The sequence below is a fragment of the Haliotis cracherodii genome, unplaced genomic scaffold, assembly GCF_022045235.1.
Source record: "Haliotis cracherodii isolate W230 unplaced genomic scaffold, xgHalCrac1.p SCAF_5, whole genome shotgun sequence".
NCBI classification, from domain to species: domain Eukaryota; kingdom Metazoa; phylum Mollusca; class Gastropoda; order Lepetellida; family Haliotidae; genus Haliotis; species Haliotis cracherodii.
In genome coordinates, this window is record NW_027266308.1 from 11,046,671 (window position 1) to 11,105,671 (window position 59,001).

The window sequence follows — 59,001 nt, forward strand, 5'->3', positions numbered from 1 at the left end:
GAGCGATTTGAAAAGAATCTCTAACTTTGTAACTCGTTTACTCTCAAGATATTTCTGTACATCACTACGGAAATTGCGGTTAGTTTTGACACTCTGAAATAATTATAACATTTCCAGGATTACCTGATATATTCTCCGTTATTTGAGGCGTTGTGTTAAGCACACAACGCTACATTTTAATAGCTCTCATCTTTAATACCTTCTTTGCTGACGGCGTATAACTTGCATTCTGTTAGACTGGTTGTCTCTCTCAAATTCGTCTCCTGGCTAGTTAGTTCATGCCATTACACCCTGATTGGTCAGGAACACTTCATCAATATCCTACAATTACCACCACGCCGTCTAAGCCCGTTTTACTGCTATCAATCATACCCTGGCCAATTCCAACACATCTTGTTTTATTGGCGATACCTTGCTAATCGCATACGCCTAATATTTGCCTGATTTGAGGCGAGATAAGGGGGAGTTGTGCCTCCTAGTTCTCGTAGCTACTTAATCATCAATATTGAAGAATCGTTGAGCCGAGAAATTTAACCAATGGCTGTATTGAAAGGGTTCCGACAATTGGCGATTACGGTGAATGACACAGTGTTCAATATTCGCGATCTGGAGGGGCGGATACTTTTGCCGTTTTATCTGTCCAGAGACGTTCTTGTTTTCACACCGTGGGATAAAATATGTGGCTCTGCTCCGTCTGAGTGAGTTGTGTTTCGCGTGTGACGGACAATCGCGGTGTCGTCTGCTCGAGCGGATGCCGTCTATCTCTTGACGTTGATAGACCAGACGATGAAGTGCGGAGCCCATCAAACTCTGATGACCAGTCTGCACGAGCACGGACCTTTGGACAACAGGACTTTTGCTTCCCTATCCACTTCAGCTTCTTTTTTCATGGAACCCAGAAAGAAGACAGCTTTTTCTATCCGTGATTTGCTGGGTCTGAGACAAAACCAGGACAGACCACCGAACTCCGGGTCTCCCAGTGAGTTGAGCCTGACCCACAAGTCAAGCCACCTACCCGACCCCCGGGCGTCCATCTTCTCCCTGGGGGCACCCCCCTCACGGCAGGCCCACCATGGGGGCTATCCCTACCCACCCTGGGGCTCTCCTCTCATAGACTCACTGACCACCTCTGGACAAACTATTCTCAACTTTAACATTTTCCAGGCTGCCAATAATAGAGAATATGGTAAAACAGGTAAGTAATGTTCGTCGACTTTCATCGCCCTGTAAAAAATATAAACCAATTTCTGTTTGAATAATCCTCTTTATTTTTTCAAACTTTTCAAACTTTCTCAATGGTAAATGTGTCATTTATAGTTATTTTCCCAACACAATATGAGAGGTTTTCGGTAATGAAATATGTCATTGGATTTCAGACTTAGAAGACAGAAAAGCATTGCCTCAACAATCAACATTTGAGGCACTCCACCTTTCTCAGCCTTCAGGAAAAAAAAAGAAGAAGAAAAGACGACACAGGTATTATTGCTATCAATCATATTTCATAATTTCATATTTATATATTGCAAAGTGCTACTTCAATCACTGACTTGAACCATATCGATCAGAAATATAGTTACGAATCGAACATTATAAATTCCATAATATTATGACCCACCATACACTTAAAACTAGAAAATTATATTATGTTGTTCCCTTGCAATATTTATCTTTTCCTTACTTTGCATGATGAGTAAATTGTAGACCAGCAAATTACCCGCACCAATACAGAGTATATATGGGTACCAAATACCCCTTCCCTCCGAATAATACAAGGGTGAATGATCTCTTCCCATTCCTCTTTGGCAGTGGTTTGGAAGTTTATCCCAGGAAAACCTAATTTGAAATATTTCATTAAAGACATTGCAACTCGTTTCACATTAAATGTGTGATTAGTTTGAACTGACCAAATCATTTGTGTTAGCGTTATAGAAAACAATTAATTCCCGCTAACCTTCATCACTGTCTATCGTTAATTCATTAATCTTGTTAATGTTTTTTAGCCGTGATCTACGAAAGATTGCCAATTACTCAATGGACATGTTTCACGTGTAGTCAACTTGTAATAACGAACAATGCCTCGTTGCTAATATAACCATTCAATAACCTTTGTTCTCACGCGTGTATCCCGCAATCATTAAACAAAGTGTTATATCGATCAAAAATCGATTCCGACTGGTCCGTCGTTCCCTCTGACTGATTGGAGTTGTGTGTTTAGATTACATCTGTGCGAATGTGTGTTGCGTATGGTTTCAAGTGATTAATTTCATTGATACCTTTAATTCACTTACTTTGAGCATGCTTGATTAATATAATGGTAATATGCATTTATATTCATAAATATTAACCGGTTTTTATTGATAATGTTTTCACATTTATTATCGGATCAAATATGTAAAAGTCCAATTTGGGATGTTTTATAGAATATATTGTTTGTGAAATTGAACACATTTTCAATCGAATGCGTTGAATGTATCGTCTTTGTTTGTTTGTTTATTTGGTAATTACATTCACGTTATGCATGGATATGCATCATGAATATTATTTTCATGGAATTATGCGGATAAAGGTTTTTAAAATGATTGAACGATTCTGTGCGCACATTTATGTATAATGAACAGAAATTTGTGAAATTTTATCAGATACAGAGAAATATTATATACAAAACGTATGTCGTGGATGAAAAGCCGACGTACTATTCTGAAAGGAAATGTGATCAAAATAATATTATTTCATCACTTTTAAACATTAATCTATGATTTGAGACGAATCCATGAAGCATTAATTTAGTTCTGAAATCTCGTTTATCAACCTTAATAATTCACATAATTCAAACGTCAATTTATAATGCGTTAAAATTATACTAAACTTCAAATTTTGAAAATAAATGGCTGATATACAAAACTCCCAAATCGTGCTACATTGGCTAACAACAAACTTTTACTGGATTGTCACGGGTAAATAATTTTATTCCATGACCATGTTACATCTATTGACTCGCGGATTCAATTGTAGTTTGTCTCTTCGTTGCAACAGAGTGTTTACCACACATATTTACCCAAATGTGTAATTAGATCCATGTATATTTGCAAGCAATGTTTAACACTGGATTGAATAAATGGAAAACGTTGCGAGACATTGTTTAGTAGTCTGGTATTATTCGAGGAAATTCTATCCTCTACTCGTCGGGACCACTGTCAATGGCAATTAATAAATGATATGGTGCTAATTACTGTATATATGTGCTATCTCATCAAATAACGTCAAACGTTTCAATATCAAACTAGCTTTAGTGGTTTAATGTAAACAGTCTTGTTTGGGTACTTTCATATGATATTTGCCCCTCAATTAGCTGATTGCACTGAGGGAAGCCGTGTTGTCAGTGTTGCGATGTTGAAGAATTGTGTAGAAATTCTCATTATATCATCTGAACGGTTGAATGTCTAAACATAATGTGAAAATATCTTTGTCAAAATATTAATGAAATAGTTTATGTAATGTGGCCGAAACTCTCATAAATGTTCTGATAAATACAATTAATATACAAGCATGGTTTCAGGAAAATTAGGAACCTTGTACTGTGCAATTTATATTTACGAGCATATATTATAAAAGAGAACTTCGTGCTTGATTTTCTTAATTTTCAAATTATGAAATCAGTTAATGTTAATTTTAGCCCATATAAAGCGATATATTAGCTGAATTATGAATGCTCAAATGTATGTCACCATTTGTGAAGCTACTATCGTTGATTCATTTCATAACATCGCTCTGTAAATTGAATTCTGCCTATCGATTATATTGATTAGTGAACCAAACATAATTTTACGTGTAAACGAACGATAATACACATCGTTTAAGAAAAACATTATTTAAATTAAATATTCAGTTTCTTCTCACGTCCGATGCGTTGAATTGGCTGAATTACTTTAATCGAATACACTATCCCCATAAACGACCGTCGTTCCTTCACCCATATATGATACAGCTAATAGCAGATAATTAAATAATTCAAATGACTAATCAAGATATGCATTTTATATCAAATAGATTTAACTAGGAGATCTCGCTCCATGTGAAATGTCGAGACATGTTCAATTGCCTAAATCTTTTCCAAACGAATTGTAGGAATGTGAACATTTTATACCTCACTTTGGAATTACCTTGAATTATTCTCCTCTTGCTCTAGAGAACCATGTGCGGGAATGCTGTAACGTGATCTAACCAAAAACCACATCGATCACTTTTGTGGATAATCGATATTAATTCGCTGATTATCCGATTTTCTCGTCACCAGTTTAAGCGCTTGCCGAGATTTCTTCATGTGAGTATTTGAATGTACGGGGGAATGGTTCGTGGTCTTAATTTTGACGCAGTTGGCCCCAAAACGTCAAGCTTCCCCTATAATGTGAAAAATATTCACATAGTTAACGTTGAAACTAACTCGAATGGTATTTGGACATGAGGCGATTGGTTCTTAATGACTTTAGTGTTGCATGTATGTTTTACACTTTAGGTAATTAACGCCATCCTGTAGATAATGATTACCCTGTTCGATATTTTACAAACACTGACGCGGCTTTCATAGAAACACATTGAACGGTCTTCTGGTGTTGTATGTTGAGAGAATAGATAAGGGGATAACACAGTACGTCCTCATTAAAATAATTCGCTTTTGCGAATTAAATGTATTGATTGGAATTATTATGCACTTGCGTTACTTGGTGGTAATTAATATCGTATAAATAGATATATAAAATTTGAATGTTTTAAAAAGCAAATTGAAAGCGTTAATACTTGTAGAAATTTAATACGATTTTAAATGAAATTGCTTATGAAATATACAACATACAATTATACACTTATGAAATATACAATATACAGTTATGAAATATACAACATACAAGTATACAATTGCTTATGAAAGATTGTATTTCATGAGCGAATATGAAATTTTGTCATGACGATGGTTTTTGTAGAGATGGGAGGTAATGTTGTACACCATGTTCTTGCATGTAAAACAATATATTTTATGATAGGACTATTTTCCCCTTCAAATTAACAAAATGCATATTTTCTGATTACCTAAGGCATATGCTTTCAAAGTCGATCACCGCCGTTAATAGATGAGAACATATCCGTCTGCACCATTGTCACAACTAATAACACAGTTCTGCATGTGTCAAAATCAATATTAATATAAAATTGTAATTATTAGATACCCCGTCACGATGCCAAACTTAGAATATAGGAAAATAACTTACAAAGCGATATGTATGCCAGTGCAGTTTATTTGTCAATGTGTGCATGTCACAAGACTTGATTATCATGTTACCACGCGACCGCTGAAAATTGACGATGTCATTTAAGTGCAAATTCCCTTTGATTAGAATTCAAACCACACACCGATTGTAAAATGATGTCATTTCAAGAGCGTAATAACCGCTGCAAGATTATGCATGTATGTATATTACACATGTGTCGTGTATATAATCCGCATAACGCTATTGAATAAACAATAAGTGTTCATTTATACAAAACTACGCTATTGATGAATTTAATGTAAATGTATATTAAATTATGAGCTGTAACCTGATCGTTATGATGCTTTATACAAGCGAACATGGTGTTGTGGTCGGGGGCAGTGTGATAGACTAGTGGATAAAACGTTTGTTCGCGCACGCGGAAGGTCCAGGTTTGATTCCCATATGGACACAATGTGTAAATAAAGCGACAAAACTTTAACCATATCGAATAGAAATCTCTGCATTAAGCAAAGTCGATAGTACGATTCCGACTATATCAAAAGCATGTGTTTATGAACCAGTATGAAATAGTGATGACACCAGGTGTTCGCGAAAAGGTGAACCTATCCTGCCCGTATCCACCTGTTACAAACACACGCAAAGGCAAGTCAACTGTTTACATGAAAAATAATACAGGAAGTCAAAATAGGGAATTGCATCGGACATCATTTTTCTAACTGGTGCGTCAAATTTTAAAGCCCCTTTCTGATCCCCCGCCCTGATATTGCTGAGATTTGTCACTCACTCACTCACTCACTCACTCACTCACTCACTCACCTTTAAGTAGGAATGTAAAGGTTAACGTCTAGCTGCAAACAAAACACGTAATGGCTCAGCGTAGTAAAGACGATGTATTAGTGGTCTTAGCGAAAAAAGATGTAACCATTCTGTTTTTTGAAGCCATTTGGTCTATATATAGAGAAGCCTGTTGTATGTGAAGTACAGCTGTCCTGGATAATGGCCAGTCGATCTTGTCTCCCTCCTTCCAGTCGTCTCCCTGCTGAGGAGGAATTTCCACTGATTTATTAACTGTTTTAAAAGGCTACGTCCAAAATTGGTTTGTTGACCTGAATGACAGTTCTTGTAATGTGTTGCTACCTCCTCAAATCGCACAAACTCAAGATATTGAGGCATGTTTTATCATGAATTGCTAGAACAGACCCAAGACACAACCATTTTGGAATAGTATGATTGCCCCTTCTAGAGGACCTCTTGTCAAATTCAGTTGCAAATGAAGTGGGTTTGGAAATGGTTGATCTAAATTAACATGACCCGATAATAACTTAAGGAGGCACTATTATTAATGTCTTCGTGCCCATTTCTCGTCTAGACGTAGTTTGTGTCAAACAAAAATTATGTGTATTTTCATTGAAAATCTGACAAACCGTTTGAATACCCCTTGTCAATCTTTCTATTGCTGCATACTGACTTGAGTCAACTTTTAAGGACATGTATGGTCGTTTCAGAAGTGGAGGCAACACTTTAAAGCATTTATTCGGGAAACATACCGTTGTGACACCAGGTATTTCCGGAACAGACCGGCCAGCACTGGTTGTGCGTGAGGGTCAAGGTCATGTTATATATGACACAAGATATAAATCCGGGCAATAGTTTTCGTTTAATGACATTCTCAATATGACAAGTCTCCCAAGCTAAATTGACATTTGCATCCAAAGATCATCACGTATGACAGCACTCCAGACCACAAGCGTGGCTCTAAATGTCACTGACACACAGCAGCGGGTGTCCATGACAGAGCTTGCAACAGTGTATGCTTTGATAACTTTTGTGATGCTTGATCGAGTTTTCAATCTCGCAGAAACAATCAGTTTAATGGCATATTTAGAAGGTCACATTAAGTGTCAACGTCGTTCCAGAGTTTTGAAGTCCGATACCATGCTGATAAATGGCTCAGGGTGCGGTTACCTTTTCTTAAACACCTGGTGCCATTTCTATGTAATGGTGATTCATAAACACATGCTTATGAGTGAGTGAGTGAGTATGGTTTTACGCCGCTTTTAGCAATATTCCAGCAATATCACGGCGGGGGACACCAGAAATGGGCTTCACACATTGTACCCACACATACTTATGACATAGTCATACAGTGTTTGTTTGTTTGTTTTTTAACGCCGCACTGAGCAATAGTCAAGCTATATGACGGCGGTCTGTAAATAATCGAATCTGGACCAGACAATCCGGTGATTGATATCATGAGCATCGATCCACGCAATTGGGAGACGATGACATTCATCAACCAATTTTGCGAGCCTGACCACCCGATCCCGTTAGTTGTCTCTTACGACATGCAAGGGGTCCTGAAGACCTATTCTAACCCGGATCTTCACAGGCCTAGTCGTACAGTGCACTCATGATATCTTAGCAGAGAGCTCTCATATATACTGGAATGGTTTTGACGCTTTTATTAATCTGATTATTACTGAACAAAGATAACTATGTTTGCCGATGTTATCATTAACGTTCTCATGTACATGTATACGTTCATATGTTGGTAATAATTAAACACACACATATAATACAGTTGACAGTATGTTTTTGTAAATCATGAACTTCGTCCTCTTAGGTGTGTTTTGAAAGGACTCGTAATGTATTCCTCGTAAATGTTGAACGTATGTTTATTTATACCAATATATATCGAATACGTCATTCGTATTGACTCGAAGTCTACCAATGACAACCAGTTCCTTTACACGACCCCTTGGATTCCAGGTTAGAATTGGTCCCAAGAAACATTTGCTGGTCATTAGAAGCGACCAAATCGATCGGGTGTTCTGGTTCGATGACTTAGTTGATTGCATGTCATCGTACCCTAATGGTGTGGAATGTTGTTCATAATATCAATCACTGGATTGTCTTGTCCAGATGCAATTACTTACAGGTCGCGGTCAATCAGCTGGAACATTGCTTAATGTTGTGTAAACAACAAACAAACAAACAAACAAACAACTTCCACTTTTCTATTTACATGTACAGTAAAGTACGGTTATAACGAACTCAAAGGGACTACTAATTTTAGTTCGTTATAACCGTAGTTCGTTGTAAGCATATATACAGCATAACTACAGCAAATAGTCGGGACCAAAAAAGTAAGTTCGTTATATCCGTCAGTTCGTTATAAGCGTGTTCGTTATAACCGTAGTTTACTGTACGTCTGTACTGTACGTTTCGGAATACAAGTGCTGTTTTGCAAACTAGTTATCAATACCTGGGTGGGGCAAGTAAGTATTGTTGAGATACATTGAGATTGACAAAAGCGATAAACAGGTTGACAGACGGGATGAATATTTTGTTTTGTTTGTTTGTTGTTTAACGCCGCTCTCAGCAGTATTGACACCAGTATGTGTTGGTTCTTGAATTTGTCACTTCCATTTTAATATACCTTTTTTATCAGTGAGAAATACGAATTTGGATACTGCTAAAATATTCACGTTTTTAATACACGAAGAGAAAGTTTGTTTGTGAATAGATTTTGTCTGAATGAGAAGATAATGCGTTGGAACAATTATCCCTTCTATACAGCTCCGTTTATGTGATATTAAAGATAAATGCCGTATCTATGAAATCATTGATTTTGCTATCATTGTAGATATAGCAATTGAAGTGTTTTGCGTTGATGGACAAAGTATAGTAATTGTAACTTACAAACATGTTAAAATGTAACATTACATCGCTATTATTTCAAACAAAAAACAACCATACATCATGTCACGTTCTTTCCAAGCGCCTTTAGTTGATAAAAACAGGACCGAAAGTTTGGTGTTCGAACGTCTACGTGTAAAAAATACACTACCGGGCAAATGATAGTATACACTTGAAAGTTGTGGAAGAGACTATATGTATGTCAACTTCTTTAATATGAGGAACACGACGTTTCGGAGTATATGTTTACTCCTTCATCAAAAAGCATTGTGGAAGAGAATATATGTATGTCAACTTCTTTAATATGAGGAACACAACGTTTCGGAGTATATGTTTACTCCTTCATAAGAAAGCATTGTGGAAGAGAATATATGTATGTCAACTTCATTGATATGAGGAACACAACGTTTCGGAGTATATGTTTACTCCTTCATAAGAAAGCATTATGGAAGAGAATATATGTATGTCAACTTCATTGATATGAGGAACACAACGTTTCGGAGTATATGTTTACTCCTTCATCAGAAAGCATTGTGGAAGAGAATATATGTATGTCAACTTCATTGATATGAGGAACACAACGTTTCGGAGTATATGTTTACTCCTTCATAAGAAAGCATTGTGGAAGAGAATATATGTATGTCAACTTCATTGATATGAGGAACACAACGTTTCGGAGTATATGTTTACTCCGTCATCAGAAAGCATCACTTCTAAATGCCTTTCAAAGACTTGAAAATTGGATGTAACTAAAAAAAACGCTATCTAACGTTACTAGGCGCCGAAACACTACAAATTGAGGTTCAAAACACAACTATGATACTCTACCTAATACATCACCATCGAATGACCATTTCTTGTTTGTTTAATTTTCAAACATCGGTGTAGACTCTTTTGTCAGATGTTTATATCGCATTCTCGGAAATAGAGAACATATTTTGAATCATACTCAGCGTCTATCTTTAGTTACGTCATGACAGATACAATAAAAAAAACACTTGTTGGTCACACGCCAAAATGAATATTCGGTTTCTGTTTTAAGTGACAGAAATAACGATATGTATTGTTTTAGAGGTGTTAACACGTCAACAAATTATTGACATGTCAACAGATGTCAACTGCAGTGACGGATGTTGCCCTGTGGTGGTTGCGTCAGACGTGATGGACGATGTCACTCACGACGTGTGAACTGTGTAACGATTTTCCACTTCAAGTAGGAACATGTGTTTCCCATTACAGTCACGTTCAAGGCTCGGTTAACTCATTTCAAAGCGTCTGTTTGTAAGACATTCAAAGAGGCAAACTACCATACATGCGACACAGAACATGCATATATTTAATGTGTTAGAAATAATCATATTTCGATTAGGAATCATGTATTAATTCTACCACTATTGACACAGTAAGCATTTTCTTGGCAGTAAAATACTATTTCTGGCAGCGGTAGAACCTTTCTGATTTCCGTATACTCTATTTTACATTAAGGTACAATATGGCTCAGGTTTTAAAACACTCTATTATTGATTGAACGGTTCATTCTTATGTTTAAAATGTAAAAAGTTAACGAATATACAATAGTGGCTGAGTGGGTTAGATCGCTGACTTTGTGTGCTGGCGATTAGGTGCCTCACTCTGGCAAGTGTGGGTTCGAATCCCGGACGGGACTCGACCCCCCAAAAAGTACAAGAATCTGTACTTTACTAACAAAGTGTTATCCCAAATATAACATTTGTTACATGTTAAAAAGTTAACGTCAAAGAATAATAAGTCTCGATTATCTGTCGAAAGAGATTCCATTGAGCGTAAAAAGGCAAAATAGTGATGAACAAAAATGAATGGATCACTGAGAATCAGTGATGACACCAGGTGTTCGCGAAAAGGGTAAGCGTGTCTTGCTCTATACATATACCTATATATTAGGTATATGAACATGTATAGGAAGATTTTAATAGTGCCACAAAAATCATATAAACCAGAGAACATAATCAAGTCTAAAAGAAGTAATGTGAGACACAATGTTTGCAGGAAGGCTATTCCTCATCAGGATGGTAGAGACGGTGCTCGTCCAACTTCTGATACCGTGTTATTGAAACAAGTCATCAAATCATCAATCTTTTTACACATTGTCACTTTTGATAAATGCATCCTCATAATAGGTAATTGGATAATATAATAGCAACATTTAGAATCTTCATTATCCAGTTAATCAATATCGAGTGCTTCCTATATTTGCTGTTTCAGATTCTAACACGTGCCTATTATCGCACGGCCTCAAATATACCTGATAATGTATGACGCATGTTACACGGGGCCTGGGTGCCGTTGGAGAAAGCGATCTTAGCGCTCAGGTGATTGTAACTCCCATACCTTAACATAGGCTTACGACAATCGTAGCGCTAAGGTCGTCTTGTATAACGGGCCCCTGTGATCTTTCAGACAGCGAGAGGGGGTTCTTTCAAATTATTCCTTTCACGTTGTTTAATGATTTTGCCGAAATGGTTTATTTATGAATTGAAATTACTGAACATGTGAGTTATAAATTATTCAATATAACCATTTGTTATTTTTAATCTCTTTTTTTAAATGTGTGGAATGTCGCGAACACATGGCGTCATGACTGATTTTCAGTGATCCGTTCACATAATTTTCACCACTTTTTTGCCTTTTACGCCATTGTTATCTGTTTCGGCGGAAAATCGAGACTGGTTATTCTCTGGGTTTGACGTTATATCTTTTTTATGTATTAAGCTCCGTGCCCAAGGAGCTGGTGACAAAATGAAATTGTGATACAGATTCAGAATTGTGATTTCATTCAAATCTGATCTTTTACTACTATACGATGCCTCTCAGTATGAAGATCTTACGACAGCCCCTTGAAGGTCGTGGCAGGTGAATATCGAGACTTCTAAATTGTCTGTACGATTTCTGTATCTCGAAAACGAATCGGAGAGTTCCTAATGCCAAGAAAAAAGGCTGATGTTGATTGTATATACATCTTGTCGTTTTGGAGCGCCCTGTACGATTTCTGTATCGAGGTCGTAAAGAATCGTTTTAGAAAGCTGATATCTGATTGAGTCGTGAACCCACGCATCGTTCATTTAGATTGGGTGGAAATTCACCTGCTGCGATCTACTATGGATATGTCAGATCTTGACGCAGAAAGGTGTCACTGTTGTGTGTTATCATTCACTGATCAGGTGACCGCCTCCGTGGTCTAATGGTAGAGCGTCCGCCCGGAGAGTGGAAGGTCCGGGGTTCGATCCCCGGCCGCGTCATACCAAAAGACGTTAAAAGATGGTACTTGTTGTTACCCTGTCTGGCGCTCGGCATTAAGGGGCTAAAACAAGGACTGGTCGGCTCGGAGTCAGTATACTGTGTCTGAGTGGGATATTCATGTTAAAACTGCGGCATGGTATCTGAGTGAGCTAGCACTATAAATCGGCTTCAGTCCGGACTAGTACAAGCACACACACACACACACACACACACACACACACACACATAAGTGCAATAATCTTGGACGCGACGTAAAACCCAATTTCACCTCACCTCACTGAACAGGAATGAGGAAGTTAAACGAAGAACATTTACCCTGAAAATATTTTTGGGGGAATTCGTTACATCCTCTTTGTCATTTGTTCAAGGTTTAACGGTACGATGATCTTGTGATCTCGTTGTTCAATTAAACATTGTACATAGCTGGTAAATAAAAACAACAAAAGCCGGCCTTTCCATAATCATATTTTAGAGTGAGTGAGTATGGTATTACGCCGCTTTTAGTAATATTCCAGCAATTTCACGGCGGGGGACACCAGAAATTGGCTTCACACATTGTACCCATGTCGGGAATCGAACCCGGGTCTTCGGCGTGACGAGCGAACGCTTTAACCACTAGGCAACCCGACCACCCTCATATTTTAGAATCCATTTATACAACTCTTGTTGTAGGCAAGTCAATTGTTCTCTTGAACTGAAAGAAATGAGTTAACTCAAGAAACATAAAACATATAAGTTCTTGGTTGTCTTAAACAAACCAACTTTCGGTTGTGCATCTTCATCAGTGATGTGAAGTAAGGAAAAACAAGTTATTCGCATCATCCTTGCTTTCAGTAATTCTGTAAACCTGTGCTTTACTGATTTTTTTACCTGTTCCTTACTGATTCCTTTACGTGTACTTTACTGATTTCTTTACCTGTTCCTTACCGATTCCTTTACCAGTTCTTCACTGATTCCTTTACCTGTACTTTACTGATTCCTTTACCTGTACTTTACTGATTCCTTTACCTGTTTTTTACTGATTCCTTTACCTGTACTTTACTCATTCCTTTACCTGTACTTTACTGTACTCATTTACCTGTAGGTTACTAAACCCTTTACCTGTACTTTACTGATTCCTTTACCTGTACCTTACTGATTCCTTTATCTGTACTTTACTGATTCCTTTACCAGTACTTTACTGAACCCCTTTACCTGTAGCTTACTGATTCCTTTAGCTTACTGATTCCTTTACCTGTGCTTTATTTCGACCCTTTACCTGTACTCTACTGCACCCTTTACCTGTACTTGACTGCACCCTTTACCTGTACTTGACTGCACCCTTTACCTGTACTCTACTGCACCCTTTACCTGTACTTTACTGCATCCCTTTACCTGTACTTTACTGCATCCCTTTACCTGTACTTTACTGCATCCCTTTACCTGTACTTTACTGCACCCTTTACCTGTACTTTACTGCATCCCTTTACCTGTACTTTACTGCATCCCTTTACCTGTACTTTACTGCACCCCTTTACCTGTACTTTACTGCACCCTTTGCCTGTAGTTTACTGCACCCTTTACCTGTACTTTACTGCATCCCTTTACCTGTACTTTACTGCATCCCTTTACCTGTACTCTACTGCACCCTTTACCTGTACTTTACTGCACCCTTTACCTGTACTTAACTGCATCCCTTTACCTGTACTTTACTGCATCCCTTTACCTGTACTTTACTGCACCCTTTACCTGTACTTAACTGCATCCCATTACCTGTACTTTACTGCATCCCTTTACCTGTACTTTACTGCACCCGTTACCTGTACTTTACTGCATCTCTTTACCTGTACTTTACTGAGCCCTTTACCTGTACTATACTGAGCCCTTTACCTGTACTATACTGCATCCCTTTACCTGTACTATACTGAACCTTTTACCTGTACTCTACTGCACCCTTTACCTGTACTTTACTGCACCCGTTACCTGTACTTTACTGCATCTCTTTACCTGTACTTTACTACGCCCTTTACCTGTACTATACTGAACCTTTTACCTGTCCCTAACTGCAACGTTTACCTGTACTTTACTGCATCTCTTTACCTGTACTTTATTACGCCCTTTATCTGTACTTTACTGCATCCCTTTACCTGTCCCTTACTGCATCCCTTTACCTGCACTTTACTGCATCCCTTTACCTGCACTTTACCTGTACTAGACTGAACCTTTTACCTGTCCCTTACTGCACCTCTATACTTTACTTCCCTGAACACACTAATCAAGATATGTTAAGAGTAATTGTGTAATATCAAACTATGTACATTAAGACTATGTCTGGATTGATTACACAATTAATGTGAATAAATCATGAGTATGGTCGACAGGGAGCTATGACTGTTTAAGGTGCGGTTGTATCATGTTATGATCATAATTAATAGAGCACACGGTGCCCATTCAAAAGGAAACACGACTAAAATGCATTATCCGGCTTGTAACGATATGCATGCGCCGGAAAAGATTTATTTAGTTCAGTTTCTTGAAATAGAACACTCTGCGTGACCGCGCAATGCTATCTGTTGTTGACAACCCCGACTTCCTTTTGAAATAATATGGGAGCATATTGACAGAACTCACAGTTACCAATGTGTCAGGACGGGTGTTCGGTTTCAAACGAATTCCCGTAACGGACCAATTATTACATTTTAATCATAACTGACCAAAATTCAAATAACGTTTTGAATGGAATACGCCACAGATAGATATTGGCTTACCGGTAAACGTCCATTATTTTACAACGAAGTAATGTGACATTGATACTTTAAGCTTTGTAATTGTGTTGAAGTGTTTATTGAAACGCGCTAATATCTCGGTATGGCTTTCGTGTGACGTATAACATTTACTTCCTGGTTGTTTTAGAAACCGTATTAAACTCTGTATTCGTAGTCCTGACATGTTCGTATGTTATGTAAGTTCACATTTCGATTAGTCCTTGTACTTTAAAGGCCAATAAACACCTTGGGACAAAAGAAAGTACACCGTTTTTGTTTTTTTAATGTAAATGAAAATTGAAAGAGCTGTTGTTAAATTTTGATTATGCTCATTTAACCATCACTCAGTCTTCATCTAAAAAGAATTCAGTGGCTGGGTAATTTTGTGAAAAACTAAATTTGTTCATTGAAAACTAGGTTAAGAAATTTATCAGCAACCACATGACCCCTACCGTGTTGGAATTGTTGTAGATGTGTGCCGAAGACAGCAGATTTATTATTTTCAAAGATAACATGTCTAAAATACTCATCAGAAGTTGTGCATTATGTGATTTTGTTTTTAATTTTTGAAAAGTTTTAACTTAAAACATGTTAAAAACTGAGTGATGACTGAGTGCTGACTACGCGACAATACAATTAATGTTTTTTTATTTAATTTTTATCGCAAATTTAAGATATGAATATGAATTTAAATCGGAAAGCAATCATATGATCAAATCTACTGAGAAGTACAGTTTCTTTTGCCCCTCAGTATAAGTTATTTATGGCTGACCAACTTAATTGCCACAGTGTTATCTTCCGTATGATAATTGCTTCGTTGGGGGAACAATCCTTGGAGTCAATCATTGATGATGATGATTATTAGTATTATTAATATTATTATCATCTTCTTCAACATAAGGTCACATAGCTAAGATATCTCTTGGGGCAGCAAAATGTTAGTGCTCAGTTCAGAGAGCAATAACTTTCACAACTGTCGAAAGGAGAGAAGGTTGTTTATTAATCGAGATAGGACTACTTTAGTGCCTGTCACTGTGAAAGTCGTACTGAATAGTTCCTTTTCTGTATGTTTGCGTCGACGACAGATACTCTTCTGCACCCTTTCGTCAAGAGCATTCTGATGCTATGCAGACACCAATACTGTCAACGCTGCCATACAAAGTGAATTGATCAAAACTGCTTGATATGCCTATTGGAGAAAATGTTAGTTAAAGCATCGATATGTCGCTGTCGGTAATCCCAACTATAGTTAGGATGTATGTTTATTAATAAACGTTCGGTCCGATTAGCTAATGTTTGAAGTTATATTTCAAAATGCAAAATAATTTGTTGAAAGATAATTATTTTGTTGACATGATATGATGTTTATTTAAATTACAATGAAAATCAATTTACGAAGCCTCACGATCCCAAATTTAGTGCAATATGCACTATGACGTCATTAGTGACGTCACTGTTGAACCATTCGTTTCATTTTAAAATGCTTGATCACTTTTATTTAGCGGCTGAAAATCACATGAAATGCAACTAACTCTAATTTAGTTTAATCAGTACAGGTTTAGACGCACGTTAAAATAAATCATGATTTTTTTTTGTTTTATCCCGCATAAGCCGGAATACCTCTATTTTGAGGTATTGATTCCAATACATTTCAGACTACATACCATATTACAAACAGTGTCTCATGTCACTCGTTGTCCTACATAGTTGCTTCAAACAATCGATTTAGTTTATTCAAAACCCTTTATAGTTCTATTGTTGGTAGAAATACATCATTAGCTAATTGAGATAATTGATGGTATTAAGTGTAGTATTTTTAATTGTATGTACGGGTCGATGAAGTGTAATGTGAGTTGATACATTTGTCGGTCTCTTGCTGTGGGGAACAAGTTTCCTGAACGTTGATCAAGTACGTAATGAACGATCGACGTCCATGTTACAAGTTTATCAATATAGTGTTTTTCTGGAACACTCACAGTTTGTATTTTCTATATGTCACGTTTAATGAGGCGAACATTGTTACCCCAAACATAGCTTTTGTCATTGCAAACAACTCATTCAACTCGATACCAACTAATTTACTTTAAATCTGTGGGGATACGGGGAACGTACTGATCAAAGAGGAGCTCGAGCTTTCTTGCAGAGTTGTGTCCCTTAACTGTGTCCGGATCCGCTGATCTTGGTGTGTCAGCACTATACCGTTATTGTTTCACCCAGTAGTGAACATTTATCAGCGGCCTCATTTTTCCGCACACCGATTAAACTGATGCGCCGTGATATAACTAAAAGACTAGTTGAAAGCGGCGTAAATCCCTCTCATTCTCTCTTAAAGGGGCTACGCTCCACGATTTGGTGTGCATTTCAAGTTGATGAAGTCAAAGCCGTTGCCATGAAAACGAAAATTTAGATTTTTCGAAAATCCCGAATTATCAAAAGGCACCAGTTCGCCACTAGACCTATCTATGTGCCATGTTTGGTAAAGATATATCTCATGATTTTTTAGTTTTTGTTGTTGTTGTTGTTTTTCTGCCCCGGAAACGAAACATGACGGACAGGACCCATTCCTATATCCCCCTTCCACTTCGTGGGGGAGGATAATAACCTATACTCATGAATAGTTTTAAAGTGTGTCAAGAGGGTACTGAGCTATATGTGATATTGGAAGTTGGGGGCTTACGATGTAAGTTTACAAATATTCCGGATATTTATTCACATTTCAAGCCTAGCGGGGCTTCACCGTACATTTTCTCCATATATATTGAAGCGATATCTATATTGATATCTATAGGTGTATTTAGTGCATGGCATGACACGTAATCTTTGTGTTAATGGGAGCGCCATTTAATTATAGCAGTCAAATTGAGAGGTGTTTGTGAGATTTACATCAAACATACTTATTACCAGTTGGCCGCCAAAGAAAACCCAATAAAAAATCAACAAATGTCTACCTCGCTTACATCCGTTGTTATTTCAATAACGGGTGGTTTGGTAGCCCAGTGGTAAAAGCGTTAGCTCGTCACGCCGATGGCCCAGGTCGATTCCCCACATCGATACAATGTGTGAAGCCGGTTTCTGGTCTCCTCCGCCGTGATATTGCTGGAATATTGCTAAAAGCGGCGTAAAACTATACTCATGCACTCACTGGTATTTTAAAAACTGCATACGATTTCGTGTGTGTGGGGGTATTTGCGTAGGTGTGCGCGTCTTTGTGTGGGGTTGTATTATGAAGTGATCCCGTGGATGCTGGGTGGTGTCCATAAGTACGTCAAAAGTGGATTCTGACACACGCATCTTCCCGACTCAAGGGAGTTAACTGACTATAAATGTCCATGATCCATCCTTACCGAACTAGGCTGGAATTTCTGGGCTCGATCGTAGCGCCAGCAGTGGATATTACGAGTAATGTCCATTCTATGTCCCTCCTGTTGTGTTGTCCTATCAGCTTACCCCTATCATATCACTTGCATTAACTTCAAACACAATGGCGGCGCCAATGAAAAAAATCTGATCGATAATCGAGATCTGTATTGCAATAAAACGGGTCTTACTTTGCGAAGTGCATCAAATCACGTGAACACCATGATTAAAAAAATGAAAAGATTTGGAAAATTTCTGTTGACGGTCGTTGACGGTACACATGCTTTGCAAATCCTGCAATCGACCGAAATCTCCACGGCAGTTTACGGACCGGATGTCGATTTAGTTTCGCGATTTTCATTGGACTATGCATGTACTCGTTAGTCCAGCCAAAATATAACTCCATAATTCCGGCCTCGTTCGGCAAGGGTGGAAACTAGACTTATATAGTCAGTTGTCTCCCTTGCCTTGGGAACATGTGACATACGATGCATATTAATCATCTGAAATATATGTAATTTCAGGACAATCTTCACCAGTTATCAGCTGGAGGAGCTGGAGAAGGCGTTCAAGGATGCCCACTATCCCGATGTACAGACCAGGGAGGTTCTAGCCATGAAGACTAGTCTACCTGAAGATAGAATACAGGTAACAAATCTTACACCCAGTGGACCTCATGCCCACATTATTGATTAGAGGCGACTATATAAATCGGGCTCGGTGACTTGGCTGTAATCGTACACATCAGGTGTCCGCCCTGTGTGAAGGTTGTGGTCAAGTGTCCGTCCTGTGTGAACGTAGAGATCAAGTGTCCGTCCTGTGTGAAGGTAGAGATCAAGTGTCCGTCCTGTGTGAAGGTAGAGATCAAGTGTCCGTCCTGTGTGAAGGTAGAGATCAGGTGTTCGTCCTGTGTGAAGGTAGTGGTCAAGTGTCCGCCCTGTGTGAAGGTAGAGATCAGGTGTTCGTTCTGCGTGAATGTAGAGATCAGGTGTCGGTCCTGTGTGAAGGTAGAGATCAGGTGTCCGTCCTGTGTGAAGGTAGAGATCAAGTGTCCGTCCTGTGTGAAGGTAGAGATCAGGTGTTCGTCCTGCGTGAATGTAGAGATCAGGTGTCTGTCCTGTGTGAAGGTTGAGATCTGGTGTCCGTCCTATGTAAAGGTTGAGATCAGGTGTCGGTCCTGTGTGAAGGTAGTGATCAGGTGTTTGTTTTGTGTGAAGGTAGAGGTCAGGTATCTGTCCTGTGTGAAGGTAGAGATCTGGTGTCCGTCCTGGGTGAAGATGGTGATCAGGTGTCCGTCCTGTGTGAAGGTAGTGATCAGGTGTTTGTTTTGTGTGAAGGTAGAGATCAGGTGTCCGTCCTGTGTGAAGGTAGAGATCAAGTGTCCGTCCTGTGTGAAGGTAGAGATCAGGTGTTTGTTTTGTGTGAAGGTAGTGATCAGGTGTCCGTCCTGTGTGAAGGTAGAGATCAGGTGTCCGTCCTGTGTGAAGGTAAAGATCTGGTGTTCGTCCTGTGTGACGGTAGAAATCTGGTGTCCGTCCTGTGTAAAGGTAGAGATCTGGTGTCGGTCCTGTGTGAAGGTAGAGATCAGGTGTCGGTCCTGTGTGAAGGTAGTGATCAGGTGTCCGTCCTGTGTGAAGGTAGTGATCAGGTGTCGGTCCCGTGTGAAGATAGTGATCAGGTGTCCGTCCTGTGTGAAGGTAGAGATCAGGTGTCCGTTTTGTATGAAGGCAGAAATCATGTGTCCTTCTTGTGTGAAGATAGTGATCAGGTGCCGGTCCTGTGTGAAGGTAGTGATCATGTGTCCTTCTTGTGTGAAGGTAGTGATCAGGTGTCCGTTCTGTGTGAAGGCAGTACCCAGGTGTCCACAATATGCAAAGGTAGAGATAAGGTGTCCACAATATGCAAAGGTAGAGATCGGGTGTCAGCGCTATGGGTGAACACATCCAGTCTTACCAGAAACACCCGTTCACGCGATTACAACCAAGCAAAATAATCGTTTTTTAACGTTGGATGTAAAAGCCATGGAATTTAACATGAATGCAAACATTTAAATTATATGAAGCACGATTCATTCACTTCTCACAGCTATTTTGCCCTTCACGCCAAATGGAATCTGTTCTGGTGGATAATCAAGACTGGTTGTACTCGTTCATTGGCATTTAGACCAGCTACTGCTATTTCCCCATACAAATTCTGAAGCATTCGGTCTCTCTAAAAATTAGCAATTAAATCATTCCCTGGTGCACTGTGTTAGCGTCTAAAGTGCTGTGTGTGTTTTTAGTAGCATAAAACTGGTTTTGTATGCTCCAGAAAATTGTAAAATTACTAATTAGTCATTGTTCAAAGAAAGACCCTACGTTTGGGTCAGACAATACAATATATATTTTACATATCACCACCTGAGACAAACCTTGACAAAAATTCGAAAAATGAGGGCCTTTGTGACAATCGAACAATTTGTCGAACTCGAGATATATGAAACGGCGTTTTCTTTACGAAGACACTCGCGACCGTTTAAACGCTGATGTGTATTATATGGAAGCATTGTGCAACGACTGCATGGCTTTTTACATCAAACAGACCTTCCCGACCGAAAAATATTCCTCCATCAAAGCGATTGCCAATTCTAACGATATTTTTCACTGTACAAACACTTAACACAAAAGCCCAATTTTCAGTTTATGCGATTTAGGATAGCAGGAGTTCTAATGCATTATTATGTGCCCTGTTAGAGTAAAATAGTTCTCGGTGAAGGATACTGTTATTCCTGTTAATAACCAATCAACTCTGGGCTATGTAACTGGCCTGGCTTGCAATAAACGAGGGCAGTAATGAAAAATGTTGTTTTATATTCACGGTAGCTATAACACTAAATGGATCACCGTTTAAGTCAATAACTTGATAGGCTATCCAGCTATCTCAGTGAATTACAGCTCGTTTAGAAATTAAAGGTGTGGTAATTGAATTTCATTGTGATTCGGGTTAGAGCTTGGAGGGATGAGCTCAGGGAATTGAACGGAATGAAAGTTGTTTCATATCGCCCCGCGCAGTTGGATATTCACTTTCAAATTACTTCTTCCATTAAGCAATGATTTTATTGGCAATTCCATCGTGCTATTTCATATTTATAAGCTTTAGTTATGGCGATAGTTGTGAACTTATTTGACTTTTTCCCTTCGTAATTTAATTACATTATACGCCACAAGTAGCAGTGCACACGATCACAGTGTTTGGAATTTAATAGGCTAATGGCAGTCTTGGGATTGTGGGCTGTTTTTCGTTTCATTTTCGAAATTTGTTTGTAAAGTGTAAAGTCACATATGGTTCGGAAAGGATTCAAGGATCTTGTAAAAATGTGCACAGCATTTTTATATCAGTTTCTGCAGCAAGAGTTCAATAATCCTTTTCAGATTTGTTTCGGCTGTTTGTAGGCGTAGTATATAAGAATTGACAAAAAAAATCTTCATTAAGCTTGCAAATAAAAATTAACTGATATCTGTATCCATGTCTATATACACAGCAGGAAAGTTAGATAATGTGTTTGTTATTTTCCATTTCAATTTTCATTACAACACGTTGAACGGAGACTTGTTCGGGACATGTTCTCAATGTCTAAGTGTCACACGTGGCTTAAATGAAACGATTTGATCAAGACTGGAAATTTGACCACAGATCAAGGAACTGAACCACTCTTTAATTCCTTTACCAGTTGTTCTCACACGGGGTTGGATGTGGTGGTTTGGGAGGAAAGGACATATCTACGTTTGTTCTTGACTATCTTAAAGGGTTTGTCAGCGTGCTCCTGAAGGCGTTTTTTGTAACGTTCAAAGTAGTTCAACGTTTCCCTAACGTGAAGGTTCTTTATGACTAAGTTAGGTCAAATGACAGCGACAGCAGATCCTAAAATATTTAAGTCTAAAAGTATTTTTTGTTTAGAAATATCAAAAGGGTTTAGTAAATATATCCATGTATGAGAAACACAACACACAAGCGTGATTGAATAATCCGCGTGACTTATTGCCACATTTAGGTGCGGTGTTGCTCCCAATCGAATTTAAACCGGGAGATATGAGAACCTTCCTGTCGATCAGTGTATATGCCTCTTATGTAATAACAGAAGATGAAGTCCATGTTTTGTTGAATTGTCCTGTCTATGATGATTTGCGTTTTAATCTTCATTAAAAGAATATACAAAGTTAGAGCAGGTATGCGTTTAAATGTCCAAAATCTTAAAAAACGTCTCGCTAAAACCTGCTTTCATATTTTACAACGAGGAAGAAACATGTTTCATCACTGATGTTATAATAGTATCTGTCTATAGGTTGTATATTATCTTTATATTCTAAGTTAGAGCAGTTATGCGTTTACATGTCCAAAATCTTCAAAAACATCTCGCCAAAACCTGCTTTCATATTTTACAACGAGGAAGAAACATGTTTCATCACTGATGTTATAATAGTATCTGTCTATAGGTTGTATATTATCTTTATATTCTAAGTTAGAGCAGTTATGCGTTTACATGTCCAAAATCTTCAAAACCATCTCGCCAAAACCTGCTTTCATATTTTACAACGAGGAAGAAACATGTTTCATCACTGATGTTATAATAGTATCTGTCTATAGGTTGTATATTATCTTTATATTCTAAGTTAGAGCAGTTATGCGTTTACATGTCCAAAATCTTCAAAACCATCTCGCCAAAACCTGCTTTCATATTTTACAACGAGGAAGAAACATGTTTCATCACTGATGTTATAATAGTATCTGTCTATAACTATATAACTCTATCTTTAACTGCAGTCTCTCATAATTCAATTCCGTAAGTATTGGCCTATGTATTTTAAACCTAAAGGTGTGTTTTTAATGTGAAAATGGTGTACAGCGTGGTGAGACATTAATAAAATATCTGTCTGTCTGTATGAACAATATGTGTTTTAATCGGTGTTAAACCCTTCTCATTTACTCACTGTCCCGAGTGCGCCTGCTCCTTGATATAATCTAACAGTTGAACGTCACCAGTATAAATTAGTTTATTTTTTAAATGTAGATAAATTTATAAACTCCGATTGTTTTACTTTTACTGGGCTCTGAATTTACAAGTATGATGCATAGAATGCAGTTTCGGGGTCATATTTACGTATTCCAATGTAGACATACACGAATGATCGTGAAATGGACTTTCTAATGCTTGTAGATGTGAGGTGAGGTGAAATGGGGTTTCACGTCGCGTCCAAGATTTTTGCACTTATATAGCGACGTGCATGCTTGTACTAGTCCGGACTGATGCCGATTTATAGTGCTAGCTCACTGAGATACGCAGTTTTAACATGAATACCCCACTCAGACACAGTATAATGACTCCGAGCCGACCAGTCCTTGTTTTAGCCCCTTAAGGCCGAGCGCCAGACAGGGTAACAACAAGAACCATCATTTAACGTCTTTTGGTATGACGCGGTCGGGGATCGAACCTTCCGCTCCCCGGGCGGACGCTCTACCACTAGACCACGGAGGCGGTCTTCTTGTAGATGTACAAAGCTTTCGTTATATACATGTTTAAAGATATGACCTAGTATCCGTGACACATGTTAATTAATGTAACGAAATGAAATCAAAGGATACAGGCAGTATTGAAACACCAGCTATTTAACAGTACCATCCTAAGACTTTCCACATCAAACTTTCAGTCACATAATTAGACATTCGTGACCAACTCGTGTTATTCCGGGAGGTTACGGAAAGGAGCGAGTGTTGACGGATGATAATTAGAGTATTCCGTGGGATATAGAAGTAGTATAAAAACAATGAAAAGCTTTAGAAGTACGTTCCGCAAGTTTATTCCTGTCTGTGAAAGGAAGAGAATGTGTGGATGTCAACTTCTTTATTACGAGGAACACAGCCATTCGGAGTATATACCTACTCCTTTATCGGGCGAATGGAGGCTATGAGGCAGAGAACATATATATGTACCTGTAAGAACGAAAAAAGGGCATCTAAAACCATGTTCTGCCTTCTAAAGAAATCGAGAAATCATAACATTCCTTTGGATTGTTTACTTAAGGCTTTTGATGTAATGATACTACCAATATTATCATATGGCTGTCAAACTTGGGCAAACGTAAATATGAACATAATTGAAAAGACCCACCTAAATTTCCATGTGGTCTTAGAAATGCTACCATAAATTTTATGGTTTATGGAGAACTGGGTAGGAAACCTTTATCGATTTAAATAGCTAAACGGGTAGTTAACTTTTGGCATAAACAGTGTAAACCCGGACCTGCACCGAAACTATCACAAATTATTTATAAGTTTACTCATTTGCAATTTCTATCTAATAATGAACAAAATGCCTCGATAAGAAATGTGAGGCAAATACTTAATAAGTGTAGTCTGCCCTATGTATTTCGTGACCACAAAGCGTTTCCAGATTTATTTTCCTTTTCCTATTTTCCTATTTTCCTTTTCTAAAACATAGAACCTGTAACTATAATCTACCTGTCGAAGTCGGCCGTTGGTTTAATTTGGTTTAGATAGAAAATTTAGGACATGCAAATTGTGTATGTCGTCAGCTATGGCCGATGATTACCACTACCTGTTTATATGTTAAGCGTTCCATGAATCTAGATGTAAACCTATCTCGAATAAATATACGCAATTTCCGAAAAAATAAAATACAAAAAATTGTTGAGTACCAGAAATGTAAAAAAAATAATCAAGAACCTTGCAAAATTCATATGTATAATAGATGAGTACTTTGTGTGTGACTGTGTATATGTGTGTTTCTTTATGTAAGTGAATCTGTTTAAATGTTCGTACAAATCTTCAAGCAAAATGTTTATCGCCAAATATTTGTACAGTATAACCGACATCTTGTTAAATATTAATTATTATCATGTTAAGAAACTTATTCTCCTGTACCACCGTTGGTGGTTCTTTTTTTAGAACTAACTGATGATGATGATGATGATGATGATGATGATGATGATGATGATAATATCTGTTGGCTTCTATTAAGTTTAAACCTTTGTTATCATATTACATTTGTTGTTCTTACAGGTTCATATATATTTTCTCTGCCTCATAGCATTTATTAGTGATGAAGGAGTAAGTATATACTCCGAAACGTTGCGTTCCTCATAATAAAGAAGTTGACATCCATAAATTCTCTTCCTTATTACAATTCCTGTTTGATTAGATTACATAAATCCATAGATATTATTACTGTAAGTAATACTATTCCAACTAAATAACAAATAGCAGGAAGCATTTTTTTCGGAGTCAGGCAACAAACAAATATTTACTTTTTTTTAATGCAAATTGTGTGACTGACGGGTTCTGCCGGTAGAGCAGGACATGCTTACCCTTTTCGCGAACACCTGGTGTCATCACTTCTTCTTAGTGATACCTACATATAATTTTCACCGCTATTTTGCCATTTACGCCCATTGGAATATTTTTTCGTCGGATAACCAAGACTGGTTATTCTCTGGCATTGACGTTTAATATTTCAAAATCCTATAGTGCTCCTAACCCCACCCCCACCCAACCAACATCACCACACACACACGGAATATTAATTGGTCCGTCTCTAAATAACCTCTTTATGATACAAAGCAATCAGAAAAAGCTACGATAACCAAGTAATGTATTAATTCACGTTTTAATTTACATTACCAAACATTTTATCAGTGCCAACTTTCGGGTTGTAACATTACTGGCCTGTTATCTCCTCAAACCATTTTAGTCCCAGTGTGTGCATTTTATAAACGTTATTACATTAGAGGGCATGTGATATAGAGAAAGCCATCTTTAAACATGTCATGGCATCAAAGTCTGCCAAGCGATGGAACGAAACGAGTATCACTCAATTCATATTACCCATCATTCAATTTTAACCATATCTTTTATATGGAATGTTAATGAAATTGGTATTTGTTGAAAAGTTAACTCACTAAAACGAATTTAATCATTTTAATAGCGAGATAGAGGACAAGCCGTTGGGTAGCACCGAGCGTATGTGGTGAGTGAAAATACTTTTCTCATTCATAATTAAGGATGACCATAAAAAGTCTAAAAATTACTTTTAGATCGCTTCATTAACTATGTTTAATCTTGTTAAAGCAGTTTTTAAGTAGTTCAATCAAATAACCATTACGAAATTGGAACAGAAACATTCAAGTCCATATCACATAAATAAATCTGTAGTCAAACTAGCGATACGTTCCCCGAACGCGTGATGTATTCCCCGAACGCCCTCAAAAGCCTAATTGTTTTCAATTATTGTCGATTTAGGAATTGAAACGAGATTTCGGGAGCTGTAGACGACACGCAAATGTATTGAGAGAAATGATTGGATGAGCTGGTCCCGTGAGAGGGCGCTCGTGATGCGGTTACGGTCGAGTCACTTTCGACAAGCCTTCTTTCATTCCGACAATTGCTTTAGCATTGATTCCCTGTGAAAATCATTTATCTGCTGCGCCAAACGGTGGATACAGAAACATTTGCGCCCACTGTCATTTAATTTTCTATCTACGAGAGAGATTAGCTGTATTCCTGCGTGAATACAGAGAGCTCGGTCTAATCTGAGAATCTAGTCTCGCTTCACGGCTGTCGGCGAACGTCATGGGCCCGCCCGAGCGCGAACTTTTCAATTACCTGGTAATTGCTGGGACTAGTATTCGGAACATTGTTTGTCGATTAAAAAGGATTTGACTCGATTAATGGGCATTAACAAAAACGGCAGGACTGTACTCGAGATGAAAAACTCTGTGTACAGTGGCCAACACGTCAAAGCCCCTCAAAGGGGGTTTTCCTCCTATGTATTCTGTGTGATTGTATTTCATTAGGGTTCGTCTACTTAGGTTAGGTTGGCCCGGAAAACGGTGTTGTCTTTATCAACAAGCCCGGCATTTGGGTAAAGACAAAGACTCGTGTTAATAACGACTGTCCCCTAGCACAAGGTCAATGTTTAGGTTTGTGGCGGCAGGGGAGGAATTGGTATTAGTATCGGATAAATCCATATAGTTTCGCTGCAACGTTGCAGGTAAATGCACATATTTGCACTGCAACATCTGAGGTAAATGCACATATTTGCACTGCAGCATCTCAAGTTAATGCACATATTTGCGCCGCAACATTTTAGGTAATTCAACATATTTGCACTGCAATATCTCAGGTAAATGAACATATTTGCACAGCAACATTTCAGGTAATTCCACATATTTGTACTGCAACATCTCAGGTAAATGCACATATTTGCACTGCAACTTCTAAGGTGAATCCATACATTTGCGAGGTAACATCTCAGGCAAATCCACATATTTGCGCTGCAACACAGTGGTAAAATCTATATAATTGCACAGCAACGTCTCAGGTAAAACCCATATTTCCGTTGCAACATCTCAGGTAAATTCGCATATTAAAGAACAATATATCATGTATGTCCACATACAAAAGCACATACATTTGTACTGCCACATCTCAAGTGTATCACAAATCCATCCTTGTGTCCTAGTTTAGCCAAGTTTCTTTGGAATGTGTCTGTTAAAAGCGGTACAACTGCACTCTTCAGTGATGTTCACGTGTTGTTTTCACTTTGCGTGAACACATTGCAAGCATGTATTTCATGTACCCACGCCTATGCAACTTTTGAATAATTTTACAAAGTTAAACGGATCGTTAATGTTTGCAGTGTATCACTATGGCAGACAGATGCACGGACAAACGGGCGGACATATATAGATTGGCGATATTCATTCAACTTTATTCTTACAACTGTTTACATTTGACACAAACAGATGTTCATTACTAGTGTCTGTCAATTAGATTTCTCCCCTGACACAGAGATGTTCATTACTAGTGTCTGTCAATTAGATTTCTCCCCCCCCCCCCCCCCCCACACACACACAGATGTTCATTACTAGTGTCTGTCAATCAGATGTCTCCCCCCACACAGATATGTTCATTACTAGTGTCCGTCAATTAGATTTCTCCCCACACACAGATGTTCATTACCAGTGTCTGTCAATAAGATTTCTCCCCCCCACACAGAGATGTTCATTTCTAGTGTCTGTCAATGAGATTTCTCCCCCACACAGAGATGTTCATTACCAGTGTCTGTCAATCAGAATTCTCCCCCCACACAGAGATGTTCATTACTAGTGTCTGTCAATTAGATTTCTCTCTCCCCCCACCCCCCCCACCCCCCCCACCCCCAACACACAGAGATGTTCATTACCAGTGTCTGTCAATCAGATTTCTCCCCACACACAGATGTTCATTACTAGTGTCTGTCAATTAGATTTCTCCCCACACAGATGTTCATTACTAGTGTCTGTCAATTAGATTTCTCCCCCCACACAGAGATGTTCATTTCTAGTGTCTGTCAATTAGATTTTTCCGCCACACTGAGATGTTCATTACCAGTGTCTGTCAATCAGATTTCTCCCCCACACAGAGATGTTCATTACTAGTGTCTGTCAATTAGATTTCTCTACACATACAGATGTTCATTACTAGTGTCTGTCAATTAGATTTCTACCCACACACATATGTTCATTACCAGTGTCTGTCAATCAGATTTCTCCACACACACAGATGTTAATTACCAGTGGCTGTCAATTAGATTTCTCCCCACACACATATGTTCATTACTAGTGTGTGTCAATTAGATTTCTCCACACACAGATGTTCAATACTAGTGTCTGTCAATCAGATTTCTCCACACACACATATGTTCATTACCAGTGTCTGTCAATTAGATTTTTCCACACACACACAGATGTTCATTACTAGTGTCTGTCAATCAGATTTCTCCCCACACACTGATGTTCATTACCAGTGTCTGTCAATTAGATTTCTCCACACAGTTGTTTATTTCTAATGTCTGTCAATTAGATTTCTCCACACACAGATGTTCATTACCAGTGTCTGTCAATTAGATTTCTCTACACACAGAGATGATCAATACTAGTGTCTGTCAATTTGATTTCTCCACACACAGAGATGTTCATTACTAGTGTCTGTCAATTAGATTTCTATCCACACAGATGTTCATTACTAGTGTCTGTCAATTAGATTTCTCCCCCCCCCAACACAGAGATGTTCATTACCAGTGTCTGTCAATCAGATTTCTCCACACACACAGATGTTAATTACCAGTGGCTGTCAATTAGATTTCTCCCCACACACATATGTTCATTACTAGTGTGTGTCAATTAGATTTCTCCACACACAGATGTTCAATACTAGTGTCTGTCAATCAGATTTCTCCACACACACATATGTTCATTACCAGTGTCTCTCAATTAGATTTTTCCACACACACACAGATGTTCATTACTAGTGTCTGTCAATCAGATTTCTCCCCACACACTGATGTTCATTACCAGTGTCTGTCAATTAGATTTCTCCACACAGTTGTTTATTTCTAATGTCTGTCAATTAGATTTCTCCACACACAGATGTTCATTACTAGTGTCTGTCAATTAGATTTCTCTACACACAGAGATGATCAATACTAGTGTCTGTCAATTTGATTTCTCCACACACAGAGATGTTCATTACTAGTGTCTGTCAATTAGATTTCTACCCACACAGATGTTCATTACTAGTGTCTGTCAATTAGATTTCTCCCCCCCCCCCCACACAGAGATGTTCATTTCTAGTGTCTGTCAATGAGATTTCTCCCCACACACAGATGTTCATTACTAGTGTCTGTCAATTAGATTTCTCCCCACACAGAGATGTTCATTACTAGTGTCTGTCAATTAGATTTCTCCCCACACAGAGATGTTCATTTCTAGTGTCTTTCAATGAGATTTCTCCCCCACACAGAGATGTTCATGACCAGTGTCTGTCAATCAGATTTCTCCCCACACACAGATGTTCATTACTAGTGTCTGTCAATTACATTTCTCCCCACACAGAGATGTTCATTACTAGTGTCTGTCAATCAGATTTCTCCCCCCCCCACACAGATATGTTCATTACTAATGTCTGTCAATTAGATTTCTCCCCACACACAGATGTTCATTACCAATGTCTGTCAATTAGATCCCCCCCCCCCCCCCCCCCACACACACACACAGATGTTCATTTCTAGTGTCTGTCAATCAGATTTCTCCCACACACAGAGATGTTCATTACCAGTGTCTGTCAATCAGATTTCTCCCCCCACACAGATATGTTCATTACTAGTGTCTGTCAATTAGATTTCTCCCCCCACACAGATGTTCATTACCAGTGTATGTCAATTAGATTTCTTCCCCCACACAGAGATGTTCATTTCTAGTGTCTGTCAATTAGATTTCTCCACACACACAGATGTTCATTACCAGTGTCTGTCAATCAGATTTCTCCACACACACAGATGTTCATTACCAGTGTCCGTCAATTAGATTTCTCCACACAGTTGTTTATTTCTAGTGTCTGTCAATTAGATTTCTACTCACACACAGATGTTCATTACCAGTGTCTGTCATTTAGATTTCTCCACACAGTTGTTTATTTCTAATGTCTGTCAATTAGATTTCTCCACACACAGATGTTCATTACTAGTGTCTGTCAATTAGATTTCTCTACACACAGAGATGTTCAATACTAGTGTCTGTCAATTTGATTTCTCCACACACAGAGATGTTCATTACTAGTGTCTGTCAATTAGATTTCTACCCACACAGATGTTCATTACTAGTGTCTGTCAATTAGATTTCTCTCCCCCCCCCCCCCACACACACACAGAGATGTTCATTTCTAGTGTCTGTCAATGAGATTTCTCCCCACACACAGATGTTCATTACTAATGTCTGTCAATTAGATTTCTCCCCACACACAGATGTTCATGACCAGTGTCTGTCAATTAGATTTCTCCCCCCCCCCCCACACACACACATATGTTCATTACCAGTGTCTGTCAATTAGATTTCTACACACACACAGATGTTCATTACCAGTGTCTGTCAATTAGATTTCTCCACACACACAGATGTTCATTACCAGTGGCTGTCAATTAGATTTCTCCCCACACACATATGTTCATTTCCAGTGTGTGTCAATTAGATTTCTCCACACACAGATGTTCAATACTAGTGTCTGTCAATCAGATTTCTCCACACACACAAACATGTTCATTACTAGTGTCTGTCAATTAGATTTCACCACACACACACAGATGTTCATTACCAGTGTCTGTCAATCAGATTTCTCCACACACAGATGTTCATTACCAGTGTCTGTCAATTAGATTTCTCCACACACGGAGATGTTCATTACTAGTGTCTGTCAATTAGATTTCTACCCCCACACAGATGTTCATTACTAGTGTCTGTGAATTAGATTTCTCCACACACACAGATGTTCATTACTAGTGTCTGTCAATTAGATGTCTCCCCACACACAGAGATGTTCATTACTAGTGTCTGTCAATTAGATTTCTCCCCACACACATATGTTCATTACCAGTGTCTGTCAATTAGATTTCTCCACACACACAGAGACGTTCATTACTAGTGTCTGTCAGTCAGATTTCTCCACACCCAGATGTTCATTTCTAGTGCCTGTCGGTCAGATTTCTCCACAAACAGATGCTCATTCCTAGTGTCTGTCAGTCATATTTCTCCACAAACAGATGTTCATTTCTAGTGTCTGTCAGTCATATTTCGCCACAAACAGATGTTCATTTCTAGTGTCTGTCAGTCAGATTTCTCCACAAACAGATATTCATTTCTAGTGTCTGTCAGTCATATTTCTCCACAAACAGATGTTCATTTCTAGTGCCTGTCAGTCAGATTTCTCCACAAACAGATGTTCATTACCAGTGTCTGTCAATTAGATTTCTCCACACACAGATGTTCATTACCAGTGTCTGTGAATTAGATTTCTCCACACACAGAGATGTTCATTACCAGTGTGTGTCAATTAGATTTCCCCACACACAGATGTTCATTACTAGTGTCTGTCAATTAGATTTCTCCCTCCACCCAGAGATGTTCATTACCAGTGTCTATCAATTAGATTTCTCCACACACAGATGTTCATTACCAGTGTCTGTCAATTAGATTTCTCCACACACAGAGATGTTCATTACCAGTGTCTGTCAATTAGATTTCTCCACAAACAGATGCTCATTTCTAGTGTCTGTCAGTCAGATTTCTCCACACACAGAGATGTTCATTTCTAGTGTCTGTCAGTCATATTTCTCCACAAACAGATGTTCATTTCTAGTGTCTGTCAGTCAGATTTCTCCACAAACAGATGCTCATTTCTAGTGTCTGTCACTCAGATTTCTCCACAAACAGATGTTCATTTCTAGTGTCTGTCAGTCAGATTTCTCCACAAACAGATGTTCATTTCTAGTGTCTGTCAATTAGATTTCTCCACAAACAGATGTTCATTTCTAGTGTCTGTCAGTCAGAGATTTCTCCTTGTGTCTAAAGTTCATTACTAAGAACTGTAAATCAAAGTTCTCATCCAGTCTATCAACCACAACGTTTGTTAATCAGATCATCATTGAGTATATAAGCTCTTGCACTGGTTCTGACCTTTCTCGTTAATAAGGGACAATACGGTAAATTGTGTCATGATCCTTAAACATGGCATATACCAACCGCTCAGTTTATAACACTTGCCTGTTTGTTCCTGTTAATACATCACACTCATGTCCTCTCCCCATGTCACCATATGTTTCAGTCTAACTTATAAAACAAGACATGCATAGTTATACCTAAAGACAAAACTACACCCACAACTTCATTTAATATATTTCCATGTTGCTTTTAATTACGCAACCTAGCCGCTCGCTAATTTAGTTGCCAGTTCATTTCTCAGAATAAAACAAGCCTACGGCAGCTTCTCGTCTACGCTAGCCTGAATAAATAGCTCATTTAGTTAGTTTGTCCAAATGACTAGACAAGACGCACTTTCTTGATGATCATCAACTCGAGTTCTCACATGCAAAGTACGTATCATGTATTTTTCCAACAAAGGTAAATGACTTTTTTCATGACCATTACATCAACAAAGAGACCTGCTTTATTTCTCTACGATGTGGGGTTAATTTACCCATTTTTGAACCATTATGGTGTGACTATATAGACGTGGTCCTGTTATTAGCTGCAAAGATGTCCAGTTACAATAAAAAGTGTGATCTTTATAGGAACGAAACGGTTGGCAAATATGAAATTGTATCCTTTTGTTGAAGAAGAATGGTGTCTTTGCTTCTTATATTCGTTCTTGAATAAACAGAATTAGTTTCTCTGCCATTTATCATTGCAATTTGAGACAAAGGGTCTGGAAACAATAACATGTTGAAACGATAATAGTTAAACAAACAATTATGAGCACATGCATAAATATGTTTTAACTTACACTAGGTGATAAACATTAGTTCTTTCAGATTAAGGGTGTTATTGGGTATTTGATGGCTGGAAATTATGTACAATGAATGCTTTAGGACGTGTTTATTTCAAATTTGATTTGAGAAAAGGCATTCATTGGAAATTCATATGATTTCTTGGTGACAAATAGTTCAAACAATCAGATTGCGACACACTCATGTAACATGGATATATATTAAGAAAAACATACATTTTGGATAAGGTAACATTTATTAACACACAATAAACAAGGACAAAGGTAAATGTTACTAGAAACATTTACTTCATACCATATGTAAACTTTACTTAAAGTAAAGAAAATCAGTGTATGAATGTCTAAAGTGTAGCAGGTTAGTACTGTGGTGTAATCAACGAGGGCTGATATAGTGTTGACACACCAGCTTATCCTGCCCCGGCACCCGTCACAAACACATGCAAGTGCAGATCAATAGTACAACTGAAAATAAACGGGAATATATGGCACAAGTGAAAATAGGGAATTACAGTGGACATCATTTATGTCACTGATGCGTCAAACTTGGAAATGTCATCACATGTTTACCATAAATCTTTTTGAAAGTTTGACTGAGTACCTGGATGTTGTAACCTTGATGAAATAACTTCTGAGCAAGAACTGTTTGACGTTCTTTGAAATGTTGGTAGAAAGAGCTTGCTCGATTGTACCTAACAAATTGTGAAATGAAGACACCAAGGGCTGAAGCTGCAGGAATATTGCTCGACAAAAAGGGAAAGTTGACTATTGGAAAGTTTAAGTCATCCCTCTTGTCATACAATCTTGTAGAGAGAGTTTGTCACTCTGAATCTTGATAGATAGATCTAAATTTGAAATAGATGAAGCGGTCTCACTGGTCTCCTCTATTTATGATTTAGGTTGGTAAATCAGAGGGAAGGGATTGGCTATTTGACGGTTATTGAACGATATCAGATCAGATCATCGATATACTTGAATCATAAGTTAACCTTCTTGGCCAAATTACCTTATTTTGACTTTGTAAGTTCCATAAAATTCCATTCGTTTTGACTTTAATCAATTCCCTAATTACGAACAAACATTGACAAACTAATTTGACGTTTTTATCAGGTATGGTTTCAAAACAGACGAGCTAAGTGGCGGAAGACGGAGAAGACGTGGGGACGAAGCAGTATAATGGCGGAGTACGGACTGTATGGAGCGATGGTCAGACACTCACTTCCGCTTCCGGAAACCATCTTAAAAAGCGGAAAAGAAGGGGTTCTTGATTCCTCAGCGCCATGGTTACTCAGTGAGTAACACTTAACTTTATCTATGGTAACTATGTGTATAATTCTATATTGCACTAGTAGGAAAAAAAGAGATATATTTATTTTAACTGTTGATAAATAAAATCTTTGGTAGGCATTTAGAAGGTGAAATCCCCCGATAAAGGGACAAGAAGAAGTTCTAGAACGTCGTTACAAAGAATAAAGAAGTTGTTGTATGAAGTGTCATGTATTCATGTTGATAGATAATGGAAAAAACTGAAAACAATCATTATAATATTATCGGTTATTAATAACTATTGAATAGATATATGACAATTGTATTGAATTTCGATATAATATCCGTGTAAAGTTTCCTATAGATTCCTCAACAATTAGGATTTTGACAAAAGAAACATCATATTTCATAATATAAGTCATAGAGTCCAACGACTACAGAACGTTACTACTGTCGTTCTATATGAATTATTAGACGGCCATTGGCGTACATCTCGCGCACTACTTAAAGATAGAGTTAATTATTATCAGTTCTGTTAGGGGACGTAATTAATCATCAAGTCAAGTGCAATGGTTTTATGGTACACGGGGGGCAGGGGGATTGTCAAGTTTAATGCGTGCACGGCATGATGGGCCCACTATCAATGATCGTTACAGTGATATAGGAATTCTTTATGAAACAAGTGATCGATTATTAATGTCTAGCATGTAAATAATATATATATATATATGTGGTGTGTGTGTGTGTGTGTGTGTGTGTGTGTGTGTGTGAATGTGTGTGTGTGTGTGCGTGCGTGTGCGTGCGTGTGTGTCACCCCACATGTGGACATGTTGGACAGAGTTACCTCCCTTTCTCATGTTAGGATCCGCTGATCGTGGATACCGTTTTCGTGGGGTTCAACAAAAATGAAAACGTTTGCACCCCCCACCCCTACCCCACTAACACATACAGACACACCGACACACATTCAGCTGACATGCCATTAACCCAAACTCACGGACGTTAAATCCAACCCACTCACACTCTCGTGTATTTGAAATATATATAAGATTATTTTGTACTTCATAATGTTTCGTATCGGGTGATAAACTGTAACGTCCTTTATCTTTTTCTAATAAATTGTTTTCATTAATTTGACCCACTGAAAATGGAAATATTGTTGGAATTAAAACAGAAAATTTGAAGATAACTTATACATCGAGATAACGTCAGCATTACAAAAATAGCTTTGTATACAGTGATAACCTTATTTTTATGCTACTGTTTAGGTATGTATCGGAAGTCAAGTGACCCACAGACAAGACTGAAGAGCGATGACGAAGAAAGTCGCGACTGTATCCCGGAAGTGAAAGACAAAGAAGAGCTTCGGTCTGAGAGTATCGCGGCACTTCGTGCGCGTGCGCAGGAGCATACTGCCAGAATCCATCAGAACGGAGACAGGGAAGATGAGAAAGGCAAAGACGACATTTCAGACGAGAGCGCGGATGATGAGAGTCATGACGCTGTCGTGAGACTGCAGGCAACGGAGCTACCTGAGATGCCTGATTGATAACACTAAGCAGTACTACTTGTTGTTCGTCCACATCCAGTGTTATTCAGAGACTTTCATTGTGTTAATGTTTCTTGTGTGGTTGAACAATATGAAATTTGACAGTTCGTATAGTACAGGTTTGTGTACATATATGCTCGCACTAAAACATATATCGTCTTAGGACAAGCTGTGTTTAATCTCAGCTTTTATCATATCATCCTTATATCAGTACAGTAAAATATCGTTAACTCGAAGTCATTTGGACCGTCGTAGTTCGAGATAGTGGAAATTCGACATCAGAACAGGGTCGATGAGGAATCCGCCAGAACTAGAATATAATGTTACTAATCGAACTATGGACTTGCAAGAGTTCGACTTAACGAGATTTCGCTGTTGTTTTTTTAACCCGGTAATTTTTTAAACATAATTTATTCATTTTATTCAAGTTAAAATTATTGAATGGGCGTTGCAATAATTTAAACCATGTGCAGAGAAATTTCACAGTTGTTTTCATTTCCACATAAAAAATATACAAACCTAAAATCACTTAAAATCAGTATTTCGGATCATCCCATGGTTCATAGTGCTGCATCTTTCTCGCTTACCACAACCACTCTAACTCGAAGTGTTTGTGATAACTGAATTTGAGTCGAGACCTTCGTAGTTCGAAATAAAGGGATTGTCGATACTGCACCGTAACGACAAAGTCTGTCGGGGTGTTAAAGTCAGGTTACACGAATTGTCGAGGTTCGGGAGATCGAGATAACTGTGTTACGATGTAAATAGGAATATGTCCAAAGTGTATCATGTCTTTGGGGTAATGCCCACAAACATCAGATACGAAAGGGTTCTCAACAATGTACAAAATCAAAATAGTTACAAAACGGTTGGGTATGCTTCGGAATTGGCATGTGTGACAAGGGGAAATGTTCCTGCAAGCTTGAAGCACGGTTCACCGATTTATAGAGTGCAATACTGGTTATTTTTCCCTGTAGATTATACTTGCAGCAATTTGACAGTTTCCACGATAATATTACTTAAATACTTTTTTTTTTAAATTATTATTATTATTATTATTATTATTATTATTATTATTATTATTATTATTATTATTATTTACAGATGAAAATTAAAAATGGAGCAAAGAGGGTTTGGGTGATCCTGGCACAGTCAGGCTGGTTAGGCTCATCATCAGCTCAGGGCCCTTGCCCCCCTCTACACGCAGCCCAGACAGCGAATGGGAATTCTACCAGGAAGCGTTGCCTAGTCAAACCTACCCAGAACTTTTCGGGGAATGTGAAGACTCCCCAACACTGCAGCCTTCTGCATTACCCAGATTGCCAGAAGGGCTGTATTCCTGGTAGCAAATCCAGGTACTCTCCCAATGTCAGTCAACAGATTGGGAGGTACCAAACCTAAGGCACCGAGAACAATGGGGAGTCGGACAACTTTGTACTTGGGATGCAAGCGTGACATTTCGAACGCGAGGTGTGCACATTTGCCATATTTTTTCCTGAATCTTGTCACATTAGTTTCAAAAGGGACAGAAAATTCAATGATATAAATGATTTCATTGTAATTATCAAAAAGGACAAGATCAGGTTTGGTGGCCTGGGTGGGTCTGAGACTGTATAAGCGCCTATTCCAAAGAATTTTGTATTCATCATTTTCCATGACGCCCTCTACATATTCCGGGACGTAACATGGATGGACCTCTGTGTCAAAACCACGAGCATGGCGACGACAGTAATAAAAGGATCGAGCCATTCCATCATGACGCTCAAGATACTGTATTTGTGCCAAAGCTGGGCATCCACTGACAATGTGTCGCATTAAATTCATTGTACAATCTACATTTCATATGTACAGTTTGATGCAAAATCACACATTGATGGTTTCGAGTGGGAAAGGACTGGTCCTGAGCAGCAAACAGAAAGCCTTCTGTTTTACTTTTCAGGCCAGCCGACTTCATCCAAGCGAAGGACTCTGCAGGGTTGCTGAACTTCTCAACACACTGCACATGAACTCGACGCAGTGGTCGTTCAGATAGCGTCTCCTTGAAAGATTGTGTCCGGGCCGATTTGATATGGCACCTCGCTTGGTTGACACTCATTTCTGTACCGTCCAGCAGTACAGAGCAATCAACAAAATCAGTGAGTGAGTGAATATGTTTTACGCCGCTTTTAGCAATATTCCAGCAATATCACGGCGGGGGACACCAGAAATTGGCTTCACACATTGTACCCATGCCGGGAATCGAACCCGGGTCTTCGGCGTGACGAGCGAACGCTTTAACCACTAGGCTACCCGACCGCCCCTCAACAAAATCAACACTGACATTGAGATTATGTCCCACATCCTTGGCTCGTCTAAGAAAACTGTGGAATGCCTTGTTTTCATCATGAGTCTTGACATGCTTCACAAGAGGATCATCAGACAAATACATGTGTGCAAAAGTGCACAATACAATTCTATCATGAAGAGCCTCCACGTTAATCAAACCACGCCCTCCGTTATTATTATTATTATTATTATTATTATTATTGCTTTGACAAACCCTATGTAGCTTATTCTTGTTATCTCAAGATGTGAGTCAACCTTCGAGTTATAAACAGTGATTTTTAGCCGTACTCTCTCAACGAACTTTCTCGAATTGCTCATTTCAACCATCAGTAGTGGCGAATTATGCTAGGTAATACGGTAACCTGTAGACCAGCATTATTTCCAGATGTGACGTTGGAGAAGAGGAACGTTAGCTGCACCTTTCTACATTCCTAATACAGTGAAACTTCGTTAGTCCAGACCCCGTTTATCCGGAAACCCCACCTTCGGGCAAATTACTTCCGAGAGCGTATATGTAATCGAAGGATATTGTTTTGTACCCTTGTTAATCCGGAAATGTATTATTCGGATCAATTTCAATAGAAACTCTATCGTCCAGATTAACGAGGTTTCAATGTACATGACAATAGTGGTCATAACTATTATATTGTTTAAAGTGTAGTGTGTTTATGTTTCTACTTCTTTGTTGATTCGTTGAATATATAATTTGAAGTTTAATGCAAATTACTTTACTTTATTTATTTTCATACACACAGCAGTATTACTGTGTATGTTGACTACACTGTCCTTCTTAAACTGAAAAATAAAATATGTTGAACCAAATAAACAATTGAATGTGAAGACGTACTTCTTGGTGTTTTTTTAAGCCAAGAAATGGCAAACATCGACAAACATACACCTATCAACACCGAGTGCCAACATAATCTGTGTTCCGACGTATAGTTCAAACACTGTTGTTATCTTTAGTTGTAAGATAAAACAATAAGATTTATAATATTTTATTTATTCTTTAATTCGTCTTCTGACCTCGCATTTGTTGTCCACATTTCTACAAAATGTTGTGTGATGTTCGATGCACAACGTTGTGCTGGTGGGAGAAAAGGTACATATTACACCTGAAACGGTTCACACGGCTTCGATAAGGTCCATATGTAATGTGCATCCTCAATTTGAGAAAAGGAGGCTTGAAACATATATATTTTTGTTCCGATAGACTATGGATGAGGCGTCAATTCTACACGCTTATTCGGTAATAGTGTTTTGTTTTCTCTCTTCTACATAATTCTCTTTCAGTTAATATTTCGAAGGACCGCCTTCGTGGTCTGGTGGTCTAGCGTCCGCCCAGAGAGCGGAAGGTCCGGGGTTCGATCCCTGACCGCGTCATGCCGTAAGACTTGTAGTTACCCTGTAAGGGTCTAAAACAAGAACTGGTCGGCAGTTTTCTATGTCTGAGTGGGGAATTCATGTTAAACCCCGGAATGGTATTTCAGGGGGCTAGAACTGTAAAATAGACATTATTCCGGACAAGTACATGCAGTCACGCAAACGTTTTCATTTTTGTTGAACCCCACGAAAACGGTACGATGTGCATGTACGTGACTGCATAAGTGCAATAATTTTGGAGGCGACGTTAAACCCCACGATTCACACGATACACATTCATCGCTTCATATGAAAGTTGCGAAGATGCTTGTGGTAATTAGTATGCTTCTGTTTGACACTTCGTGAACGGCGATTAGGCGCAGGACGTGCCTACGTCATAAGTGACGACGACAACAACCTGTACAGAGGAACCTGTCCGGGCTTCCTATTGTTAACGGTACTTACAGTCTCTGCTATGGTGTTTCCCCACTTCCTCCCTTCTTCGTTTCACTGTTTCATGACACTTCTGTTTCGCCTTTTCACAACTTCTACTTTTCGCCATTTGATAACTTTTACGTTTTGCCATTTCATCACTTTAACGTTTCGCCATTTCATCACTTTAACTGACTCTGTTTAAGTGGACAGTACTATGATTAATGTGAAAAACTTGTAACATTGATGTAGGGTACCATGACAATGAAACATACCATATTGAAGTGGGTTTTAATATGACGTGAGGTGCGGTAGGGTAGCCTAGTGGTTAAAGCGTTCGCTCGTCACGCCGAAGACCCGGGTTCGATTCCCGACATGGGTGATATTGCTGGAATATTGCTAAAAGCGGCGTTAAACCATACTCACTCACTCACTAATATGACGTCAACGCCAGAGCATAACCAAAAAGGGTTCGATTTGAAAAAATAGCGGTGAAAATTACATGAATGGGTCACTGAAATTCAGGAGTGACACCAGGTGTTCGTGAAAAAGGCTAAACATTTCCAGCTCTATCGGTAGCACAATTTGCATAAGAAAAGTGTTTGTTGTCTGACGGCGTACAGTAGTACGGCGATGCGACGGTGGCCTGAGAACAAACCAGACAATCAGATGATCGAGAGTCCAGAAGATCCAGCAGGATATCGTCTATACTGATGTTGTTGGAGCGACAGGTTAGCGTCTTTACTGATGGAGATAAATTTGAAAACGATCTGTAATTTTGAATAACATATGCTGTGTGCAGAGATTTTGCTGATTATAAGAAAAATGTTCAAGAAATATATTCGTTTAAAAACAGTGTGGGGAGCCCAAGCATTTTTGTCGTTGACCCAGAATAATTGATAAATGCACATTTTTTAATTGCATTGGAAATAATGGCAGATTGGATAAACCTTTTTGCGATATCTGGAGAAGGGTGGACGGTTCTTTGAAGCAACAATCTGTTGAAAAACGAAAAGAATTTGTTCTTTTTATAAATATTGACATTTATGAAGATTGTTGTGAGATAAGAACGAGTTCCTCCTTCTTCCAACTTCAGCATCCGCGGATGGTGAGATTCAAACAACCATTTGGATGCATAATACGTGGATTAGGTACCTGTAGTAATGTATGTATTGAGAGTGAGTGAGTGAGTGATTGAGTGAGTAGGGTTTAACGCCGCTTTTAACAGTATTCCAGTTATGTCGCAAAGTGTCAGCTTAATGTGGGAGGAAAGCCCGAAGTATTGCAAGTCTCAAACGTTTACCACTTCGGTGAAACCCACAAGCACGGGTATGGTGCTGACAAACCTAGAAACATAATCGGGGCGAGCCGGGATTCGAACCCACAATCATAGTTTTCTGGCGTGCCCAAGGGACGCAACTCTGCAAAGCAAATCGCGGCGCCTTAGACGACTGGGCCGCTCATGTTCCCGCATGTACATTATGGACAACCGATTATGGTGAAATAGACTTTACTGAATACAGATTACTAAATTCTGTATCTATAATGCGGACACAACAAATCACCACAAGACAGGCATGCGTAGGTCGGTTTCGTTTCCACGGGAATATAACAGTCGTGTCTGTATCGTATTTGCAAAATTATCACAATAGAGATCTTAACTTTAGCAATTCTGTTGCACAATCACAATGCCCTTCACTGTCACTTCACCTCTTTGTTTGTTTGTTTGTTGTTAACGCCGCACTCAGCAGTATTCCAGCTATATAAGGGCGATCTGTAAATAACTGAGCCTGGACCAGACAATCCAGGGATGGATATCATGAGCATCGATCCACGCAATTGGGATCAAATGACATGCATCAACCAAGTCAGCGAGCCTGACCACCCGATCCCGTTAGTCGCCTCCTACGACAAGCATAGTCGCCTTTTACGGCAAGCATGGGTTGCTGAAGACCTATTCTACCCCGGATCTTCATCGGTCTACGGAGTATATATTCACGTTATGTAATCACCGTCATAATATCATATACTGTGAATGCATACATCATATTGTATTATTAATATAATCAATTCGTGTGCACTTACATGATGTAGTAATCACTGCATAAAATGTTTCGTTTCTAAATTACCATGATGCACGCATACGGTATGCCATGCATGATTTTTCATTAATTATGCATGCGTTTAATGATTACCAGGTGTGTAGAGGTCGTCTCGTCATAGGTCCCCGGGATATGGAATTGTTCAATGAGGTCGTCATATAGCCTTTACCAATGCTTTGATTGACACATGTCATAATTAGTCAGGTGACTGAAATAGACACGACGTCGACACGAACAAAGCAAGGTACATACCGTCGATAATGTATAATTACCAGAATCACAGAGTTCTTCCTTTTCATTTTAATTTGTAATGCATCTCTACAAATTAGTCCGGCGTGACGCTATCATGATCCGCTGAAAAGATTCATTTTTTTCTGATCCAAAATTGACATTAGATCTTGGCGCCTTGTGCGATTTCTTAACGAAGGAGGTCGCTTGAGATTCTTCGAGTTTGTTGGGAAAAAAGGAGTAAATTTGAGAACAATAATGAACCTGATGCACTTTACTCATGCCTTTTTCGACTGATAATAATACAGCATTTTGTCTCCCGGTTCTTCGCGATTTGATTACAATTTCCCTGCTTATTAGCCGTTAATATGGCAGCCTGCTGAGCAGCGTGGTACGATTAGGGAATGAAGCTTATTATCTCCCCTCATTAGCTCTTCGCTCTGTAACAGATAGTGCAGCACGTGTTCGAAACCAGCCTTCATCAACGGCCTTTAATGTCATTCAGTACTTTTGGCGTTTTTAAAGGGCCCTTTCGGCAGAAGAAATGACATCTACGTTCCCATAACACCCTAAACGCTACGTCACACGTGATTTACTCTCCGGATGCCCGCCGAAGTCCTTTGTAGACGGCCATTACTATTGACACTTGGCCACTGCGCATGCGCAAAGGGATTTGCGCTAATCCCCCCCTACACCTGGTTGCTAATCAAGGGAAACGTGATGCTTTTTGGGCTCAGATCAAATAACGCGTTACCATTCAAAGTACCATTTTTTCAATGTTTGAGCATTTTATCATAACACTTTTTTTGCTTCCCTACTAATTACGGGTTGTTTTACGTAGAGTCGAGCGCTGCAAAAAGGCATCACAAGCGGCTAATAAGTACATTACCTAAATCTGCCGTCATTGACTACTTAAAGGTTTACCTAAATACTTTCCAGAATAATCCTAATAACGTCTTGTTTTGTTAAACTACCCGTCTAAAATCCAGTTTAAATGGCTATTATCTCACGTTTTCCTTGCTAATGATCAATTATTCAATTGAGGATCAAGAATTTTGTTACGGAAGGATATTTGAAATAGAATTCGCGATATTGGTTTCATGCCATGAGATCGCATCAAGCATCAAGCATCGTTGTACAGAGTTGTCATAACAATAAAGATCCACAAGATGCAATGTCGCTATTTGACATGCATCCTTGTCAGTTCGATCTAGTCTACAATGTGGTGGAGCAGTAACGTTAGACTTGAGCGATCTCCTAAATGCCGCGTCCCCGGAGTACATTGTTAGAGGAGAGGGTCTGGCCAATAAGTTGAATAACGTGTTTTTGTCATCGAATGTAAAATATTGCTATATTTTCTCTGCATATCTAGGAATATAATTAATTATCCTTTTCATTCCCGAGTTTTTGCATTGCCAGAAATATGAATATTCCTTTATAATTTATCATAAACACTTTCTGTCATATTCTTCTGACAACCTATTAATACGGGGATTTGTCTTCAAATTCCCGATCCTGTTGCTTCTTACGCATGGAATTCTTTGCTTAATCCATTATTTGATGATTACTGTTGTCATTTCTTTGATGCATGACGTCATTGATTCCTCAATGTGAGTGTATCGATGTCACCACTCCGCTGACTAACTATATCGGTTTAATAAGGACCTTTATCTCACCGATATACCTCAATTCAATTTTTGCTAATGATCATCCTGACACATGTAGATGGTTAGCTGTTAACATACGTTGGCATAAGATTTGGTTTATTCACAGTAATAAGGCAGAGGCCCACGTACATATACACATGAAGGATGGATTTACATTGTGACAAGAGACAAATGTTACATTATATTATTGTTCAGAATATAAACTTTTCTTCATAAATGTTACAAGCTTCAACCGTGTGATATTTCTTCAAATTAGTGTAAATATTTTCATATTCAGATTGTTAAAAACCCATAAATGATTACTTCGTAACTCATTAAATGCAGGGAAGCTAAACAGAAAATGTAGTTCATCATCTATTTCACAAGTCTCACAATGTTTACAAATTCTTAAGGAATAATCTTATCCATCTCGTCTTCCTGTAGTACATCTTAATTGTAACTCGCTTAACCATAATAGGCATAAATATCGTCTTAATTCTCTTCTCCTAAACGCAGTGATATAATATTCAGTACATAAAGTAGTTTTAAACTTGGAATAATATCGCAATTTTCCAGTATCAAACATAGAAGTCTGAAGAGTCTGCCAGTTACAATCTATTAATCGTTGCATAAACATTGAAAAAAATGTTTTATATCCGACACACACAAAACATTCCATACAATGACATAAGATTTTTCAGATGGAATGGGATAATTACTTTTGTATTGCCATGCTTGTTCATACTGATGGAGAATGAAGCTCATTAACACCAAACAGATGGAAAAGGTATCACATTTCCTTTAGAAAGTTACGATACATGACAAACAGCATCATATTGATGTGTAGAGGTGGTTTGACAAGGTAAGTTTTTGACCAACGGGATCTGCATAATTTAAAAACAAAGAGCAAAACATTAAGAAAATTGTATGAAGTTTGTCACGTATATTTCTGTGAATGAGAACTAGATTTGTTCAGTGATTCAACACATGCATGTTTTTGACTATTATTATACTACAAGTGTAAAAAAGGCTGGTTGGTTGGTTTATTGTTTAACGCCGCACTCAGCAATATTCCAGCTATATGACGGCGGTCTGTAAATAATCGAGTTCTGGACCAGAAAATCCGCTGATTGACATCATGAGCATCGATCCATGCAACTGGGATACGATGACATACATCAACCAAGTCAGCGAGCCTGACCACCCGATCCCGTTAGTCGCCTCTTACGACAAGCGAAATCGCCTCTTACGACAAGCACAGTCGGCTTTTACGACAAGCATGGGTTGCGTTAGAAAGGGTATTTCAGGGAATGTTTTTTTCAAATATTTGAACATGAGCAAGATGATTTCTTAACAAATATAGATAACGATATGATAAACATATGGCACAAATATAATCTTAAATCACGGACTTGCTCATGGTTAGATTTGCTCTTGAAGTTTTCCGTAACTTTAAAGTTTACACTTCCAATTGGCCAAAACGTCCTTATTCTACGTCATCTGAAGTCTTTGGTAGGCATTAAGAATTTGGAAGTACATGAATGCATGACACTTTTTTAAGGATAACAACTTCTTTATTCTTTGACACGACGTTTCAGCTACTTCTTGCACCTTCATCAGGTATCCACATTGATGCGTGGAGGCCGATACAAAGTTAAACCTCTTCAGCTGAATCCATGAAACCCAGTAACAAAATATTTCAAACGACAAAGCAGAGACACGATGATAATGTTTGGGTTTATGCTTGTATACAGTTAAACTTTATTAGTTCGCACCCGGAAGTTCTGTTTTGCGGACAATTGTGTAGCGTCTACATACCATGAATAATTCCTTATTTCTGAAATTGGATTATCACGACGATATATCTCGAAACGGTACCGTCTTGATTAACACGGGATGACTGCACACACTATAAACAGTGTGACGATGCTCTTAATAAATAAATAAATAAATAAATAAATAAATAAATGGGTGGATGGATGGATGGATGGATGGATGGATGGATGGATAGATAGATAGATAGATAGATAGATAGATAGATAGATAGATAGATAAATAAATAAAGTATTTCCATAATCTTAAGAAATCTCTACTAAAGTTCTTTGTACGGTGAATGAAAGAATGAAATCTTTATTAATTAACTGGCTGTGCATGTGGCCTCTAGAAAAACCAACACCATCTGTACTTTAGGTGTGGGATTGCGATCGCGAGTTCAAGTGAGCACCGGTATATTCGTGTCGTAGCCGAAATCCTGTGCATGGGAATACTTCCGGGTATCGTGGCACTGATGTACGCTCCTACAAAAGACTTGAGACTCATGTAGAAACAATACCAGGCTTATTTAGTGCAGATATACAGAACATTATAGATATATGAATATGCGGGTGATAGAGTAGTCTATATAAACCTGGGAATGTTTACAACGATTTGAATATTTTATAGCGAAAATTTCACATGATATCTGAATGTATAAAACTTAATGCACGTGTAAAAGGATTACCGTAAATATTCATGTATGTGCACGTGTATCAATGATGCCAACGAAGTTTAATGCATAAGTGGCCTTTTGTCATAATTGAGTTTTCTTTTCTTCTCCTATATGTAATCGGTGATGTAAACGCTACTATGATTTTTTTGGGTCGATTTAGCGATTCGTTTATTTTTGTTCAATCCAGGATCTAAAATTACACAAGATGATTTTGCCATACGTTTGTACAGTAATCTTCATCCCCAAGTTTATCATTTTTAGTCAAAGCTCATGTTAGAAAAATTAAATAAACCAGCTTCTTTTAATCTCTCAACTAAGACATTTGGGCGAATAACCTTTACATTAAGTCTTGTTATAAGTTGGATATATGCAAGCGTGGAAAAGTAAGAACGTGTAATTCTTTCGCTTTGATAACTTTCAAATCGATTTCTAAAATCTATTTTTTTTAGATATTCCTTTGTCAAAAAATGTCCCTCATAATACAGTATCCCTATTACTGTCAATCAAACCTGGTTAATTTATTCTAATATAAAACTTCGTACCTTCAAAATAATATAAATTATTCCGCTTCATATTATTTTCTGTAAATGCTTCTATAAAGTAGTGCAAGGTTTTATTTTATCAATAATTTACAAATCCTTTAGAAATGGGACTCTTGCAATTAACATCATCTCACCTACAGAGCGCGTGGCATACAAAACTCATTTATATTGACATAATGGTTGGATAATTCCAGTTTGTTAAAAAACTCCTGCGTGTTATTTTGCGTGCGTTTAATTCATCATAAGGAAAAAAAACTCCCATTATTTGAAAGAAAGTCGATGTTACTTTACTGTTACCACCTAATTTGTCAAATTAACTATACTCTGAATGTGAATGCAATTCTGACATTCACATTTACCATGATACAGAGAGAGAGATAATCTATTTCACGGACGGTTACAAAATGGCGCGGATTTCTACATCGCAGCGTTTTATGGGCTGACTGAAGGGACAACAAAAGCGAAATGTACATTTGTCGATAACAACACACATATTGCATGTCTCGCATCATTCTGCACAACAAAGGCGGATAAAGGTATGTCAATTTCAAATTGGCATCTAAAACACATAATTATAGAGTTTCCCGCAAATTACGGTGGTGCCGATGAAGCGTTGAATTGGGAAGGCGATTTTCTATTAGCTTGCGTGTGTGATTAATTCCAGTTAAACTGATAATGGTATTGGCCTGGAAGAAGAAAGACAAGCGGATATTTGAAAACTGAAAATGACCAAAACCATATCATATACACAACTTTGTTATCTTCCGCAATTATCACCTGGGCGGTATTCGTTAGCTCAACTTCCGCTTTTGCGCGTGTCGTCTTCGGCTGGATGATTTTAAATATCTAAGCTAATTAGCGAGGAACGCGCATGAGTGAGCCGACACTAGGTTTAAGTGAACTGTCTGTTTCGAGGCTGGTTTTCGAGGCCCATGTGCAGCTTGCAAGCTGTGTCGATTTAAACATGGGTCGATTTTTAGATTAATGGTCGGCATGTTGACAGGTGGGATTCAGGTACCTTGTACTCAGGTGCGATAACTCTCCCGGCAGGGGGCGTAAACACCGCTTTCACTATTGACTGTGGTATCACTTAGGAAACGAGGTGTGCTGCCCTTTCGTTATTGAGATTGGAATCTGTGTTGAAAACGTATTTGTACTGAAACGTCAAAATAGAATTATGTAATAAGATTTATTAATTTAGTTCGTACCTTTGTTACATTTTCTAAATTGTGCAATCCATTGTCGGACACGAGAAAATCAAACCTTATTTGATTCAGATCGACTTTGGGCCTTTTGAGTTGAATTGGTGTTGAAGTTCACAGCTTTAGGTGTTTAGTTTTGCAGTATTGGGTGTTTAGTCAAGCAGTATTGGGTGTTTAGTTTAATAGTATTGGGTGATTAGTTTGGTAGTATTAGATGTTTAGTTGTGTAGTATTGGATGTTTACTTTGGCAGTGTTGGGTATTTAGTTTTGGTAGTATTAGGTGTTTAGTGTTGTAGTATTGGGTGTTTAGTTTGGTAGTATTAGGTGTTTATTTTAGCAGTATTGGGTATTTAGTTTGGTAGTATTGGGTGTTTGGTGTTGTAGTATTGGGTGTTTAGTTTGATAGCATTGGGTATTTAGTTTGGTAGTATTGGATGTTTAGTTTGGTAGTATTGGGTATTTAGTTTGGTAGTATTGGATGTTTAGTTTGGTAGTTTTGGGTGTTAGTTTGGCAGTATTGGATATTTAGTTTAGTAGTATTGGGTGTTTACTTTGATAGTATTGGGTATTTAGTTTGGCAGTATTGGGTATTTTGTTTGGTAGTACTGGGTGTTTAGTTTTGATAGTATTGGGTGTTTAGTTTGATAGTATTGGGTGTTTAGTTTGGCAGTATTGGATGTTTAGTTTGGCAGTACTGGTTGTTTAGTTTGGCAGAATTCGGCATTTACTTAGTTTTGATAGTATTGGATGTTTAGTTTGGGAGTATTGGGTGTTAGTTTGGCAGTATTCAGGCTCGCTGACTTGGTTGATGCATGTCATATAGCTGGAATATTGCTGAGTGCGGTGTTAAACAACAAACAAACAATACATTCTGCTTTTAGAAGAGATTTCTTAGGATAGTGTTAAGTATATTGTCGCTTTCACAAACCTAACACGATAACGTGACTTGACTGATGCCCTAACGTGATTTTATATGCAATGGAATTACGACATTATGGTCACCTCGTGCAAATGATAATAATAATGATACTGCTGCTGCTGCTGATGATGATGATGACGACAATATTCATAATAACAAACAAAATCTACATTATGGAAGAAATTAACCTCAATTTCGACTTATGTTTAATCTTGGTCACTGAGAGCGCGACATACATCTATTAACGCTTCTTTGATGTCATGTGTAGAAAGGACCAAGTCTTCACGACCCATCTGGTGGGAGGCGGGGAAGGGGGATGTTCTTGCGTTGCATTTCTGTGATGCCTAATGACGACAACGCTCTTCTGAATCAGGTCACATGAACTACACATCAACAAGCACACTACCAGGAGGTTCGGTGAATACAATTTGTGTTTGTTTGATAAGTAACACAATGAACACTCAAACATTATTTAGTTTTTAAAACTGGTGGTAGTTTTTCCGCCTGTAGCAGTTTCACGGTTTTCTGATCAAGGTGTGTTGGTAGTGGTACGAAGGTAACGAGTCGAACCCGAATTAGAGTGTGGCGGACCGTTTACCATTTACTTTACAGCCCACACATGAAAAACTGATTTCTGTACGCATCATTCCACTTGTCTTTACTTCCTCTCGAAATATGTTCTCAAGGTCTCAATTGTCATAATTTCAACATCCCTCGGGCAGAGTTGTCCCCCTTAGCTGCCAGCATCTGATTTCGTTGGTTGGAATCCTTGACTATGATCTTTGGATTTTCATGAGGCGGAATTGGGCTTAACGTGACGTCAAGATCACGCTGAACTGAAACAATGGAATAAAAACTAAAACTGTTTTCAAAGGAACGATAGATGAATACATTTGCCTCCTCTAAATCGACTTCCAACATTCATCATTATGATGCCAACTTATTTGTGTGTTACGCAAAAAATGCCTGGTTACATTTGTAAACATATGTTTTTTTTAAAATATTTATTTTGATAAATGCCCTACAATGGAACAACACTACAAGTACACCTCCTGATTAAAAATAACAAAACGTGAAGCTCTTAAGGCATAACAGTTCATCGTTTTCTGCTACCTTCTTATCCCCAAATCTTGTTGTTTTTCGTTGTGATTTACGATTCTGCATTCAAGTTGTGTAATGAAAAAGGTCAGAACCCTGTTGTGTGTTGGTGTTTATTTGTAACAATTGACACTCTGTGTCAAAGAAATAAGTGATTTGTATTCTGAACATGTTTCATCTGCTTGTCCCGGGTGCCGAAAGTCCGGGAGAAGACAAAGATCGTGAAATCTCGCGAGTCTTGGCCTATCTTCTTTATCATTAGCCTGTGTCAGTACAACTCCTCGTAACTTGATGAATTGGCACCAGCGGGACACCGAGCCAGGGACCGGCTCCGAAAACTTGCAATATTACACGCGCTGATGTCATATGCTCTTCACATCCGACTCCCAAAGTCATGAAGTATAGGACCGGGCCTCACTTGAACGAAACGATACAATTAGCTATTAGCTGACAAATAGTCTTGCTTCTCACAGCGACACACAGAAAACAATCTATTAATTGGAAACTAGAATTAATCCCGACCAATCCTTCGGGACCCAGCTAATAGTTCTAATGGAGGACCGTGTTGGTTCTAATTCCCTGGTCGTTTAGCTCTGGTTATCGTTGTGATAAGATTCCACCGCGATCAACGTTCCCATGGGAGTGATTTTAAGCTCGAGAACAGAGAAGTTGTACGCGCTTCGCAAAATGTGTTTAGAATGCCTATGATCCGAATTTAATATTGATCGCGGCGAAGGACGTTAAGTTGATTAATTGATGAAAGATTGATGAGCTCTGATGGCGAATCACGTGACCTGACTCTGATTGGCTGAACTTCCTCGTCTCGAGCTTGCTCGTGATCTCGCGGGATTTGTTCAAGCAGCTCGTGAACGTTTTTTCCCTGCTATCTGATTTATGATAATTGCCTGTTATTATAGATATCTCATTCTGGTAAATGACACCTCTTCGTGATCTATTTCAATCTTCAAAGCCGCTGATATTTTGCCGTAAATGAGAATGCACAAATTGATTATTTTTCTTCGTTTTTCTGTGCCAGTTCCGTAAATGAAATTATTGGCTTATCCTGACAACGATTATGTTTTTCCGTGGCCTCGGTGCCAGATAGTACAAGCTTTAATACCCAGTAATGAATTGCCGTTAAATATCACGCATTATCAATTCCACGTAGGGAATATGTACTGATAGCAACTGAATATAAACTTATCATAATTATTTGTTGTATATATTAGAGTCACACGAAATAGTTCAAATGATTTGGTACTGTCTTTATATATCTAGAAATAGTTTATATTTCAAAAATAAAATCAAATATGATAAATTTCCGATGTATTAGATACGTGGTTATACAAGGCTAAGATGCTAAGATACTTCAAGGCATGGACGTCTACGGTTACACAAGGATGAGATGCTAATATACTACAACGCATGGACCTCTATGGTTATACAAGGCTAAGATGCTAAGATACTTCAAGGCATTGGCCTCTATGGTTATACAAGGCTAAGATGCTAAGATACTTCAAGGCATGGACGTCTACGGTTACACAAGGATGACTTGCTAAGATACTACAAGGCATGGACCTCTATGGTTATACAAGGCTAAGATGCTAAGATACTTCAAGGCGTTGACTTCTACAATTACACACAAATGCTAAGGTACTACAAGCCATGGACGTCTACGGTTATACAAGGCTAAGATGCTAAGACACTACAAGGCATGGACTTTCAGGGATATATAAAGAAATAAATCAAACCAAACCAAACCAGGAGTAGCATACATGTCCTTGTTCTAGGTTTTTGTTACATATATCTCCAAGACCCCAGCCTTCAAGTACTGAGGACGTGCCAGAGTTTGTTAAAAAAAACGTCACTTAGGACCCCGTGGAATGGTAAAGTGGATTGTACTGTTCTAAACATTAACTCGCGACAGAGCACGTGCATCATGGTTGTCAACACGTTTCTTCGCTGCAAACAAAGGCGACCCACACAGTTTGTTTGTTGTTTGACGCCGCACTCAGCAATATTCCAGATATATGACGGCGGTCTGTAAATAATCGAGTCTGGACCAGATAATCCAGTGATTGATATCATGAGCATCGATCCACGCAATTGGGATCGATGACATGCATCAAACAAGTCAGCGAGCCTGACCACCCTATCCCGTTAGGCGCATGCATCTTACGACAAGCATAGTCGCCCTTTACGGCAAGCATAGGTTTGTGAAGACCTATTCTACCCCGGATCTTCACGGGTCGCGACACAATATACATAAATTCTACAAAATATTCTAGTTTCCAATATTTTCCACAAAATAATCTTGTCAAAGTCCATAGGTAGGAATGTATGTACTTTTTAGTATGGGTGTGTTTGTTGGAGAATATACGGCTCGTGAAAATGAAACACGTGGCTCCTGAGAAACTCGGCTATTCTTATTCACGAACCAACAATTACTCGTATGTCGTCCCTAACTTAAAACCCGTGGAATGCTTCGGTTACATAAACTTGACTTTTCGGGATTATATACTAGATTTACTCACCTTCTGATATGGATGGCCAGTTTCCATATTAATTTGACATATAGTGAGAATGAGGTTTGTGTATCATGGAAAGAAACAAAATGGAAAGGAGTGAAATACAAAAAATGGGATTCTGCGATTATACAATAAAATGATTCTGCGATTATACAATAAAGGGATTCAGATATTATACACTGATGGGATGCTGGGATTATACACTGATGGGATACTGAGATTATACACTGATGGGATGCTGCGATTATACGCTGACGGGATGCTGCGATTATACACTGATGGAATGCTGCGATTATACAATAAAAGGATTCTGCGATTATACAATAAAAGATTCTGGGATTATACAATAAAGGGATTCTGGGATTATACAATAAAAAGATTCTGGGATTATACACTGATGGGATGCTGACATTATACAATAAAGGAATTCTGGGATTGTACAATAAAGGGAATCTGCGATTATACAATAAAGTGATTCTAGGATTATACACTGATAGGATGCTGGGATTATACAATAAAGTGATTCTAGGATTATACACTGATGGGATGCTGTGATTATACAAGAATAGGATTATCCGATTTTGCGGTTATATACAACATGGCCTCTACTGTTTATTATCCATCTTGTATTCTCCCATAAGGAAAGAAGACCATAGGCCTACCACGTTTTACTAATAGCTATGATTCGAGCTGATAACAGTTCATACCATTACGAGTAACACGCACCAAACAATGGCACTGAGTCGCTATTTAATAAATTACAAACATCAATCCCATTCACATCGTTGTTGCCATGGCGATGAAAACGACCTGTAATATACAAACATTGACAAGGGGCCCTAAATATACACACATGTATACGAGTAATACATTATTGGTATATTTCCTCAAATTGTCACATGCAGTGTCCAGTTAGAAAACTGTGGATAGCGGTATACTCTCAAGCACATATTCGTGGTTTAATTTTGTTCGCACAATTCTTTTGTCGTATGTCTTGCCTGGCATATTTCAATCGGATCGGCTCATCTCAATAATAATCAATATAAGACAACGTGTTTTCAAAACTGGTGTAACACGATTGCGTCCACCTCGAATATTTTTATTTCAAACGTTTTAAAAGCAAGTTCGATCATTTTCTGTTTATTCGAAGGGGGGCACGCCAAAAACCTATGATTGTGGGTTCGAATTCCGGTTCGCCCGATTATGTTTCTAGGTTTGTCAGCACCATACCCGTGCTCGTGGGTTTCGCCGAAGTGCTAAACGTCTGAGACCTGCATCACTTCGGGCTTTCCTCCCACATTAAGCTGACACGTCGCGATATAACTGGAATACTGTTAAAAGCGGCGTTAAACTTAACTCACTCACTCACTCACTATTCGAAGGGCATTTCCTATTCGTAAATAAAGAATCTTAAGGTATCATACTTTTGAGATGGGAACGCGGAATAATACTCCCAGAGAGGAAGGGATATGTTTCCCATGTAGTTCTTGGCTATTTCTGGCGAATTCCATTATTTATTTCGATGCGAAACGTTGAAGAAAACGACTCATACATATTGCCAAACGTGTCTTAACTCGGCAAATATATGAACGTATGTTCCAGGTACAATCAAATCTTAAAACATCGGAGTTTCTGACGCAGAGTCATAAATGACAAGTAAATAATAACAGACCTGTCTGTCCAGTCGTCTTGAATCAGGCTGAAACAATTTATTACATCAATTTAGGCTCTTTTACAACTAATAGTGGTTGAGAAATAGAAACGCTGAATTTGTCACAATATACTGATACTGAGTACATTCCACCTTATGAGTATGGGAGCATTCATGTGTGTGTGTGTGTGTGCGTGCGTGCGTGCGTGCGTGCGTGCGTGCGTGCGTGCGTGCGTGCGTGCGTGCGTGTGCGTATGTGTGCGGGCGTGTTTGTGTGTGTGTGTGTGTGTGTGTGAGTGTGTGAGAGAGTGTATGTGTGTGTGTGTGCGCGTGTGTGTGCGTGCGTGCGTGTGTGTGCGTGTGTGTGCACGTGCGTGTGTGTGTGTGTGAGAGAGAGAGAGAGAGAGTGTGTGCGTGCGTGTGTGTGAGTGTGTATGCGCGAGTGTGTGAGTGTGTGTGTGAGAGAGTGTGAGTGAGTGTGAGTCCCAGTCACTCACTCACTCATCACCCGGCCAACACTCACTCACCAACTCACTCACTCATCACCCGCCCAACACTCACTCACTCACCCACCTTCCAACCCAGCACCCGGCCAACACTCACTCACTCACCAACCGCCAAACACTCACTCACCCACCTTCCAACCCACCACCAGCCCAACACTCACTCACTCACTCACACACCCACTTTCCAACCCACCACCCGCCCAACACTCACTCACCCACTCACTCACTCACTCACTCACCACCCGCCCAACACTCACTCACTCACTCACCAACCCACCACCCGCCCAACACTCACTCACCCACTCACTCACTCACTCCCTCACCACCCGCCCAACACTCACTCACCCACTCACTCACTCACTCACTCATCACCCGCCCAACACTCACTCACTCACTCACCAACTCACCACCCGCCCAACACTCACTCACCCACTCACTCACTCACTCCCTCACCACCCGCCCAACACTCACTCACCCACTCACTCACTCACTCACTCACCACCCGCCCAACACTCACTCACTCACTCACCAACTCACCACCCGCCCAACACTCACTCACTCACTCACTCACTCACCCACTTTCCAACCCACCACCCGCCCAACACTCACTCACTCACTCACTCACCACCCGCCCAACACGCACTCACTCACCCACTCACTCACTCACTCACCCACTCACTCACTCACTCACTCATGTACCACATCAACTAGCTGTTGAGAAACACCTATTGTCCTGTCGTGAGAGAGGTTTTAATTGACTGTTAATTACGCCAAGAGTCTGCTATTAACGCACCCACAATAAACGAAAAACATCAATCATTTTACCTCCATTTCTTTTATCAGTTCAACACCTTATTTAATTTGAACAAACATATCAGAGATTTAATTACGATTGGTAGCGATTCGGGGTTAACGGTATCTATCAAGTAGATTAGTTTGACCTATTCTAATTGTGGGACCAAACTAATGGAGGCTAGCAGACTGAATTAAAGTAGTCCCTCGCTAGTCAGGTTTGTTTGCACTCATTCACATCTTCCGCAAATAGCCGGAAAAATCCGGGCACTTACCGGAACAGGCCGAGTTCATCTGAGTGATTATACTCACACGTATTATCTAGTTACTTTCAATGTTATTATTCCAAGTTCCTAAAATATTTGGATGTTTACCACTATTGGCACTCTAACTTCTAAATGCCCCGGTAACGCGTTGCAGATGTGACTGAGATTGTGTAGGACTAACGAATCTTTATTTACACATATGACCACCCACTGTCGTCCAAGACGTTTATCGACCGGATTGGGCTGTGCCCGCCCTGTATGCGAGCTGGACGCCTAATGGTTGATCATTGGGAGAGCAGATTGTCTCGTCAGGGAGGATAGCCCTCTGTTAGTGGCTAATTATATTAGATGGGAGTCAATATTTATCTAGGAATGTGTACAGTTACATTTGGAGGGTAATCGTGCCTTCTGGGAGGGAGGGCGGCCAGCCCCATCTGGTCCGAGTCGGGAAAGTGTGCGAGGTGGCTGAGGTTAAGAATTTGTTCTTGTTACAACAGATCTTTGAACTATCGCTTAGTTTGATGGAGGTTTGGGAGTCAGTGTTAATCTGTACGTTGCTTCTTCATGGAGGGAGAGAGAGAGAGACAGAGTGAGAGAATGGAAGAGAGGGTGGGAGAGAGAGTAGGAGACACAGAGAGTGGGAGCAGAGAGAGAGTGAGAGAGAGTGGGGAAGAGAGACAGAGTGAATGTGAGACAGTGGGGGACAGAGAGAGAGAGAGAGAGAGAGAGAGAGAAAGTGGGAGAGAGTGAGTGGGGAGAGAGGAGAGAACCAGAGAGAGAGAGAGAGAGAGAGAGAGTGGGAGGCACACAGAGAGACAGAGTGGGAAAGAGAGTGGGAGACAGAGAGAGACAGAGAGTGGGAGAGAGAGAGTGGGAGAGGGAGTGGAAGAGAGAAAGTGGGGAGAGAGACAGAGTGAGAAAGTAAGAGAGAGAATGGGAGACACAGAGTGGGAGGCACAGAGAGAGTGGGAGAGAGATAAACAGAGAGTGGGAGACGGAGAGAGTGGAGGAGAGAGAGAGAGTGGGGAGTGAGACAGTGAGTGGGAGAGAGAGAGTGGGGAAAGAAAGACAGAGAGAGAGTGAGAGAGATAAAGAGAGAGGGAGACAGAGAGAGTGGAAGAGAGAGACAGTGATTGGGAGAGAGAGAGTGGGGAAAGAAAGACAGAGAGAGAGATAAAGAGAGAGGGAGACAGAGAGGATGGGGAGAGGGACAGTGATTGGGAGAGAGAGAGTGGGGAATGAAAGACAGAGAGAGAGATAAAGAGAGAGAATGGGAGACATAGAGAGTGGAAGAGAGAGAGAGTGGGGAAAGAAAGACAGAGATAGTGAGAGAGAGAGAGTGGGAGGCACAGAGAGAGTGGGAGAGAGAGATAAAGAGAGAGAGGGAGACAGACAGAGTGGAAGAGAGAGAGAGGTAGACAGAGAGAGTGGAAGAGAGAGAGAGACGGAGAGAGAGAGAGAGAGATCTGCAAATGTATTTTATTTTTTACTTTCTATTTTGATAAATATTTACATATTTAGTGTTTGTCATTATAGTTTCACGAATAAACAGTGTCACGAAACTAGCGGTAATGCAAATAGCATTTTGTTTAACGCATGATCAATAGCCCAATTAATACAGCATAATAGGAATCACTTTCGATATCCACACAATTTCGAGTTAACGGAGCTTTGTGTATTTGCTTTGAACTTTTTCACTTTTAATTGAAACATACAGCCCTTATAAGACCATGTAAGACCTACGAGGCAGATACACTCACCTCTTCGCGGAACCCAGTATCATCACTATTTGACAGTGATTCATAAACACATGATTATGATATCGTCGGAATCGTACAACGATAATGTGAAGTGTTTTGTTGCTCTTGCTTCACGAGTTACCCTTAGCGTGAGTATGGTTTATGGCCACATGGAACAGCCGCCCATGCATAGAGTTCAGCGTGTGTCATCATTGGCATGATCTAAACAGAGGGTGTCATCACTGACATGATCTAAACAGCGAGTGTGATCACTCTGATGATCTAAACAGGGTATCATCGCTGTGATGATCTAAACAGCGTGTGTCATCACTGTGATGATCTAAACAGCGTGTGTCATCACTGACACGATCTGAACAGAGGGTGTCATCACTGACACGATCTAAACAGCGAGTGTGATCACTCTGATGATCTAAACAGAGGGTGTCATCACTGACATGATCTAAACAGGGGGTGTCATCACTGACACGATCTAAACAGCGAGTGTCATCAATGACACGATCTAAACAGAGGGTGTCATCACTGGCATGATCTAAGCAGAGGGTGTCATCACTGACACGATCTAAACAGAGGGTGTCATCACTGACACGATCTAAACAGCGAGTGTTATCACTGGCATGATCTAAACAGAGGGT

General features: G+C 39.1%; 1 protein-coding gene across 1 annotated transcript; it reads left to right on the top strand.

The window, feature by feature from the left end:
- Positions 1-450: 450 nt before the first annotated feature.
- LOC139442624 (visual system homeobox 2-like) lies at positions 451-39,503 on the top strand. Its single transcript, XM_071223479.1, has 5 exons — positions 451-1,195; positions 1,377-1,476; positions 18,865-18,988; positions 34,817-34,997; positions 36,241-39,503. Exons 1-5 carry the CDS (start codon positions 787-789, stop codon positions 36,519-36,521), a joined length of 1,095 nt encoding a protein of 364 aa, XP_071079580.1. The 5' UTR covers positions 451-786; the 3' UTR covers positions 36,522-39,503.
- The last annotated feature ends 19,498 nt before the right edge of the window (positions 39,504-59,001 follow it).

Bases quoted from the DNA above. Each gene is read 5' to 3' on its own strand.
- LOC139442624 (XM_071223479.1), top strand. From the start codon at position 787: ATGAAGTGCGGAGCCCATCAAACTCTGATGACCAGTCTGCACGAGCAC. The intron at 1,477-18,864 runs GTATTATTGCTA...ATGTAATTTCAG, and splicing joins AAGAAGAAAAGACGACACAG to GACAATCTTCACCAGTTATC. The intron at 18,989-34,816 runs GTAACAAATCTT...CGTTTTTATCAG, and splicing joins TACCTGAAGATAGAATACAG to GTATGGTTTCAAAACAGACG.